This window comes from Carassius auratus, chromosome 12 (assembly GCF_003368295.1).
Source record: "Carassius auratus strain Wakin chromosome 12, ASM336829v1, whole genome shotgun sequence".
NCBI lineage: Eukaryota > Metazoa > Chordata > Actinopteri > Cypriniformes > Cyprinidae > Carassius > Carassius auratus.
The window spans coordinates 953,601-1,025,689 of NC_039254.1; the positions used below are offsets into that span (position 1 = coordinate 953,601).

General features: G+C 33.3%; 5 protein-coding genes across 7 annotated transcripts in view; 3 read left to right on the forward strand and 2 right to left on the reverse strand.

Annotated features, from left to right (window-relative positions):
* LOC113111382 (zinc finger MIZ domain-containing protein 1-like) overlaps window positions 1-6,444 on the reverse strand; it is a 29,624-nt gene extending 23,180 nt beyond the window's left edge. The window contains exon 1 of one of the 2 annotated variants that reach the window (XM_026276022.1): window positions 6,328-6,444. The gene's annotated coding sequence lies outside the window, so the exon portion shown is untranslated. The remainder of the gene's footprint in view (window positions 1-6,327) is intronic. The other variant, XM_026276023.1, reaches the window with a different exon arrangement.
* Window positions 6,445-13,983: 7,539 nt separating this feature from the next.
* Window positions 13,984-36,384, forward strand: polr3a (polymerase (RNA) III (DNA directed) polypeptide A). 2 transcript variants are annotated; one of them, XM_026276011.1, is made up of 32 exons: window positions 13,984-14,180; window positions 14,322-14,457; window positions 14,543-14,680; window positions 15,793-15,964; window positions 16,042-16,196; window positions 16,274-16,513; window positions 17,532-17,694; window positions 17,772-17,908; window positions 18,767-18,870; window positions 18,985-19,126; window positions 20,805-20,945; window positions 21,038-21,107; window positions 21,191-21,318; window positions 22,536-22,674; window positions 23,349-23,513; window positions 23,747-23,919; window positions 24,112-24,223; window positions 25,282-25,400; window positions 25,786-25,923; window positions 26,002-26,172; window positions 27,432-27,545; window positions 28,894-28,929; window positions 29,814-29,900; window positions 29,982-30,064; window positions 30,226-30,396; window positions 31,556-31,649; window positions 32,117-32,209; window positions 32,285-32,449; window positions 33,502-33,666; window positions 34,421-34,552; window positions 34,623-34,755; window positions 35,863-36,384. In XM_026276011.1, the coding sequence occupies exons 1-32, from the start codon at window positions 14,137-14,139 to the stop codon at window positions 36,009-36,011; spliced, it is 4,209 nt and encodes a 1,402-aa protein (XP_026131796.1). In that variant the 5' UTR covers window positions 13,984-14,136; the 3' UTR covers window positions 36,012-36,384. The 2 variants fall into 2 exon arrangements, with proteins under 2 accessions (XP_026131796.1, XP_026131797.1); XM_026276012.1 differs by lacking the exon at window positions 28,894-28,929.
* A 1,109-nt stretch (window positions 36,385-37,493) lies between these two features.
* On the reverse strand, window positions 37,494-43,801 carry LOC113111414 (pyroglutamylated RFamide peptide receptor-like). The gene is made up of 6 exons (XM_026276082.1): window positions 43,135-43,801; window positions 42,353-42,511; window positions 41,406-41,467; window positions 40,413-40,652; window positions 39,390-39,483; window positions 37,494-38,184 (listed from the first exon to the last, which is right to left on the reverse strand). The coding sequence occupies exons 1-6, from the start codon at window positions 43,493-43,495 to the stop codon at window positions 37,820-37,822; spliced, it is 1,281 nt and encodes a 426-aa protein (XP_026131867.1). The 5' UTR covers window positions 43,496-43,801; the 3' UTR covers window positions 37,494-37,819.
* A 2,245-nt stretch (window positions 43,802-46,046) lies between these two features.
* Window positions 46,047-57,233, forward strand: LOC113111398 (protein TBATA). Its single transcript, XM_026276062.1, has 9 exons — window positions 46,047-46,255; window positions 46,461-46,655; window positions 48,511-48,666; window positions 49,379-49,473; window positions 50,601-50,765; window positions 51,947-52,028; window positions 53,746-53,899; window positions 55,329-55,363; window positions 57,082-57,233. Exons 1-9 carry the CDS (start codon window positions 46,150-46,152, stop codon window positions 57,129-57,131), a joined length of 1,038 nt encoding a protein of 345 aa, XP_026131847.1. The 5' UTR covers window positions 46,047-46,149; the 3' UTR covers window positions 57,132-57,233.
* Window positions 57,234-61,326: 4,093 nt separating this feature from the next.
* On the forward strand, window positions 61,327-65,539 carry LOC113111400 (steroidogenic acute regulatory protein, mitochondrial). Its single transcript, XM_026276064.1, has 7 exons — window positions 61,327-61,422; window positions 61,505-61,609; window positions 62,278-62,414; window positions 62,504-62,662; window positions 64,352-64,536; window positions 65,003-65,096; window positions 65,293-65,539. Exons 1-7 carry the CDS (start codon window positions 61,359-61,361, stop codon window positions 65,404-65,406), a joined length of 858 nt encoding a protein of 285 aa, XP_026131849.1. The 5' UTR covers window positions 61,327-61,358; the 3' UTR covers window positions 65,407-65,539.
* Window positions 65,540-72,089: the final 6,550 nt, after the last annotated feature.

The following is a 72,089-nucleotide window of genomic DNA, read 5'->3' on the forward strand; positions in this document are numbered from 1 at the left end:
AAGTAAGCCAACTGTGAAAAAAATATGATTAAAAAGTCACTGTTGCATTATTCTAACATCAGTATTTAAAAACATTATTCTTAATCAATGAAGCCATGCTTCTCTCTCTCCTCACATCTTTATTTTGGAGTCAGTGCTGCTATAACCAATCAGAAAAAACATGTTTTATTATTATTATTTTTATTTTTTTTCACAATTTATTTTCTGTTTTCATTAATTTTTTTTTTTTAAGTTTTAGTATTTTTTTTTCATATCAATTTTTTTTACTATGTTTACACATTTTTTCAAACGACGTTTTAGTTAAATTAGTTAGTAATTATTTTAGTACTTTAGCTTGCAAAATAAAATAAGTTGGCTTGGCAAATAGCTAAAAAAGCTAAATATTGAATATGATTTCAGTTCATTTTTATTTTATTTCAAGTACTGTAATAAAAATCTAAATCTGATTTAGATTTTATTTTTGTTTTCGGTTTTCATTTTAGTAACTTTTTTGCACATTTATATCATTTTTATTTTAATAAAATGTTAATTTTAGTTATTCTACGATGTAACCTTTAAACAAAACTGAAAAAATGCTGCTAGGCAACTAGGCTTTAACCTGTATTTGACAGGCATGGTTTTAGTTTAGTAAACTATTAGTTATTTTAGTCACCCATACTGACACACATATTCCCTGATCCAAATCCAGACTGATTCCTGCTCCACTAGAGAGAAAACCAACCCTGACCAAAGCACTAAAGTCTATTAAGATCAGAACTATCAGCTTTATGAATCAGTATCATAACAATGCTTCAGCTGCGTAGCTGATTTTAATCACAAATCAAGGATCATAAGAGAGATCAGTGTGAACAATCACAGGATGCCTCCTGATCTCTTAAGCGTCTGACTTTCATCCTCCTCTCGTTTCCTTCTCCTCCCATCGCTTCACTCTCTCTCTTTATGAGCTTCGGCACCTCAATCCCTGACGAACACAGCTCCACCCTCACACAAACACACACTTCTGGCTGTTTGTTCTCTGCAAACACACACAGAGGATCATCTCTCGGGATGAAGGGAAGTCATGGCTGTGATCCGTGCACTGGAACGCTTCCATGTCACTGTGATGGAGAAGCAGTCAGGCGAGACGGCATCATGTCAGGGGTCTCAGACGCTCAGGGTTTGTGATGTGAGATCACAGACGTGTACTGAGCCTCACACACATCTAACATCCAGCAATCGCCCTCGAAACATCTCCAATCACAAGATATTACACCGAAAACCTGCTCTACATGCACATCTCACATGTGTAACACAAAAGAAGTCAATACCCGTTGTTGTAGTACTATTTATTTATTGCCCCTCAATAACTTACATATAAGGGGAATGTTTTTTATGATTTTTAATGTTTCTGAAACATTATGCATTTTTTTCTTTTTTATAAATTTATTTCAGTATGTTTAGAATTTTTGTTTTACCATTACCATCAAAGTAAAGTAAACTGAAATGCATGACTTTTATTATAGATTGTAAAAATTAGTGATTCAAAGATATATAATAACTAAAATAAAAATGCATATTTTAAATAATTTATAAAAATGAATTCATACATATTCATTTTAAATAATAATATAATAAATAAATGACAAGAAAATACTATTACAGAAAGCTTATACTATTATTTCCAGTTCACACAAAATTTATTTCTCTGTTTTCTTTCTTCTGAGGAACACATAAGTTGCCTTTTGAAGAATAATGCCCAATAATTGGACAATTGGAGAAATTATTAAAATTCTTTTTCATTCGAGTTTATTTTTGGGTGATCTATGCCTTTAAGAATAAACAGGGAAACTAAATTAAGTATAAAATACTAGCAAACTAGCAGCCGCTAAGCCTCTAGTGTTGATTTCAGTCAGTTCAAGAAAAGGGCAGGTGCAACTAAACTGACTTAAATAAAGGCTAATGACATGACTGGGGGATTTCTTCAGATCCTGATCTGGTGTGTGTAAGTGTCTCATAACACCGCACACACACTAACATCAGAGCACTGATAAGTGCTTGTTTAGCGAGCGTTTCGTACTGACTCACAGACTGCTCTGATCAAATCACTCTTGTTTTCAGAAGCTCGACAGCATTACGTCACTGAGAGTTTGACTGAAACATCTGGACCCACGTCAGTCTGTCAGACAAAAACAACATTCACATCTCCAATCTACTGAACCAACCATGAGCTCATTAATAACACAGCACTGCCTCATTTCTGGAGCACTCCACATGTGTTAAATATATTACTCTTGTAATATAACTCATGTACTACAATACAATTGTTATGTAAATATTTAACTACTGTATTTAAGTATTTAATCATTTTATAAATAATATTTTATGGAATATTCCATTATTTCATAGTAGTACAATAGTAATGTTTAATAATAATCATCATATTACTATTACTAATGTGTTAAGAAAAACATGTAAATATTTACTTTTTACTAAATAAACAAAAAAAAAAAAAATATATATATATATATATATATATATATATATATATATATATATATATATACATGAGTAAGTTTGAATAATAATGGCAACAAGTATTATTATTAATGTACTATGAAATTAAACAGAATATTAAAAATATATTTACATTTTTTTTTTTATTCAATAACACTCTATATTTTAATATGCATTTTATGAAATTCCATTTTAGTGTATTTAATTAATAGAATACTTTAATAATAATAATAATAATGTATTAATATTAATGTACTTTGAAATAAAATAAAATACTAATGTCAATATTTCATATTATATTTATTTCTATATATAATTTATTAAAATAATACTATATTTACTTTATAAAGAAAATTATGAACCATTCCATTTACTTCACAGTACATTAGTAATATTTAATAATTATAAGTATTATTAAATATTAGAATATTAATTTGTTTGTTTACAGTACAATAGTAATATTTGTCTAATCTGTACAACTAACATTATTATAATACTAACAATTTCTTTTTTTAAGTATAATATGTTTATGATTACATTTCCCAATGTCGACAAACTAAACAAAGCATCCAAAGAAATAATAAATACGTTGTACTTCCCATGAAGCTCATTTTTAGCCACGTTTGGTGCTTGATCAGTGTGTGTATTCATGTGTCTCTAAAGTAAATTATTTGTATATAATTAACCAGGATATTGTTTCGGAGGTGGTGTGTTTGTGCGGCTCTGTGCAAACGGATGTGTTTAGGATGAAGGCAGAGGTCAGTGACCTTTCCACAGATCTTAGTGTTGGGTCTCCGCTAGCCATCTGACCTGTGTGTGTGTGTGTGTGTGTGTGTGTGTTTGATGTAGACTGATTCAAGAGCATCTAATCGCAGAGGATTACACACCCAAAACACAGCCAAAATAAGACGACTGTAGCCACACACACAGAGCAACAAGAGGATGTTTACCTGCTAAAACACAACAGATTACCTTCATATTCAATCCCAGGAACATTTCCACCAGCCTTGACTTGATAAAGACCCACAGCCTTTTAATTCAAAAGGTAAAGTACCTTAAGGGTCTTAAAGATACATAACCGTAATGTACAAAAATGTCCTTTTTGAGAATGTACTGCTCCAGTGGCAGTTTTTGTACCTTTTTTTCTGAGAGTGCAGTGTGTGTAAAGACTGAACGTAGAGTTAACAAACACACGTGCTACAACACTGCTCAGTGTCAATGTGTCTTTTGTCCACATCTACAGCTGAATAGCACAGACGCCCCCCTCGCTACACCCTCTGGGGCCCGTCAAGGAGGACAGATAGAGCGTGGCCGTAAAATCCCTCCTCAGATTCACGTCTGGTCTTCCTGTTTCTGGACAGCATGTGCACAAACACACCAGAGATGTGATCAGAGCTCGTAATGGCTTCTCCGAGCTAAAGCACACTTACCAAGAATGCCGGCTGAGTTTGTTTTTAATTATGCATAAACTGCAACAGAACATTGTGCAACTCGGTACAATCTCTGGTGACTAAAGTCCACTCACAGTCAAAGATGGTCAATGACTCAACTAGAGGAAAGCTGTTTCTACACAGATGTCCAGGCGTGAAACAGCAGCATCTTCACACACACACACACACACACACACACACACACACACACATGTTGGTTTTTATGGTTTAAGGGGACTATGCATGGGCGTAATAGCTTTTTTAAACTGTACAAACTGTATTTTCTATAATCCTACACTTAACCTACCCCTCAAAGGAAACTTTGTGCAATTTCAGATAAATAAATAAATAAACTCATTCTGTATGATTCATAAGCATTTTGAATCACAGGGACACCAAAGTGTCCTCATAAATAAATCACCTTCATGTTGTAATATCTATGTCATACTAATGTCAAGATACAAATGTGTTTCCCCAGAAACCACATAAACATGCACACACCTGCCTTTACGTTATAACCACAAAAACACATTTATGACTTTAAAAGTTTGCTTCAAGTTAAAACACTTTACACTGTAAGTACGTGTTAGTATAACTAACTATTATGGAAGTGATGAATGCAACAAGAAGTGTTAGCACAAGATAAACACATGAAGTACTTATGTGTGTAAATAAAAGCAGGATGGGATAAACGTAAAGTGCAACCGCAAACATTTAACTAATGCAGAAAAACACACAGGATTTTACGAATGGAATAAATGCTAAATATTTGGAAGCCCGTTCCCGCCACAACTGAGAAAAATGTGATTCGGTAAGTCATACATAACTTTCTCGAAATCCACAAAACACTAATCTTAATCGACGTATGCATAACACAAGAGTGACGGCATGTGATGCACGAAAGGGAAAGCTAATAAAATGAATAAATCATCGAAATAAACATCTATAAATTAAGTTTATATGTGCAATGGCTTTCATTTCTTTATAAAATGCCTGGATTTATTAACTGAAATATTAGTCTGGAATGTTTGAAGCCGTAACTATCTGGAAAAGTAACAGTGTTACAAACTAACAAAAGACTACATGCAGATAATTGATTTGAAATCGTTATTTAATGACAGATTATAATATTATACACTTTAGATCACAGAACAAGCAATGTTTGTGTTTTTCCTGCATGGGTATGACAAACAAATGTCGCGAGCATGCCATCACTCTTGTGTTGTGCATGCGTCGATTAAGATTTAATTTATTTTATTTTTTGTGGATGAAGTCATTATTTTGAGAAAGTTTCTTATTATTACGAAAAGTTTCCTTACTATTATTATTATGAGAAACTAAGTCAATATTATGATACATTTTCTCATTATTACGAGAAAGTTTCTCAATATAACAAGATACTAAGTCATTATTACTAAAAAAGTTTCTCATTATTACAAGATACCAAGTCATTATTACGAAAAAAGTTTCATTATTACAAGATACCAAGTCATTATTACGAAAAAAGTTTCATTATTACAAGATACCAAGTCATTATTACGAAAAAAGTTTCATTATTACAAGATACCAAGTCATTATTACGAAAAAAGTTTCATTATTACAAGATACCAAGTCATTATTACGAAAAAAGTTTAATTATTACAAGATATCAAGTCATTATTATGAAAAGGTTTCTCATTATCACGAAAAACTAAGTCAATATTACGAGAAATTGTCTCATTATCACGATACATTTTCTCATTATTACGATAAATTTTCTTAATATAACAAGATACTAAGTCATTATTACGATACATTTTCTCATTATTACGATACATTTTCTCAATATAACAAGATACTAAGTCATTATTACGATACATTTTCTCATTATTACGATACATTTTCTCAATATAACAAGATACTAAGTCATTATTACGATACATTTTCTCATTATTACGATACATTTTCTCAATATAACAAGTTACTAAGTCATTATTACGATACATTTTCTCATTATTACGATACATTTTCTCAATATAACAAGATACTAAGTCATTATTATGATACATTTTCTCAATATATCGAGAAAGTTTCTCGTTATTATGAGAAACTAAGTCAATATTACGAGATAGTTTCTCAATATAACGAGATAATAAGTTTCTCATTATTATTAAGACTTACAGTATCATATTTTTCTCAACTGTGGCGGGAACGGGCTTCCATACGCTTCAGAGCAACGATTTGTGTAAAATCGACAGAACCGAGCAGAATGAATCGCCTGAATCATCCGAACATCACTTAATGATCCGAATCACGGCGCATCGCGATCCCGATCATCCCGCAGGATAGAGATGATGAACTCTTTCATCAACCAGAACCAGAACCCCGAACAGAACCATCCCGAAGCAGCTGAAAAGGCTCTTACCGGTTAAATCCCGCCGGAGGTGATCGCCTATTATCCGCGGTGCTGCTGAAGTGTGCGGTGTTCTCTCATGATCTCTCAGCTCCAGTGTCACATTACATCCAGCTCTTTCTATTTCCACAGACACGCTGCGGGCGGAGGGAAAACACGGCATGGATTCAAACGATCCTGGATTCTGGCGGAAAACCACTCGAAAAAATACTTAAAACTATATATATGCATAATGTAAATAAATGAAAGTAATAAGAAATATATATATATTATTACATATTCTAATATGGATATATTACAATAAATTATGTACATCAGTAATATATTATTAATATTAATTTATCTTATTATTTAAATAAATAATATTAAAGGTGCAATAGGTGATTGTTTTCAGAAACATTTTTTGTTATACTGGTTAAAAGTCTCTTCACATCCCCATAACAGTCATTAAGGGGTCTAAATGTATTTATGTTTATTTATATATTTCTGGAATTGTAGTACTGTTACATTTTTCTCACTGGTTAATGACTCATGATGTAGCCCAACAGTTACAATTCCAGGCCTCGTGCACATATTTTACATGTTTTGCTTAGTTAACGCACCCGATTCAGATTACAAACTTATTAGAAGTGAGTTGTATGAATGAGCTGTGTCCTGATCAATATGATCCCTACACCGTGTTCATTGCTCCCTACTCCCTGAGCAGGCGTTTACTTCATTTCGGAACATGGGCTGGAATTGGGAACCACTGATCAAGTCAAGTCTGCTTTATTGTCAATTCTTCCACATGTACATCACATTGAAATTGCGTTACTTGCATTATCAAATGAATATGGCGTAGGTTATTTGTGTGTCTTCTGTAATGTTTCACAGGCTGAAGTGGGTAAGTAATCGCTTCTCGCATGTGCTCCGGTCTCCGGGTTTTGCAGTTCTCCGGTGTGAAGCTCAGAGTAACAAAGAACAGGTTTGAGATTGGAGCAGCAGGAGCCTGACTGAGTGATGATGTCACACACACACACACATACACACACAGAGAGAGAGAGAGAGAGAGTCCCTATCATATCTTAACAGGTTTATTTACTAGCAGTGTACCTAGAATGAAGACTTCGGTTCAGATAGTCAGAAGTAATAATAAATGGCACCTGGTACTCACACACTGCAGTTTCTGGCTGTTAAAAACATTATATTAAAAAAGTATGCTGTATAAACATGTATATAGACACACATGTATATACGCATATATACATGTTATATTTTGCATATCTATAAAAAATGTATTACATCACACAAATATATAAAATATAAAAATAAAACACACACACATACTGTCAAGTTCCTAAGGGACAAAAAGGAACCAAGTAGCAAAAATGTGCTCAGTGTAATCCATTTAGATATATACAAATATATGCAGTTAATATTTTTATAAACAGATTTTATAAATTTAGCATTATTCTGTTTTGTTACAGTGTGCATCTGTGTGTGTGTGTGTGTGTGTTTGAGTGTGTGTGTGTGTGTGTGTGTGTCATATCAGGACACAACTCTGTATAATGTCATGGGTATGACACAGGTATTACAAGGAGAGGGTGACTTATGAGCACATAACCCATGTCCCCATTTTTCAAAACACATAAATCATACAGAATGAGTTTTTTTGAGAAAGTAAAAATGCACAAAGTTTCCTGTGAGGGTTAGGGTTAGGTGTAGGGCCATAGAATATACAGTTTCTACATTATAAAAACCATTACGCCTATGGGATGCCCCCACAAACTGTGTGTGTGTGTGTGTGTGTGTGTGTGTGAAAGACAGGACTGAACAATAAGGTTCATGAGTTGTGTTAAAGGTCACCATCTGCATTGATTTCTGCCTGTCTCCACTTATCTGCTCATGCAGCTTCTCTGTTATCTTCACATATGCAAATATCCACCAGCCTCTGAACCTGCAGACACACGTCGAAGGACTTCCTCCAACCGTCTGAAGACGTGACGTGCGTTCAAGCCATGCACATCACTGCTGTTTGGGTTTATGCATGAGGTTTTACACATGCAAACTGGGCTGAACAGGTTCAAGTGAGTAATTAGCCATTCTATGTCTCTGCACTGAACAGCTGTAGTCATGTTCATGTTGTTCCTAACCTGTGACGTTCTTTCGGTTGAACAGAATGAGATGAAATATGGTTTCAAGTCTGTTTCCATTCACTTTCAATGTAAGAAGTGCTTATGACATTCTGCTTAACATCTCATTTAATGTTTCACAGAAGAAAATAAGCCTCAGAAAGTGTAAACAATGACAAAATGTAGATTTTTGTGTGAACCATCCCTTTAAATGTCTCGGTTTGATCTGAAGTGTGCATATACATAACATATATGATTTGCATGCGGGTATATTTTTAGAAGCACATTTGTGTATTTGCGCTCAGGTGTGACCGAGCAGATTTAAACACGTGGGTTCGTCAGATTTCCATGATCTGAATCAATTACTAAAATGTGAGTGAAAGTAACTCTCTCACACCCTGAAGCAGATAGCATGCAAACACACGTCCATATTTCCTCTTCTGCTGATATTTATAGCCTGCAGCAGGTCCTCCTGATCTCGCAGATTGCTGTGTATAAGTGTGTTATGAATTTATCACATGCAGGTGTGCTGAGCTCTAATGAGCGATAAAGTGCCACACAGGAAACAGAATCTGATGATTCCTCTGGTGCAGCCGTGGACTGAGCTCTGATTGGCTGACGGAACGACATCACATGTGCATGAGTATATGAAGATAAACCACGTCTGCACTCTGACCCTACAGAAACCACAGGCACTAAACTGTCTTAAGACATTAAGATTGATAAATAAAAAATGATGCATGGAGATGTTTACTCAGTTTCCAGATTTTCTTTCTAAATGCTTAAATAAAATATTTTAAAAGTGACTTAAATTATACTGAGTGCAATACTAGTACTGCATTTATACAGGGTTCTTACAGGCTACATGAAGGTCAATTTAAGACTTTTTTTGAGAGCATGTTTTAAAGAAAATGTAAATGAAAGGAAACACAACAATGTTCTCTACACAATGAGTTTGATTCTAAATACAATCAGTGATGTTTTAGTATCGAGATACTATTACATTTTGTATTAATATTTTGAATACATTTTTATTTTGCTATCTGTTTTTGTTTGAGTTAAAATGCAAGTAATTTTTTTTTTTTTAGCTTTTTACATTTCTATATAGTTTTTTAATTTCTATATCCGTTTTTGTTTAGTTTATTTAGTCCATCAAGTTAAAAGTAACTGAAAATTAGAAATGGTTAAAAATATATTTTGCATCTCACATAAATGCATATTGATTTAATTTGGAACAAAAGGATTGATTGAAAACAAAAAAGGATTTATCTTGATTTGTATTAAAAAACAAGAATTTTTTTTTATTTAAAATGCATAATAATTATATTTTATATTTTGCAAAATGCAAAATTTACATCCTAGCTTTATAAATTAAAACAACTTCCTGATCCAATCTAAGACCTTTTTTTAAAATAATAAATTGAAAGAGTTGCATTTATTCCGATACACTGTTATTTCATTAAAAAAATTCGCAAACTTTGCAGTATAATTTGTGTACCTTTAGATTCTATGCGTATTAATCTGGATTTTTGTCTTTTTTAATTTGATAAACGTTAATTGTATATTCTAATAATGACTAATATAATGAACAACATGCAGCATGCTAATTTAATTAAGCTGTTTCAGTGTTGCATCGCAGCCGAATCTCATATCAGCGCAGCAAAGCTTCAGGACACACAACTAAAGCTTAAACGCTAACATATGTCACTGATTCTTCACACACTGACCTTAATCTTCTGGAGAGGATTAGTGTCCTTCAGTAACGACATTATCAAAGAACCTGAAACACTAGGTGTCTGCATGGGTCATGTCTTGTGATATATCTAGTTGAATGCATGAGATGCATAACTTAAATGCAAGTTGCTTGATTATTATTATTGTTTTTTTTACACTTCAAAGCATAAAACTTAATTTAAAAATGCAAAATAATTCATTCCTATTTGCTAGCTTAAATTCAAGCTAATTCATATTTTATTAAAATAGTAGATATTGCATAACATTTCAATAAAATATTTCAATATTTTTTTTTTAATAAAAATGTACTTGCTCTAATAATTTAAATTAAAAGAGTGCTTTTCCCCATGCATACTGTTTCAAATAGAAAGGTAAAATGCAATAATGTGAAAAATGTAATATGCATGATGTTTTGCTGCTAAAGTATTTGCAGGAAAAGACAACAAAATATTGATTATTATTGAAATGTTAATGCATGTGTTGCAGTAAAGATCTGAGCAGGACGTGAAGATGTGATTATTAACTTAACATGCACACAATCAGAGTTACAGTAACACACACAGAGTGTTGTGATGAGACAGTAATGATCAGTGCTCTCGTGATTAAAGCCTTTTTATAACCCTCCTCTCCTCTGACACACACTGCCTTTCATATTCCTGACCTCTCCTTCAACTCGCAGTGTCCATTACTGACTCATGCACACACACACACACACACACACACACACATGCATTATCTTATCCACACATCCCCCACATGCAGTGTCATTACATGCACATGCTCAAAACACACACGCTTTATTTATTCATCATTTCCTCTACAAAACTAAATCTGAACAAAGATCAAGTCACAGAAGACTTGCGAGGCTTCAAACCAAAGCAATATCCACTGCAGTAAAATCTACAATAACCAGTCTCATATGCAGTTTAATATGCATTTACAGTAAATCATTACACAATTATAGTAGATAAAAGCACATTAATGAGACTCAGCATCCTGTGTGTCAGCTGGTAACTCAACTAAAGCTTCCTTTATCTCAACAGATGCCATAAACAAACTACAGATGAATAAATCATCGCACCTTCACTGACACAGAGACTGAAATTGAATTATTCCACACTGGAAACATCTGCTGGATCCCATTAGCTGTCTGCATCATTCAGCTGAGAACACTGCCTTTCCTGGACATTTTAAAAGGTTTTTAAAAGCCTGTGCATGTGAGTTGTTTAACAGATTATGAAAACGAATATGAAATCACATTCCATTTAAATCTACTGTCAGGTGCAAAAATGCTGTATGAGGAATTATACATTATTACAACATTTCCTTTTTTTACTGTAGCATTAATGCTGACTATATTAACACTTTCAACTATTATAATCAGAGCTTGATTTGGTTGGGGTTAGTATTCTCGGCAAAACTTGCTGTAAACAATCACAATCAAACAGCGCCACCTATCGGCAGGATGACAGATACGGCTGGAATCTAAAAAAATAAATAAAACAAACATAATCACAAAGAGCCGGTCAACAATTCCTGTAGTAAGTTACACAATGCTAAATATTACCTAGATTAGCCTACTACTCAAGCTAGAGCAGAAGAGGAACGCAAAGAAAGAGGTTTTGAAATGAAGTTATTGTATGATGTAAGTTACCTTTGTTGTTCAAGTTGACTTGTTTTGAAGTATAAAGACGTATGTCCAGTGTATTTGGAAGTCTTCTTAATCTCCAGACAGATCTGCTGAGTGATTAACCGTTATTTTGGCGGCAAACTGAACATTCAAATTCCTCACTGGCAACCGCCGCTAATCACAGAAAAACTACATTACAAAACATTACTGTATTCATATATGTTTTCATTTCTCCCAGATGGAGGCATTTCCCATGATCCATGGGCTTCTACACTTTTGGTTCAGTCATAAAATGAGCCAGGCAGCAGGTGAGTGAGTGATGTGTACAGGTGCATCTAAAAAATGAGAATATTGTGGAAAGGTATTTTTGTTTTGTTTTGTAACTTATTTATTTTCATATACACTAGATTCATTACATGTAAAGTCAAACATTTCAAAAGTTTTTTGTTGTTGATGTTTTAATTTTGATGATTAGAGCAGCTCATTAAAATGTCAAACATTCGGTATCTCAAAATATTATATATTAAAATATTAAATGAACATCCCTTCTGTATAAATTCCGAGTATCTCTTGTTCTTTGAAACCACAATAATTGGAAAGACATCTGACTTGGCAATGGTCCAGAAGAAGATCACCGTCTTCACCCTATAGGGTAAAGGTCGATGCACACTGCTAAATTTTTGCATGCGTTTTTCCTATTTTTCTCGCATTCATCATCCATTCCAATATGAAAATGCATGCTACGTATGCGACAACACAGCAAACTGAACCTGGTCCAAATTTTTTTAATGACGGATGAAAGTTTCCAAGGCAGTGTGTAAACTTGATTGACACAACATGAGGTTGTATTTATTTTTTTAATAAAAATTTTGGATAAAAATTTCACACTCAAATTCCACTCAAATTTCACACAAACTTCACATTGAGCAGCTAGTGTGCAATGAACTTAAGTCACAAAAGGTCGTAACTGAAAGGGCTGGCTGTTCACAGAGTGCTGTATCAAAGCATATTAAATGTAAAGTTGACTGGAATGAAGAAATTGGGTAGGAAAAGGTGCACAAGCAACAGAGATGCCCGCAAACTTGCGAATACTGTAAAGCAAAGTCGATTCAAACACTTGGGAGAGCTCAGATTTCTTCAGGAAAAGAGCTACCGATCCACTTCTGGCCTCAGGAGACAAAGAACTGGACTAATGCTCAGTGCTCCAAAGTCCTCTCTTCAGATGAAAGTCAGTTTTACATTTCATTTGTCAATCACACATTATTAGAGTGAAATATAAACAGAATCTGGAGCATAAGTTTTTTCAACAGATGACTTCTCTGTATTAGTGAGGATGTTTGATGTCCTGGAGGTTTGAAATGAAAGCACTTGTTAATTTAGCATTATAGATTTGTCCGTTAGTGTCAAATAGAGCTTGTACTGTATATGCAAATCAGACACTTGAATAAATGAATAATATTGCTAATAAACTTCTGCTTGGCATTGCTGTGTTCATAAGTCTCAATGAAAATAATTATTGAAAGTTTTTCAGTCATTATCAGTATGGACCCTGCTGATAGACACATCACAGAAAATTCTAATGGTTTCCACTAAAAATACCATTACAAACCATCAACTTTTAAATACTGAAACCATTAAAAATGGTTTTCTGTAGTGTGTTTTTGGTCATGTTTCTTAAGGATTTATTGCTTTTAAGAAGTCACCGATAGAAGGTTACCAATTACCAGTAGAGACCCACAGGCACCTTTACAGTTTCCATTAAAACCAATACAAGTCCCATTATGACCAGTACAACACATTCTGTGACGGTGTCTATTCTTGAAATTATATTTATATCATGATGCCTTATCACTTCTCCCTCGATCTTATTTGTTGTACATAATATTGATGTGTGAATGTGAAAATATTTTTATAGTATGTTTTATTTTTTATTTACGCGTATTTGTCACTGTATAAATATAAATACGAAAGCGCATACATCTTCAGATTGTTTCTGAAAAAAATAAACGTCGTTTAGCTGCAGACACTTACTGTAATACCAATAAAATGTATATAATTCATATTAATCCACATGTAACCGTTTTTTTCTTAAATCCATAACCATATTGACATGATTTTTTTATTTTTAAACGCGCTCCCCGTCGGCAGGTGGCGCTGAGCGCGTATGATGCGTCGTGACGCACTAAATCTTCTTGAGAGACGCATGGACGTTCACTGACGTCAAAGCGGTGCTGCATGTGGCAGAAGGCTCAGACCTTCATTAAACTCTCTAGTTTACCCATATATCATTATAGTTATATTTATTTCATCGTAACCCCACGCTGACTACGCGAACGCGCCGCAGTCATGGTGAAGGAGCAGTTTAGAGAGACGGATGTGGCCAAAAAGATGTAAGTTGGAGTCTTGCATGGAGTATAAACAGAACTCGGCCCACGAATATGTTAGCTGACTAACTGACTGTGCATGTGTGTATATGACTGTGTTCATGCATGCTCCAGCTCTGTTGATGTCTGTTTCTCTCGTTTGATCAGAAGTCACATCTGTTTTGGCATGAAGTCAGCAGAGCAGATGAGACAGCAGGCTCACATGCAGGTGGTCAGTAAGAACCTGTACAGCCAAGACACGAGCCACACACCGCTGCAGCATGGAGTCCTGGACCACCGCATGGTGACTGAGCAGATATCAATGTTTGCAATAGTAAAACAGAAGAATGACTGATTAAAAGAGGCCTAATCATGTGTGTGGTGTTCAGGGAACCAGTGAGAAGGACAGACCGTGTGAGACCTGCGGGAAGAACCTGGCCGACTGTCTCGGTCACTACGGCTATCTGGACCTGGAGCTGCCCTGCTTCCACGTGGGATACTTCAAAGCCATTATTGGGATCCTGCAGGTGAGCACAGAATGAGTCCGAACCGCCGAGAAGCTGTCAGATTCAATATAGCATGGCTCAGTGGTAGAGCATTGCGTTAGCAGCGCAAGGTCGTGGGTTCGATTCCCAGGGAACACACATTAGGTAAAAAAATGTTAGCCTGAATGCACTTTAAGTTGCTTTGGATTAAAGCTCTGCTAAATGCATTAATTTTAATTTAAATAAATACGGCCAGATCTTTGTTTTATATTAACATGCTATATTATCTCTATGTTAGGAATTATATTATGCAATTTGTTATTTTATTTGATTGACATAAAGTAGTATAAACGTAGTGTGTGGATAGTATATGATTATTTTTAATAAGCAGAAATGTAATCTTAATATAAAATACAGTAGGAATCTGTGTAAAATTTGCAATTATATTTATAAATGTAATTTTTTTTAATAAATTTGATTATTTTTTAATTAATGTTTTATTTTAAATTATATTTTATATTAAATGCCACAAAAACTATAATACAATATGAAATTATTTATAGTACTATATAAAATGTGTGAATAATATAATATTCTTTAATAAACGAAATGTAATATTAATATACAATTCAGTATCAATTATAATATAAAATTATTTATATTCATATTTTATTAAATATATTAATTATTTTCATTTTAAATTATATTGTTTTAAATCAAATGCCCCAAAACTAGAAAAAATATTTTATATTTTATTTTAAATTATACTATATTTTATATACCAAAAAGCTAAAATATATATATTATATTTTATTGTTATAAAATATATTATACTTTTTATATAAAATGCCACACAAATTGAAATAATAATAATACAATGTAAATCATAAGAATATAATTTTTTTTTTTCAAATCATTACATATTTTATCATTTAAACTGTATTAAGTTAGTTTATATTATAGATTTATAATAATAGGAATGTGCTATATATAAAGTATAAAAATACAACTAAATTTTTTCTCAGATTGTTTTTACATATTTCAGTCACAGTATAGGTCTTTATTCCTTTAATACCATGTTATAGCATTTTATTAATACCGTATAATTGCATATTACAACGCCATATGCAATATTTGTATTTTTGTTTATTCAGATGATCTGTAAGACGTGTTCTCACATCCTCCTCACCAAAGAGGAAAAGCTTCAGTTTCTGGATCACTTGCGTAGACCCGGACTGGTATATCTTCAGAAGCGCGGCCTCAAGAAGAAGATCTCCGACAAATGCAGGAAGAAGACCACGTGTGTGCATTGCAATGCATTTAATGGTAAAACAGTGGATGCATCAATGCCACACTGATGATTTATTATAGTGTGATGTTATAATGCGTCGGATGTCTTTCAGGCCCTGTGAAGAAATGTGGCTTGCTGAAGATCATTCATGAGAAGTATAAGACCACAAAGAAGGTGGTCGACCCCATGGTGTCAGATTTCCTCCAGTCATTTGATATCGCCATCGAGCACAATAAAGAAGTCGAGGCTCTTCTGACCAGAGCACAGGTTAATATCCACCAATCAGAGCACTTAGTGGGTTTTAGATCAACCCTTTCTCAACCCTATCTGATATCTTACTCCAGGAAAACCTCAATCCTCTGGTGGCGTTGAATCTTTTCCGGAGGATTCCCAACGAGGACATTCCCCTTCTGCTGATGAATCCAGAATCCGGGAAACCCGCTGACCTCATCCTGACCCGTCTGTTAGTGCCGCCCCTCTGCATCCGGCCCTCCGTCGTCAGCGACCTCAAATCAGGCACAAACGAGGACGATCTGACCATGAAGTTAACGGAAATCATCTTCCTCAATGATGTCATCAAGAAGGTACAGTCATGTGATCTAAATTAGGAAAACCAGCTCCAAAGCCCAACGATCCCGCTAATCATGAGCTGTTTCTACATATAAATGAGAGATTTAATACTGTGTCGCAATTATTAATTAATTGATTATTGATTTTATCATTTAGTTGCAAAGCTTTGCTGCCATTAAAGTGGTTGGATTTGTGATCTCATGTTCTCTGTAATCGCACAAAAATCTCTTTTCCATTGATTGATAATTAAATGAAGGCATTTGTAGGTCGCTTTAAATTAAAGCAGTAATTACATGATTCAGATCAAATGATTAATCAAGAAGTTAATTTTAAAAAATGAATGCTTTTTGAAAAATAAAACAAACCTTGTGAACAATAAATAAAGCCTTGAGCAATTACGTCCTTGGGAAATCTGCATTGTCATTAAATATAAATATTTGAGCGAAAATCAGGAGGTTATTAACCCTGTAACACAAAACAGATTGAATAATGGTCAGAAAAACGTATTTTTTTAGTTTATTGTACTTTTAAACAAACTAGTTATTTATATACTGACTCAAAATGAGCTAAAATATGCAATTTGATGAACATGTTCATATTCATATGCACAAAAAGCGGTGTTGTAATGTAAATCAATTAGTTATTTACAACAGTAGAGCAGGCACTGACATAAAATGGTCTAAATATAAGTTGCATTTATTTAGAACCAATAGAAAACATTACCGTCTCCAGCCGCCAGAGGGCGCTCTATGTCTTCAGTGTAGACTACAGGAGAACTGAGCAGCATAGAGCGCCCTCTGGCGGCTGGAGACGGTAATGTTTTCTCTTAGTTCATTTCTCTCGGTTCATGTCCAATTCATTTTGATAAATAAATCGCAGGACCAGCCGAACTATGAAAAAAAAGTGTAACTTATAGTCTGGAAAATAAGGTAACACAGTGACTGAGAGCTGAATAAATCAAGGCACCTCAGAAGATGTGAGATGTGTCTCACTGCACGCATGTGTAAAGAAACCCTTTGTGTTGGCCCACAGCACCGCATGACAGGAGCCAAGACACAGATGATCATGGAGGACTGGGACTTCCTGCAGCTGCAGTGCGCTCTCTACATCAACAGCGAGCTGTCGGGCATCCCGCTCAATATGGCCCCCAAGAAATGGACCCGAGGCTTCGTGCAGAGACTCAAGGGGAAGCAGGGTACGTCTGCGGGGAGCTGGAGGGGGTTATATTGGGCTGCTTTCACATCAGATGTCTCCTTGTTCTGCTGTGTTCAGGGCGGTTTCGTGGGAACCTGTCTGGAAAGAGAGTGGATTTCTCCGGCAGAACCGTCATCTCTCCCGACCCCAACCTGAGGATCGATGAGGTCGCTGTCCCGGTGCACGTGGCCAAAATCCTCACCTACCCCGAGAAGGTCAGAGCGGTGGAAATAATACTGACACATACTTATTTCACTTGTCAAACGCTGGAGAAATGATGCTTACGTCATGTGGGGCGCTATAAAATCTTCTGTGTTTTCCCAAAATTTTCCTATATAGATAGTTTTTCTGGATTCTAGTCAAATAATAAACAAAAATAGTTCTTTAAAATGATTAATTGCTATTAATTGCATCTAAAATAAAAGTTTTTGTGTTTACATAATATAGGTGTGTGTGTATTGTGTATATTTATTATGTATATATAAATGCACAAATGCATTTAGTTTATGTATTTATTATGTATTAATATATTCATATTGTAATATTTTATATAAATATATTAAATGTATATAAAACTATATATATATATATATATATATATATATATATATATATATATATATATATATATATATATATATATATATATATAATTATTTATTTTTACACAATAATGGAGCCCTATGAAATGTTTTATTTCTCAGGAATTATATTGTCATCTGTCTTAATTCTTCTAGATTAATTAATGCATTAAAGTATTTTATTAATTTATTATTTTTACATTAGCAAATAAATCTCTAAAAAGCTTTATTAATTACATTTATTTTACTGTAATTATTTCTTTCTTTATTTACATGCATGCAATGTAATTTTATTTATCAAAATATTATATTTTTCAGAAGTTCTGTAATATAAATGTATTATCAAAACGAAGGCTAGGAAACACTAACCTTTTAATTAATCCTTTAAAATGTAATAAAATTTTATTTTAATCCTTTATCATTGTTTCCTGTTAAATGAACCTGTAGTGTAGCTGTGGTGTAATGAAGCAGGTGTGATTTGTTTTCTCTCAGGTGAATAAAGCCAACATCGAGCTGTTGAGGAAGCTGGTGAGGAACGGTCCTGATCTTCACCCCGGAGCAAACTTCATTCAGCAGAGACACATGCAGATGAAGAGGTCAGATACACACTTCTCCGTCCTCTCGAAAACCAGCCAACCATTCTGTCAGCAGAAGTTTAACACAGGAGCAGATGTTTAGCAGAATGCTCATGCTGCTCTTCTGTGTTTCAGGTTTCTGAAGTACGGTAATCGTGAGAAGATGGCTCAGGAGCTGAAGTACGGTGACGTGGTTGAGAGACACATGATCGATGGAGACATCGTTCTGTTCAACAGACAGCCGTCTCTGCACAAACTCAGCATCATGGCTCATATCGTGAGCGATTTCTCATTTGCTTAAAAAAAAAAGAGAAGGGGGTTTGAAACCATATTGCATTAAATTCAATAACATTTTCCAGATCAGGGATGCACGGATAGGATTTTTGAGGGCTGATACTGATTTTAACAAACACTTATTGGCAAACAATATTTGTCACTTCCTCTCTTATTTGAAATTTTGTCATAAAAATTGTATTTTGATCATGTTTTACGTAAAAAAATATCACCTGCATTAAATTATACCAGCTGCATCATCAAATAATTTCAAATGAACATGGATCAGATCCATTTGACGTTCAGCAGAGCCACATAAATACAACAGAACAAAGACATTTAGTAAATAAACTGTTTTTTAGGAAGGTTTAACAGGAACAGAAATTAAGTAAACAAATGTGAATGCATATTAGTTCTTCATTGTAACAGAGTTTAGTATGATTAATCTTCTGATTTGTTTTGGTATACATTTTAATATTTTTCACAAGTATGTATGAGATTGTCTTTACTAAGGCGGGACTCTTATTTTGACGGGTTTTATAATAAGTCTTTTTTCAAAGTCAGATTGCATTAGAAAGCATGGTTATAGGAAGCAAACTAAAACTGAAACCATAAAATTTTGTTTTTTGTTACTTCAAATTTAATAATTGTTAACTGAAGTAAGATATTTCCAAAAGGTGCATTTATTTTAACATTTACACGGAAGCATTTAATTAAACTTGTATTTAAAATGACTCAATGTAAAACTGAACTAGAATTAGTTATTAGAAATTACCAAAACATTAAATTAAATTAAGATAAAAATTAAAAGTGAAAAAAAAGAAAATGCATAAAATTCTAATTTATTTTTTTATAATGACAACTATAATAGTTTCTCAATTCTAAATTAATTGATTGTCATTAAAAACCTGATGCAATTTAAATGTTGCAATGTATTTTTTTTATTGTAATGGTTTTTTTTTTTGGTTGATTATATCTAAAATCTTCTGTATGATTTACAGTAGTAGTTGAGAAATTGTTTTATTTTAACATTTACACAAAAGCATTTAATTAAACTTGTAATTATAATTACTACATTTAAAACTGAACTAAAAATTTGTTATTAGAAATTATCAAATCTTTAAATAAAATTAAAATGAAAAGTGAAAAAATTTAATGAAAGCAACCACACCAGTGTTGAGATGTTTAATTTTTAACAAATTTCATTAGAAATCAGGGTTATTATAGCAAGCAAACTAAAACTGAAACCATAAAAAATAGTTTTTTGTTACTTCAAATTTAATAATTGTTAACAGAAGTAAAATATTACCAAAAGGTGCATTTATTTTAACATTTACACGGAATCATTTAATTAAACCTGTATTTAAAATGATATACCAAAACTTTAAATAAAATAAAAATGAAAAAACATAAATGCATTAAATTCAATTTTTTTTTTAATGTGATGAAAACAATAATAGTTTCTCAATTCCTAAAGTAAACAATTATGTCATTACAAGTCTGATGCAATTTAAATGTCGGCATAGAATTTTAAAATCTTTAAAATCTTCTGTATGATTTACAGTAGATATTGGGAAATTGTTTTCCATCATAAAATTCCGGAAATGTTCAAACCGGATTGGAAAGGAATGAATCAAGAGCTTGTGAATCTCAGATTGTTTGTGCTTGCTTTATAATTGCAGGCGCGTGTGAAACCTCATCGCACGTTTCGTTTTAACGAGTGTGTTTGCACGCCGTACAACGCTGACTTTGACGGAGACGAGATGAACCTCCACCTGCCGCAGACGGAGGAGGCCAAAGCTGAAGCGCTCGTGCTCATGGGGGTGAGAGAGAGAGAGAGAGACAAAGCACGTCATCACAGCATCCGAACGCCGTCAGATCATGACCTAACGCTCTTCCTGTGTCCCTCTCACAGACCAAGGCTAATCTGGTCACTCCTCGAAACGGTGAGCCGCTGATCGCAGCCATCCAGGACTTCCTGACAGGTGAGAGCTGCTCCTGCATCTGAAGTGTGGCCTGTAGATGGCGCTGTTCGGCTGCTGATGCTCAGCTGTGTTTCGTGTGACAGGTGCGTACCTGCTCACGCTCAGAGACACGTTCTTCGACCGAACCAAAGCCTGTCAGATCGTCGCCTCCATCCTGGTGGGAAAAGATGAGAAGATCAAGATCTCCCTCCCGCCGCCTGCCATTCTGAAGGTGAGGAGCACCTCTTTCTCTCCTTTCTTTCTGTCATAAAGATGAATTTTGTTTTAGACAGACTATTTTCAAATTAAATCTCTTTTGTCTTTTAAAGGTTATTTGTGGAGTTTTAGTGCACTTGTAGTTTAACTTTAATTATTAGATTGTTTTCCTTCCTATCGTATTCAATTTTTTTGGATAAACAGGAAGTGACATCACTTTGGAGCTTTTCTACAGACGAGCAATCAAAGTTGTTCTCTTTCCAAGCTTCTCTAAAACCTTAATCAAACACACTTTAGTGACTGCATCAACCTCAACTACTCAAACTTGATACTATTTCTATTTGTTTGTTTATTATTGTGCTTTTAATTGTTTGTGAGCACTATAAGGTTATCAATAACTGCTAGTCTCCTCCTCAGTGACATTTATTGAAATTGATATTACTTAAAAATAACCACAATTATCATTAATAATGCTAATTATAATAATATTTATTATTATTATTGTTAGAATTCATTATTTGGAATAACACCAATAATAAACACATTTATTTAGATATGTATTATAGTCAATGCAGAAAACTAAACAGAAAAAAAATTTAAGAAAAAAAAAGAATCCTGAAAAATGTAAAGGGGAAAAAAAAACATTTTAAGTGAACCTTAATTAAAATCGTTTAGATTTCACAAAAATGTGACCGCAATGGATGAGAAAAATAATGACAATTATCATTAATAATGCTAATTATAATAATATTTATTATTATTATTAGAAGTTAATATTTGAAATAACACCGATAATAATCATTTTTATTTTGATAAGCATTATATTTTCTGTATTGTCTTTAAAATTAAGTACATTTTTATTGATTATTAAAATACTAATTATTATTAAACGACTTTTATAAACAGCATTCAGATGTCAAATTTTTTTCTCAACAGGGTTGCAAAAATGTATTTTAATTAAATATTACATATATTTAACATAATTATATTAAAATATAAATTATTATTAATTTACTATCATGTTCATAGTTGGAAAATAACATTTTAATCCTTTTTCAACAGAGTTGCAAAAAAATTCAAAACCATGTATATAATAATTAGACAATATAAATCTTACTTCATTAGATTTGTAAGGTGGAGGAGTAGCATTTTCTGAAGATGCTGCAGTATATTTAGTAAATGAGTTGATGTGTGTGTGTGTGTGTGTGTGACGTCTGTGTTGTTCTGCTGAAGCCCATCAGGCTGTGGACGGGGAAGCAGATCTTCAGTCTGATACTCAAGCCCAGTAAAAGCTGTCCGGTGAAGGCCAACCTGCGCACCAAAGGCAAACAGTACTGCGGGAAAGGAGAGGATCTGTGTCACAATGATTCCTGTGAGTGAGCCGGGAAAACCTGGACCGGATCATTGAATCCAGAACTGACTGTCTGACGCAGAACGTTCGGCAAATACCAAAATAAACATTTGGTTAGGAGTACTTAAAGGGTTAATCTTGAAGTCAACTTTTTTTTTTTTTTTTTTTTAAGTAGTAGTAGTAATAATAAATATTTAAAAACTTCATGAATATCACACAATTTATTTTTATGTTTTGATTTTAAATCTGTTGTCCAAAAAAAAACCTTCTTTTATTTTAATAAATATATTTTTAGAGATGCTTTATATTTTTAAAATTGTGTTAAATCATTAAACCAGAAAAAAAGAAACTGGGCCTTAAAAATTTAGTTTTTTTTTTTTTTTTAACTTTTAAAAAGTTGTTGAAAAATTGTATAAGTGATTTTTAAATAATTGGACTTGCTTTTTAATCACAATATTAATTTACCATTAAACAGGAATGCAGAATTTTTTTTATGCAAAAATAAAACAATGCAGAAAAATTAAATGGAAAAAAACAATGCTGAAAAATAAGAATTTAATGCAGAAATATCATAAAGGAAAAAAAATAATCCTGAAAATGTAAACGGAACAAAAATTCTAAGTGAACATTTATTAAAACCATTTAGATTTCACCAGAATGTGAATTTGATGAGTAAGCGGTGTGTTTCCATGCAGTTGTGGTGATCCAGAACAGTGAGCTGATGTGTGGCAGCATGGATAAAGGAACTCTGGGATCCGGATCCAAGAACAACATCTTCTACATCCTGCTGCGAGACTGGGGTCAACAGGAGGCCGCCGATGCCATGTCACGCCTCGCCCGACTGGCCCCCGTTTACCTCTGTGAGTGTGTGTGTGTGTGTGTGTGTGTGTGTGAGAGAGAGAGAGACAGAGAGAGAGTGTGTGTGTGAGAGAGAGACCGTGAGAGAGTGTGTGTGTGAGTGTGTGTGTGAGAGAGAGACCGTGAGAGAGTGTGTGAGTGTGTGTGTGTGCATGTCTCCGGTCTGATTTGTCTGGTTGTGTTGCTTGGTTAAAGTCCTGATTGACGTGATGTTTCGATGACTCCTGTGTTGAAGCGAATCGAGGTTTCTCCATCGGGATCGGAGACGTGACCCCTGGACAGGGACTCTTGACGGCCAAACAGGAGCTGCTGGACGCTGGATATAAGAAATGTGACGAGTACATCGAAGCGCTGAAGACGGGCCGGTTACAGCAGCAGCCGGGCTGCACCGCCGAGGAAACACTGGAGGTCAGACACCGCTATTACAGCAGGAATCAAGCCATCAAAACATAATAAATATAATGCAATTAATCAAAAATAATAATTCGTTTGCATATACAATAATATTTATTTTATTTATTTATAATTTGTATAATTATTTTAAATGTAATGCATTATTTTATTTTTGTATATATATATAAATTTCTGTGCTCCATCCAGGCGCTGATCCTGAAGGAGCTGTCCGTCATCAGAGATCACGCGGGCAGTGCGTGTTTGAGAGAGCTGGACAAGAGCAACAGTCCTCTGATCATGGCTCTGTGTGGATCCAAAGGTGCCTCCGAGTAGATCACAAAAAAGCTGAATAAATGATCTCTCCAGTGATGTGTGGTTTGTTCAGAGGACGATATCTGTCTGAGATACAACTATTAGAAAATCTGGAATCTGAGGGAGCAAAAAAATCTAAATATTGAGAAAATCATCTTTAAAGTTGTTTCATATGAAGCTCTTAGTCATTAAGTTTTAGGTAGGACATTTACAAAATATTTTCATGGAACATGATCTTTACTTAATATCCTAATGATTTTTGGCATAAAAGAGAAATGGATAATTTTGACCCATACAATGTAACTAATCTGTCGCTAAAAATGATTTGATGGTCAGACGTGCGCCATTTAATGTTGCATGCCTTTCTGAAGGCTTTAGTGTTTGTCAATTTATTTATTTATTTTTTTGTTATATAGTAATTTTTTCCATAAAATGAAAATATAAATATATTTATATAAAATAAAAATGAATATAAAAAAAAAAATTATATATATAATTTTTTGTATTTTTTTGTATTTTTTTTTTAAGAAAATTACATAAGTGTATATATTAAATTAATTGAACAATTTCGTTAAGTATGAAATCATACTAATTAGTAATTCAAAAGTTTATATCTCAGAACTGTATTAAAAAATATTTAAAACCCTGCTAAAGTCATTTTTTTGTGTTTCACATAAAATCATATTACGGTAAAAAAAAAAAAAAAAACTTTGTGAAAAGATTATCGTGATATCGAGTAAGACCATGTCAGAGATTGAAATCAAAGTGAAATGAACGGCTGAAATCAAACTCTGATGCTTGTTAGGTTTTGAGACTTAAGCATGGATTTTACAGAGATTATTAAAATAGTGTGTGCATGTATAGATATTCAGATATGTTATGTAGATGTATGCATAAAATACTCTACAACTTAATTTTTATAACTCTATTTCCAAAAATGCTTTGAGTAAGCTCTGCCTAACTTTTCTTCTGTGTCAGAATAAAGAAAGCATCATCCCTGACTGAAGTGTGTCCCGTTGAGAGCTCGTGCGTGTGTGTGTGTGTAATAATAATCTGTGTGTCCAGGTTCGTTCATCAACATCTCTCAGATGATCGCGTGCGTCGGGCAGCAGGCCATCAGCGGCTCTCGTGTTCCCGACGGCTTCGAGAACCGCTCGCTCCCTCACTTCCAAAAACACTCCAAAGTAAGAACCAAGCCCTCGAGTCCGCAGCTTCTCTCTTCTTCATCCCTTTCTCTCTGCATGCATCCTTCCTTCTTCAGTCACAGTCCACCGTCTGCTGTGAGGCTTTCAAATCAATGCTTTATTTTTTTTTTACTAAAAGCAGTAGCTCTGCATTTTTTAATTTTTGCAATCATGCATTTGTCAGAAATAATGCATGCATCCTTGCACAAATGACTGCTAGCAATCTTTCCAGACTTTTCTGCACATTTTGTCTGTTTCCATTGCAGTCATGTCATTAACTCTTTCGAACTTTAAAAGTTATCTGAGGCTAAAGAAGACTCGGAGCACAAGGCTGCATGGAATAAAAGCGTGATGATGTTTGTGCGGTTGTTCTTGAATGTTTCAGCTCCCTGCTGCGAAGGGCTTTGTGGCAGACAGCTTTTATTCTGGTCTGACCCCCACAGAGTTCTTCTTCCACACTATGGCCGGTCGAGAAGGTCTGGTGGACACGGCTGTGAAGACGGCAGAGACGGGATACATGCAGGTGTGTGTGTGCCTCCTCTGTGACGATGCACCTGGTGCGAGCAGCAGATTTCTGCATGCATGTGTTTGTGTGCTTCAGAGGCGTCTGGTGAAGTCTCTGGAGGACTTGTGCTCTCAGTACGATCTGACGGTGCGCAGCTCCACCGGGGACATCATACAGTTCATCTACGGCGGAGACGGACTCGACCCCGCGGCCATGGAGGGGAAAGATGAGCCGCTGGAGTTCAGAAGAGTCCTGGACAACATCAGAGTACGTCAGAGATCAGGAAAGAAACTTGGTGTTTAAACCCGTTTAGGTGAAACGTGTGTGTCGTCCAAAACACTTACATCAGCGTGTTTATTAAATTAATTTTTCACACAATATGAACGAGTGTCCGGTGGCTGTAGGGAGGCCTTGTACATAAAACAGATCAAATAAAATCCAAAAAGTGACAGTTTTATTTATTTACTTTTTATGGTTCCGCTGTTTTTCATGAAACACTTGGATGATTAAAAATATATATATTTTAATAGTTTAATCAAATATAATAGTTTTAGTATAATTCAATATAAATTCAATTGAATTCATAAAACTTTAACAATTCATAGGAGGCTGCTTTATAATGAGGAACAAATTTAAGTGACTTTTTATATTTATATATATATATAAAAGTTGAAATAAATAATAATTTTATTAAATTAATTTACCACCATTTTGATGATAAATTTGTATTAGAATTATTTTATTAGTATTATTATTGTATTATAAATTTGTCATGTATGATATGTGTGTATATATATATATATATATATATATATATATATATATATATATATCATATAATATAATATAATTTAAAAAAAAACATTTATTTAATAATAAAAGCATGTCTAACCAATTGAGTTATTAGCAATTTAATACATGATTGCAATTTGAACAATAATGAAATCCATTTTATTTTTCACAAATTGTTTTTAATATTTTTGGAACGTGTATCTTATGATCTCAAACATTTACATTTAGTCATTGAGCTGACAAATTTATAATACAATAATAATACAAATAAAATAATTCTAATACAAATTTATCATCAAAATGGTGATAAATTAATTTAATAAAATTATTATTATTTATTTCAACTTTTATTTTTCAATTAATAAAATAAAACGAAAGGTTTATTGTATATATATTAAAGCATAGGAAATAGTTTTTTTTATCTCTTATTGTTTAATTAACGAAGTTACCTGTGTGTGTTTATATATTATTGATGTTTAAATCTTCATAATTATGTTGTTGTTGTGGTTTTGTTAAACCGTTGTAGGGCAGTTATCGAGCCTAAATCCAGCGATCGTAGTGTTCTTCAGAGAACCTGAGCTCTGTTTAGTTAGTTGTTGATGTGATGTGGTTCTGCTCGTGTGTGAGCGATCAAGGGATGCTGGCGTCTGCTGAGAGACGTGAGAGACGAGCTGGACATCACTTCACACAGTCACCGCTGCTCTTCTTTAACACTGGTGTGGTGTGTTTCTCAGTCGGTGCACAGCTGTCCTGGTGAACCAGCGCTGAGCAGAAACGAGCTGATCCTAACCTCCGACTCCATCATGAAGAGAAAAGACTTCCTGTGCTGTAAAGACACCTTTCTGGAGGTGAGACCCTCGTACGAGTAGAAGTTTAGCTGAATGTTCACGCTGCTCTTTTCCATGCAGTGAAATCAAGCTCCAGTGTGTTAAAGTGGTCCATATGATTAAAGTCTGGAGTTGACTTTATAGTGGTAGTTCTCAACAAGTGGGTTAAAAAGATTCAAATAAGACAAAACTAGCTTTAAAAATAAAAATAATTTATTTTTAATTACCCCCTCATCAACTACTATTTTTAGTTAGTAGTTGCTAGTAGTGCTGTCAAATAATTAATCGTGATTAATCACATCCAAAATAAATGTGTTTTTGTTCACGTTATATTTGTGTGTGTATTTATGTGTATATGAATACACATTCAGTATATATTTTGAAAATATTTACATGTATATAAATTTATATTTTTAAATATTGTTATATATAAATATATTAAATATACTAACAACATATTTTTCTGAAATATAAACATGCATGTGTTTTTATATATACATAATAAATAAACAGCACACACACATATATATAATGTAAACAAAAACTTATTTGGGATGCGATTAATCGCAATTAATCGTTTGACAGCACTAATTTCTAGATATGGAAAAGTCATGGACCGTTTTTTCTTATGTTGCTAAAATATTTTTTTTATTCATTAGGCACTAAAATATTTTATTGGGTAGAAAGTGCTGAGAAATTGTATTTTTTTATATTAGACAATAAGCCTCAAAATTTTAAATAAATTTGGATTGGATACATTATAATAAAATTATTTCTATACCTGGAAACGTCATGGAAATTTTTATGATTTTTTAAAAAAAATTATTATTATTATTATTATGTCAAACTTTAAATTACTCCAACTCTAAAATTCTCGGATAATTATTTGTAAATATTTATTTTAAATAATGCTGAGAAATTGTAATTTTTTTTTAAATTCTTAACATTTTTTGAATATTTATATTTGATTTTTGTCAATCTGGATTTTTGCAAATTCAGGATAATTAAATCTGATGCACAATAAAATTGGATTTTATATTTGATTTAATGAATCTGTATTTTAAGTGCATTCCCGCTTTAACTAACGTGTCTTTAATAAGAAAAAGATAATTGTCTTGAAGTCTAAAAGATGTAAAAGCAGCATGAACCTTCTGCCCGACAACAAGAGGCTGAGAAAAATATGACCGAATACACATTTGAAAGTGAATTACTTCTTAATATCTCCTGAAAATGAATGCATTTCCCCAGAATGAGTTTTATTTCCTCAAATGAGTCCAACTTCTGCCGTCCGTGTCCCTGTTGTAGTTAAGATGTTTTAGTGTGGTTCTTTTAATTTGATGTGGTCAGTGTCTGTGTGTTTGGTTTGAAGGCGTTGACAGACACTGGCAGTGATAAATACTTACAGGTACAGTACAGCACGCATGATGTGTGTGTGTGTGTGTGTGTGTGTGTGTGTGTGTGTGTGTTCCAGCATGAATTACTGTAATAACACTGTTTCAACAGGTTTTGACGTTTATGTGAATTTGTGATCATTGACTTTGCATCTCACTGCACTGTTATATTATACAAATGGGTGAATGTTTTTGCCTTAAATTTCACCCTAAATCAAAAGTAAGCACCCTTTTTTGCATTGCATTATTATTTTTATGATATTAGAGTGCTTTTCCCCTAAGCATTCAGCATTTTTTTTATTTCTAATATTTTTATGTTTGTCTTTATTCAAGTTAAGTTTAGAAAATTTTAGTACTTAAACGTATTTAAACATTGTATCTATCAGTATCTAAGGCAACACATATAATTAACATCTCTCATACAGTGTGTGAAGGTTTAGTTTTATTTTAGTTTTAATGAATTTGACAAACAATATTTTTGATTTTAGTTGACAGTAACAAATATTAAACATATATATATTTATATTTATATTTAAACTGCATTATTTAATTTTAAAGAATTTTTTTTTATTTTTTTTTTATATAATGATCATTTATTTAATTTGTTTTTTTTTGTATATTACACTGAGATTTTGAATGCATGTCATCTTAATGGCCCTAAAAATAAGTAGTCCTTTCTTCATATAAAACAGTTATTGGTCGTTTCTTTTATTTTTTATTTGGATTGTTGTGATATTTGACATGTTCTTGGAAACACTCCAGTAATTGCTGGTTTTCTACTCTTGTGCAGTGCTGAAGTATTTTAATGAAGGAGTTTGCTGCAGCTGACGCACTCTGCGTTGCTCACCGTGTTCTTGTAGATGTTTCTAAATGCTTTTTAATATCTGTTCAATTCTAGGAAATCAGAAAGTTCATAAAAACAGTTTCAGAGAAAATCAAGAAGACACGCGACAAGTACGGCATCAACGACAACGGAACGACAGAAGTGAGAGCTCCGCTTCATACGAGTGTGTGTGTGTGTGTGTGTGTGTGTGTGTGTGACGCTCTGTTCTCTCGATCATTACAGCCTAAAGTCCTGTACCAGCTGGACAGAATCACTCCGACCCAGCTGGAGAAGTTTCTGGAAACCTGCAGGGACAAATATATGAGGTACCACTGAGCTCTGATAGCGCTGGTCGTAGCATCACTGACCAGTCCAGGCCGGCTGTATAACGCTGATGCAATAACTTCGGCCTAAACTAAGATCCTGAGATGATGTAGCCGCTGTTGAGAGCGTGAGAGGGTTTTAATGTGACCTGTGTGCCGCTCAGGGCGCAGATGGAGCCCGGTTCTGCCGTCGGGGCGCTGTGTGCTCAGAGCATCGGGGAGCCGGGGACTCAGATGACCCTCAAGACGTTTCACTTCGCTGGAGTCGCTTCCATGAACATCACTCTGGGAGTCCCCCGAATCAAAGAGATCATCAATGCGTCCAAAAACATCAGGTGACTTCAGAAACCTTCACAAAACTTGGACTTTTTTTTTTTACTTTTTTTTATTTTTTATTTGGCTTTAGGAAGTTTAGTTTAGGAAATTTTAGTACTTAAACATATTGTATTTATTAGTACCTAAGGCAACATATTTAAGTAACATTTTTAATACAGTTTTTTTCTTTTGTTTTTTTTCTTTAGTAAATAGTTTTGGTTTTAGTTAACAGTAAATACGGCATTTTATATATATATACTAAAATATTTCATTTAAAAAATGTTATTAATATTTTTTATTTATTATTACAATTATTATTATTAATTATTATTATCATTAATTTATTCATATTTTTTATTTATGAAAGTCTAAAAATAGTTCAGTTTAAAAAAAAAATTTGTTTGACTAATTGTTTGTGCTTTTGGCCATTTGAATCATTTTTAAATGTTTGAAATTAAAATTTATTTCAGTTTTTGTTAACTTAACAGCATTTAAGTTATTATTTATACAGAAAAAAACATACAGTTTATATGTAGATTATTTTGATCTATAAACTAGAAATTTGATATAGATTATATTTATATAGATATTTTAAATTATATATAAACTGAATTGAATTTGTTTTCAGGACTGGAAATTAAAAGTAATTAAGTTTTTTTTATAATATAAATTACAATTATTATTATTATTTTAAATGTGTATTTTTTTTAATCTAAATGTGTATTTATTAATGATTTATTATTAATTAGATTTTTTGTCCATATCTTTAAAAGAATGTATATTATTTTTATTTTATATGCAGCTTTACTACTTTTTTTTTGCTTATTCTTTATTTCTTCACTTTGAGTACCATATAAATACTATGGTACATGAATATGATAATGTGCTGCGGTATTACCATCTGATATACCACTTTATTAATAAACACTGAAGTATTTTTCATAATAAACACATAACCATAAGCCAAACTAAAATCCCTTAAACTGACCTGAAAACAACCTTCAGAAAACAGCAGTACAGAATTTCTAGCCTCTGGTAAAGACCCTGTGAGAATGATAGACATGCAGCGGCTGACACGAGAGCCATCGATGCGTGAGAGTCTGATCTCCACCCTGCAGGAGGAAACTCATCCCGGATGATTAATGTCTGCAGTAACTAATGAGTCTCTCTGTGTCTCAGTACGCCCATCATAAGTGCCAACCTGGATAGAGATGATGACCCAGACTTCGCTCGGCTGGTGAAAGGACGCATTGAGAAAACTCTTCTGGGAGAGGTGCGCTGACTCTGACTTGTGCGGGTTATTAATCCTGAATTATTGCTCATGCTTCCTGTTAGGAGTCAGTTTAACATGCACACGAGTGAATCAGACGTGCATTGAATCAGCAACAGCATGCAAACTGAAGAGAAGTGCATTTAATATGCACAAAGATGCATTAAAAACTGATAGCAACACCTTCGAAATGCATGTCAAACATGTATACATAGCAATCATTTAAAACATGCAGAATATCCTTTGATCCGAGTGAGACGGAGTCGCAGGGTTCTGCATCGAAATGCATCCCTTTTACCTAAATTATTAGCAACTCTGAGCATGCACTTTGTGGAGAAACGCATACCAGTTCTGAAAACAGTGCAGTAGATGGAAAGCCAGTGCTTTATTCTGTGATGTCGGTGGTTTGTGTGTTGCGTTGTCTTGTTGTTTTCAGATTAATCAGTGAATCGATTGCTCGTTTCTGTCAGATTTCCGAGTACATCGAGGAGGTGTTCCTGCCTGATGATTGTTTCATCCTGGTGAAGCTGTCGCTCGAGAGGATTCGTCTTCTGAGGCTGGAGGTAATCATGATGATCAGGGGTTCTTCCGGCGTCAGCGTTCGGTTCTAGAGTCGTGTTGTTGTTGGTTCTGTGCAGGTGAACGCAGAGACGGTGCGATACTCCATCTGTACGTCCAAGCTGCGGGTGAAGCCGGGAGATATCGCGGTTCACGGAGAAGCCGTGGTCTGTGTGAATCCCAGAGAAAACAGCAAGAGCTCCATGTATTACGTCCTGCAGTCGCTCAAACAGCTGCTTCCCAAGGTCTCTAGTCTCTAACACTTCATTTTATTAAGGTTTAGTGCTCGCTATTAACAAACCATTAAACTACAACTTTTTCCTCGGTGAACTCCTAATGTGCTTCTTATCTATAGTTGGTAAGGGATGTAGAATGTGTTTAGAAGCACTAATAAACAGCCGATGGTCTGCTGATATTCACTTAAAAAGGCTTCATTTCTAATAAATACCAAATGCATTGGATTCTTTTTTTTTTTTTTTTAAGCAAGCTTATCTGAGTTAGTCTTCATTTAGAAACATACTGTTAAATAAGTTATGTGCAGAAATATTATTCATTAAATTTGAAAATGTATGTCTAAACTGAAACTATGAAACAAATTGAAGTAGAGGTGACGTAAAATATAGATGTTAGATGAAACAAAGTAAACTTAGAAATTATAAAAAATTAGAAATGTTGCTTTGGCAAATAACTTGAAAGAAGTTTAAGTACAGTGTGTGTGTGTTTGTGTGCGTGCATGTGTGTGTGTGTGTGTCTGTGCATGCATGAGTATGTGTGTTTGCGTGCAAGTGTCTGTCTGTCTGTGTATGCATGTGTGTGTGCTTGCCATGTGTGCATGCATGCATGTTTGTGTGTGCACGTGCGTGTGTGTGCACATGCGTGTGTGTGTGTGCATGCATGTGTGTGCATGCATGCGTGTGTGTGTGTGTGTGCATGTGTGTATGCGTGTTTGCGTGCAAGTGTTTGTCTGTGCACATGTGTGTGTCTGTCTGTCTGTGCTTGCCTGTGTGTGTGTGTGTGTGTGTGTATCATATCAGGACACAACTCTGTATAATGGCATGGGTATGACACAGGTATTACAAGGAGAGGGTGACTTATGAGGACATAACCCATGTCCCCATTTTTCAAAACACTTATAAATCATACAGAATGAGTTTTTTTGAGAAAGTAAAAATGCACAAAGTTGTAGGGTTAGTGTAGGGCAATAGCACATACAGTTTAAAAACCACTACGCCTATGGAATGTCCACACAATTCACAAAAGCGTGCGTGTGTGTGTGTGTGTGTGTGTGTGTGTGCAGGTGGTGGTCCAGGGCATCCCTGAAGTGGCCCGTGCTGTCATTCACATCGATGAACAGAGCGGCAAACAGAAGTTCAAACTGCTGGTGGAGGGAGATAACCTCAGGGCTGTCATGGCAACACACGGCGTCAACGGCAACAGAACAACATCCAACAACACATACGAGGTTTGGACCCCACACACACTCACACACACACACACACACACACACACACACTCTCCTCTGTGTCTCCTTCACAGTGTGACATATAAGCAGCAGTCTTTAACACGTGCAGCTCTACAGACATCGGTGTTTTTGCATTTAAATAGACGTGAAATGTCACACTTTCTCACAAAATATGATGCATTTTACAACCATTTATTAGTCAAGTAAGTCTTTATTTATCCCTTAATTGGCAGACAAGCTCCACAAACACTTGATTCCTGTCTGAATCTGAGCCGCATTGCCACGATCTGTGTTTGTCACATGCATGACATCAGATTTCAGGATCATTTTGTGAAGTTTCTGTCCCTTTGCTGCTGTAATTATTTTACGCCTAACGCTGATATCAAGGTTAGAAGATGCAAACACGAGCCGTATGTTTTCTGCTTCATCTGTGCTGGTGAAATATTGATGAAATATTATAGATTTAGTGAAAAAGCTTGCTTATTTATGAACTCATGTTTATTGCATGAGTATTTGAACAGGTTTTTACACTCTGCAAATTGAAGTCACATCTGACTGCTTTTGGTGTGATGACAAGTGCATCGAAACCGACACATGCAATTATTATTTTCTTAAAAACTGTACATGATGGAAGATTTGTTTTGATGTTTCTGAACTCTGCACTATCAAAAAAGATAGTATGAGGAGTAATATTTCTTGCACATCAGTTTTTTGGAGTTGCACAGCGGTTGAAGATGTTTTTGTTGATCTTCAGGTGGAGAGGACGTTAGGCATCGAAGCGGCGAGGTCCACCATCATTAACGAGATCCAGTACACCATGGTAAACCACGGGATGAGCATCGACCGCAGACACGTGATGCTGCTGGCGGATCTCATGTCCTATAAGGTGAGAGCTGAAGGAGTTAATGAAGGGATGAATGCATTATAATGACGGATTGATGACTCTTGGGTCGTAGGGTGAGATTCTGGGCATCACCCGCTTCGGTCTGGCCAAGATGAAGGAGAGCGTTCTCATGCTGGCCTCCTTTGAGAAGACGGCGGATCATCTGTTTGATGCGGCTTATTTCGGACAGAAAGACTCGGTCTGCGGTGAGTGATGAGCAGAAACACACATGATGATACAACGGAGAAGATCCATTCATGACATGCATGAACCACTCCTGAAAATATATTCATTTGATTATATGTAAATATATATATATGCATGCTCAGGCTATATAAATATGCTCAGTCTTGCATGCATACTGTATATCTATTTGAGGTTTCATTTTAATATATTTTTTAAAGGATTTATACATAATCCTAGTAAACTGTTGCACTGCCTTTAATTTATTCTAGTATAATTTTAATAATTAAATCTCTTTACAAATTTGCAGTAATGAGCATCTAATAAGAAATGTGTTGGCTGCAAAATGTGAAACTCTTAATGGTCCTTGATGGAAAAATGATTTCTTACTAATTTTCCTAATGTGAGAAAACAAATGTTGTTTTATTGTGAGATTCACCCAGCACTATTGTTGTTTTTAACCGTGCAAACTGACATTTTCAATATTTATAATTTATTTAAAAAATTATTTTTACATTTATTTTTTATTACATTTTATTATTATTTTTTTAATGTATTTTTAATAGTGCTGGGCAATGATTAATCGCATCCAAAATAAGAGTTTGTGTTTATATTTCTGAAACATTTTCTTTTTATATATTAAATGTATTTATAACAGAAACTTTATGAATATGTAAATACATGTAAATATATACTTTGTGTGTGTGTGTGTGTATATATATATATATATATATATATATATATATATATATATATATATACACATAATAAATATGCACAGAACATATATTTAGCAAACAAAAACTTTTATTTTATATGCTATTCATCACGATTAATCATTTGACGGCACTAATATAAATACAGAAGCATGCATGTATATTTTGAAAGAAAAATGTGTTATGTTTACATTTTAAATAATGTATACATTGTACATATTTTCAAAATATATACTGTATTTGTGCATTTATATAAATATACACAGTACACACACACATTATATGAACAACTTTTATTTTGGATGCGATTAATCGCGATTAATTGTTGCCGTGCACTAATTTTCATGTTTAATTTTTTGCCTGAATAAGGATGTCAGCTGCAATCGTGACTCAGACTCGTTCCTCTTTCTGCAGGTGTCTCCGAGTGCATTATAATGGGAATCCCCATGAACATCGGCACTGGACTCTTTAAACTTTTACACAGCGCCACGAAGGAGCCGAACCCCCCGCGCAGACCTTTGCTCTTCGACAGTCCTGACTTCCACATCCCTCTGGCTTTATAAACCTGGAGCGGAATGAGCTCTTCTGCACCTCTTAGGGTGTTTATATTGCATATCAATCATTTTGTGCCTTTAGGGTTTTTTGGCTTGGGGAATAATGTTCTGATGAAGACTGAAATCACTGATTTATATTATCTTGATGATAATAGGCCCTTATGTTAGGATTCCTGTGAATGTTCAGCGGTTATTTTCTCATTCGAGATGATATTTTTCACTTGTTAAAGACTAAGTGGTTAAGTTTAAGTGAAGCACTTGTATTTATAGATTAGTAATCAATCTAATTAATGCATGTGTGGTTTTGGTTTCGTTTTCTGACGTGCATGTTTAATGTAAATATGTATCAGGTGTGAATAAAATGTACATTACGATAACTCCAGCAGCACTTTGCTTCACGTTATTTATTTTTTGGTTCATTATTAAAACTGTCTGACGCTTTGAATGCATTTAAGACCCTGCACATTGCATGCTTTTACACAGCAAGCCTCTGAGACTGATCAAAAACAGACAAATGTATATGATTTTCTGAAGTCGGTGTGTGTTCCTGTGCATCAGAGCATGTAAGTGCCCTTTAAACACATCTTTAATGCAGCATGCATTTGCTAAAAACACAACCTCCTCCTTTAACGAGCACATTTTCACCCTGTTGAGAAACTCGTTAGTTCATTGTCATTAGCAGGAATCATTTAACAGTCCCAGCTGTTCATGGTTTCACTCTAAAATAATGTTTAAACATTTCTATATAAAGTCCACATCAGGAAATCAGTTTGAAGAGCACAGCAGCCAATGGAGTTTTTACAGTGTCCTTCTCTATTAATTATTCAAGATTTAAAAAACTTAATGCCAACACTTGAAGCCTCCATATATAATGCATTATAAAAGTATTTAAATGCATTAATTGTGCCTTCTAATGTACCTCATTATGCATCGCATGGTAACGTGGGTAATTGTGATTAGAGTTATGATGCTCATATTCATTGTTACAACTTTAGAAAGTATAATGCACAACAAACAACCTCAAATGTAATGTAACAAGGAGTCTGCAAATATTATAATGCATTTTCACATTAGTTTTTTATGCATTATATTGTGCATAATGAATATTTGTACATGCATAAATGAATCAAGTAAAGTGTAACTCAAATAATTCATTGAAAAATGTTCTGTTGTTAATTCGATATTTAGAAGGAAGGAAAAACTATTTCAAAACTTTTGCATTTGCTTGCAAAACATTTGTTCCTCTAATAAACTGTACTAAAGTAACTAAACCTAAAATTTAAATAAAAAATCCATCAAAACTATGGACATTAAAGATAAAAATAGCAAAGATTTAATTTTACTAAACCTAAAAAAAAATCAAAAATGACGTTTTTTTTTTATTATTGAGATATATATTGTTCCGTTTTATAGCTTTAATGTTTAATCATTTGAATTAAGTAAATACATTGAATATGTTTTTAAAAATCTAAAATAACACTTTTACGTCCCTCAGAGAAAGCACAGAAATATAATTTTTCCTTCCATTATGTTTTTTTTTCATATCCATGTTCCTTTAGGCTCTGCTTGCTTTAGTTGTTTCATGGAGCGTCAGATTTTGTGTTCCTCATAAAAACCACAGCATCTGTGTTTGAAATGACACGACAATGAGAGAATGATGAGGTCAGTCTGTTGTGTGTCCACTGTGCTGCTCATGATCCTCCAGCACATCTCCCATCATGCATCTGTTATCCTGAACTCATCCGACAGCAGTGCTGAAGATCCCGAGGCTGCTTTAGCTGAGATCACAATCAAGTCCTCCTCTTCCTGTGCTGAGTTTATTTGAGGCAGGAGCTGCTGGAGGGAAGCTGAGAGGATGTGGTTTTGACTTTCTGCTCGGTGAACGCCGTGGATATCTCCAGGTCTCCCTGTGAAGACATCAGCGCTGGGTTCTGCTGTGGGCCGGCCTGGTTCCTGCTGAAGGCCTCTGTTTTGAGCTGTTTGGAGAAGTGCACGCTGTGTTCGGGACGCTGCACGGGACGCCGCAGGTACACCGAAACAGTGGCCACGCAGTTCTTCTTGAAGTTCTCGTTCATGAAGGCGTAGACGATGGGGTTGTTGAAGGAGTTGGAGAAGCCGATGGCCTGCACCACAGCGATGATCATGTTCACTGTGACCTCGTCGTAGTTCTTCTCCAGCTCGTCTGAATCAATAACAGACAGATCTTGATACATTGTAAAACAGAGTTCCGGTGCTTGATTCTGATTGGCTGAGCTGAGTTCAAAGCTGTTGTAAATAACTCTACAAAGTAACATTCACCTTTGTTTACGTTTGTGTGTTGCTCGGCAACCACTTTGTTACAACCACAACTGATTCTGAGGAGCTACATTGTTTGGTGGAAGAATACTGTTTTTATTAATATCATTACACTTTATTTGCTCTGTTTTATTCTGTGAAACCTTGCTACGTATATGGAATAACTGCTTTATAACAGCAGTAAGCCTCATAAAGCCGTGGTTTACAGTGAATTTATAACAGACCTAACAACGTCCCTAAACTGTTATAAACTCACTGACTTCTTTGGGCTTATTTCTTTATTGGACAGCTCATATTAACAGTTAATCACCAAACGAAGGTTATTTAATCGGTTTCATTCTCAATTTGAGAATAATAATAGTCAATCATAACCGATATTTAGATATTATTTAGATATGTTTGTTACAATTAAATATTATAATAATTTATATTTGTGGTATAGTCATGGTATAATTTGTAGTATAATGCTACTAAATAATTAGAATAAGCAGTGTTATTAATCATTATTGTTATTGTTATTATTACTTTGTGTCCAAATTGTGCAGTACTACATAATTATTACCATTGCAAAAATTTTGTTTTATTACATTTAGTCATTTAGCAGATGCTTTTATCCAAAGAGATGCATACACAAAGCAAGTTGTTTTTTATTAGTATATTATAGTGTTAGAAGCCTTTTGTGCTTAATAACCGTAATGATAAATAATCACAACATTTTGGCCAAATTGTGCATTGCTTAATACATACATTTATCGCAAAATCTAAATAATTATTATTAATAATAATCATTGTTATTGTTGTTAGTAAACAAATTAATATTAGGTTTTATTAGCTGCAATATATATTTTTTTGATATATTAATAAAATTGCACAAGCCCTACAAACCAGATTTTTTTTTTTTATAAAAAATGTATATTAGAAAAATTACTAAATACATATTTAAAAAAATGTACAGCCCTACATTAAGACTTGCTTATTGCTGCAGCTGCCACGGAGAATAATGTGCCTTGCTACATTTCAGTGATCATTTCTGTCCAAGCCCCGTGTCCTCACACATCATGTGACACCAGTTACAGGAGTAAACACACTTACTGTACTCAAACAGCATGTGCACGATATGAAACGGAGCCCAGCAGACGGTGAACAGCAGGACGATAGTGATCATCATTTTTACAGCACGTTTCTTCTTCCTGTTTGAACAACAACAGAGTACAGCTGTGAAGGTAATTTTATTACAGTTTATTAATAGAACAACTCATTTATACGATGCATTTTGCTTATGTTGTCTGAATTAGATATTTATTTGCAGCCTTTATATATAATGCATTAGTATTTTGAATGTCTTTATTATGCATTGTGATGCACCTTTTAATGCATCACATGATCTCATGAAAAACAATATAATACTCATCTATTCACTGTTACAGCTTTAAACAGTATAATGCATGAAAACCAATAACAGATGCAACAAAAAATATCATAATGCATAGTGTATTTTTTTTTTACAGTATTGCCATATATGTATTTAAATAAAAAAATTAAATATTGTGAATTCCTAGAAACAAGCAAAAAAAAAAAAAAAAAAAAAAAAAAAAATATATATATATATATATATTTATTTATTTATTTTATTTTTTCTTTTTTTTCTTTTTTTTTGGAGGGGGGGGGGGTGCCTCAAATGTCATTTTATATCAGAAAACTTGCAATTAAGAGTTTTTCCCCCAAAAATTTACAATTTAATAATCCAAGAATCAACAAATATTGTAATGCATTTTAACTTTAGTTTGTTTAGCTTGTTTAATTATTATTTAATTTAGTTTAGTGAGCTATTTAGTCTATTTATGAAACAATACTGCATTTAATGTCTTAAAAAGTAGTTATATTCCATATTATTCCGCAAATAAGCCTGATTTTGATCACCAGAATTTGAATGTATGGAAACATGTTGAGTAAAATGCGAAAAACGTTTCCTCAGAAAGCTATAAATGAAAGGTGAAAAAAGTTATTTGCATTTTATTTACCTGTTTGATTTGGAAATGGAATGGTAAAATGGAAAAGCTGAAAATGCTTGTGAAATTGCTTGTTGTAAAACAAGGTCTCTGTTTGTTCGGACACTTGCCTGGAGATCTTGTTGATCTCTCTGTGGTTCATGGTGCTGAGGACGGAAGAGTCTCCCACACGTTTCCGGATCCAGAGCTCGATCCCGATGCGGCTGTAGAGGAAGAGCATGGCGGCCAGCGGCAGCAGGAACAGCGCCACCATGATGAAGGTGGTGTAAACCTGACGCTGCAGCAGCGAATGCCAGCGCTCCTGACAGCACACGTGATGATGATCGTACAGGAAGTCATACTTCACCTGAGCAACACAGAGTAGAGAGTCAACCAACTGGGATTCACATGGAGCATGCATGAGTTTAAAGCTGCTGTAAAGAGTTGCATGTATAAAATGTTTAGTTCAGGAACTGCTGAAATGTGTGTCTTCTAAATAAAGTCATGCTCTCTTTCAGTCATGCTTTGTAGATGTCTAGGTATTTTTGTTTTGAAAGAGAGAGTTTGGTGGAAGTTGCAAAACGACTGATATTGATTATAGCACCTTTAATGTGATTGCAAACCACGTTTGAAGCAATAGTACAATGCAATAATGGACTGGAGTGCTTATTGTGATGTTTTTAATAGCTGTTTGGACTCTCATTCTGACGGCACCCATTCACTGCAGAGCATCTGCTGATGAGACACTGATGCAATGCTACATTTCTCCAAACCTGATGATGACACAAACTCATCCTGATCTTTGATAGACCTGAGTTTGAGCACATTTTTAGCAATCGTCCATTTGCAACACTATTCTGGGACTATTGATATGATACGAAAGATTTTTGTAGCTTTCCAAAAAAATCAGCGTAGATTTCTTTAGAAGTGTTCATATCAGCGTCCAGCAGGGTGAGTAATGACTCATTTGGTGAACTCTGATAAAACAATGATTGATCAATTATCAGTGTCTTTGATCTGCTGACGGTCAAGCTATGGCGAAGCAATCAACCTTGCGCTTTTATTAAATACTATCTGTGATTGTAATGCTATTCTCAGTTTATTTTGTGATGTGGCTCACCTCGAGCTGTTGCACGAACAGCATCGGTGATCCGACCATGACAGCAGCGATCCACACCAGCCCTGTAGAGATGTACAGAAATAAATCAGATGATTGCTGGGTTCTGTCCCATGAGCCTGTGCTGGGAATGATGCATGAACCTATCAGAGGACATCCAGACAAAACCTCTCAGGTGAGCACTTCATATTTACACATGCAAATGCCCTTCATTTATATATCTATAAATATATGTATTAAATTCATTGCATCCAAAATAAAAGTTTTTGTTTACATTATACAGTCTATGTATGTGCACTGTGAATATTTATTATGCGTATATAAATACACATGCGTGCATATATTTTCAGAAAAATATGTTTCAAAATATATACTGTATGCGTGTATTTATATATACATTATAAATGTACACAGAACGCACACATGTTATGCAAACAAAAACCTTTATACAAATAATCATTTGAAAGCACTATATATATATTTCATTTGCAATGCTTCATGGGTATTATAATTATTTCTCTCATTAAAATATTTCAAAGTTTTGTACTTTTGTCTAATTTTCGTTGTGGTTGGCTTCATAGCTGCTTTTTTTTTTTAATGCTTTAACAAAAACTTTTAAAAAAATTCCCTGAGATAAAATGCATGGGGGAAAATTCTGGAATTAAGGTCACTGAGAAACTGTCGTAATATATAAAGTTATAAAACTTTTTTTTTTTAATTTAAAGAAAATCCTCTATCTCAGTCCACAGGTCTCTAAAAAGAACACCTTTAGAGGTCACACCATTCGGAGGATTAAATGACATGTTCTCCATCCTTTAGTAATCTCAATACGCTGCAGTGCATGATGGGAGTTACTTTAGCTCACTTTACCAGGAGCGTGCATTAAGAGTCAAGCCTGATTTCATGTGGACTTGTTTTTCTGCAGGTTTGTTTCCGCTTGCTTTCCTCACCTAGCATCCTGTAAGCTCGTTTGGGAGTGTACTGCCTCTTCATCTTGAGCGGATGGACGATGCCCTGGTATCTCTCCACAGCGATGCAGGTCATGGTGAGGATCCCGGTGACGATGGCTGTGGTCTGCACAAAAGGAACGGTCTTACACACCAGAACCCCTGCATGCACAAACACAAGATACACACAGTGTGAACACACCAAGCACACTTCACAGCAGTGCTCAACTCATACTACACACAGCTCCTATTTATCATTCAATTAGGGATAGTCATTTATTAAAATGAGCTCTTTGTTTAGGAAATATGTTTATCATGAATGCTGTTAATCGGTCAAGGGGACTCAAGTATTCCATTTCATTTTATGAAAATGTATAATATTTGTAGTTTTTACATTTTTGGTTTGATTTTAGTTCATGTTTTAGTAATTTTGTTGTGTGTATATATATATATATAGGACTTTACACTGAGTGTGAAACATAGTTACAGTTTAGCATGTTAAAATAAGAAATAATTCATGTTTTAGGTAAAGTGTCAAAAAATTGCGTTTGATTTATGTGCAATTCACAAATAACATCTGTTTTATTGTTTGGAGTAAAATGCGCATCCTCATCTAATCCTGCAGATTTTACATGATGCATTCTAAATCATATGAGCTCGTGCATTTAATGCATAACTGTATTGTGCATATGTTGGAATGAGGTGAAGAATACTGTAGCATGCCATTACAGGACAGCAGACCTATCATATTTAGTTTGTTAACGACTAGTTAAAGAGACTCTGACCTCCCAGCCACTCTGACGAGATGTTCTGCAGCAGTGTGAACGGGATGCAGAAGAAGGTGATGAGCAGGTCGCTGACCGCCAGAGAGCAGATGAAGATGTTGGTGGCGGTGCGCATCGCGCGCTTCCGGAGCACCATACACACCACCAGACTGTTCCCGACCAGAGCCAGAGCGAAGATAAGCACGTACATCACGACGAACGTGGCTTTGGCTTCTGCAGGGAGTTCTGGGATGTAGACCAGAGGCTGGATGTTGTAGGTGTGGATGAATTCCTGTCGCGAGAGGTTGTAGTACTGCAGGAGTTCGTGGAGAACCTCCGGAGTGATCTTCGCGGTGGCCGTCATCTCTGTAGAAGAAGACATGTCGGGTTCCAGCTTCTGCTGATCTCGGAGAAACGGGAAAAGTGTAAATGCAGTGATCCGCGGAGGTCTCGTGAACTGTTCTGCTGCTCACACGCGTCACGCGCGCGCGCTACTGTCTCTGAATAGACTACTTTTTTTTTCTTTCTTTGGCCAACCTTGTAATGTTGCTTAAAGATTTGATTTCCATTTAATTAAGTTATCCCTTACGAAAATTAACCATGATTTTACTACAAATAAAACCAAAAACCGATGGTTTTGCTTCATTAACTGTAGTAGTTTAACATAAAGCTGCTTCAAAAGGGTTTTTCACGGTGATGCCACAAAGAACCATCTCTTTCTTATCTTTTTATAACATGAAAATCCTTCTTTCGCCACAAAAAATAAAAATAAAAAATATTTGGTGAAACAGAAATGTACTTCAGACGTTAAATGTTCTTAAAGGAACCAGTTAAACACAAAAGGTTCTTCTATGGCATCACTGTTGAGCAACTTTTTTTTATTTAATTTTTTGTAAAGCTGTGGTTATACAACCTGATTTTGCCTTTTCATTTTCGTAAGGCATTTTTATTTATTTCGCGTGTTTTACGTGATGTTACTACCACAGTGTTTGGAAGCAGATAGTTGTTACATGTAACTAAATTATGTAATTTAATCACATACCAAAACCGGATACACTTTATTTGAAGGGGTTCTTGTTACAGTGTAATTATACATTTAAGTACTATTAAGTAATATTAATTAAGGTTTAAGGTAACTTGCATGTATGTGTAACAAGGACACCTTAAAATAAAGTGTTACCCAAATAAATGTACGGTATTTTTCGGACTATAAGTCGTACCTAAGTATAATTCGCATCAGTCCAAAAATACCTCATGATGAGGAAAAAAAACATATATAATTTGCACTGGACTATAAGTCGCATTTATTTAGAACCAAGAGAAAACATTACCGTCTACAGCCACGAGAGGGCGCTATGTGTTTTCAGTGTAGACTACAGGAGAACTGAGCAGCATAGAGCGCCCTCTGGCGGCTGGAGACGGTAATGATTTATCTTGATTAATTTCTCTTGGTTCATGTTAAATTAATTTTAATAATTTAGTCGCACCTGACTATAAGTCGCAGGAACAGCCAAGCTAGGAAAAAAGTGCGACTTATAGTCCAGAAAATACGGTAATTGTATTCAGTTATAGTTGCTGGGAAAAAATACGTAATTAAATTACAACTACTTATGAAAATGTTGACTATTACAAACTGGGCTGTATCCAATTTATTTATTTATTTATTTTTTATTTTTTTTATTGTTATATTTTCTCACACCCATATACAGATTTAATTATTTATTTCCTAGATTGTAGTGACTGCTCTAAAATATCAGACACCAGTGTTTCAGGACACATAGAATAGCTGTTCTATTTCTTTTTTTTTCTTTTTTCTTTTTTTAAGATGAACCATAGCTTCGTATCAGTTTCACAGCTACTAAACTAAATCTAACCTCAGAATGATCTCAAAGTTAGTCTGGTTTTATGGTGTGTCTGTGTTTTTAAATTCAATGATTATAATCTTAATTCAAGTGATGAAGGATTTCTAAAATGACAGTAATCAGTGTTTTTAATAGTTGCATTTATGCTTAAAACAAGAGCCAATATATGTCAATGGGGAATGAAAATGTGTTTGTTTTTTTCTTTGAATTAAGTTGATTTCTCTGAGCTCGTTGGCAGATATTTGTTCTTTCTATTGTTTTCCTAAGTAAATGTATCTTTATTTAGTCTATTAATCTATAAACTATTAGATAAACACTTTTTTTTGCACAGTATATATTCGCGCTATTTAAGCATTAAGCTGTTGTTTTTGTAATGTTAATTAAATGTATATCTGTTGGAAATTACATTTTCAAACTTTTAAGCATTGCTAATACAGTTCATCGTTTCCCCCATAAACATTTAGACATTAAATAACGGGAACATTAGAGATCATCCGGTGTTTTCTGGTCTAATTCCAGTCTGTGTGAAAATGAATAATGCAATCAGTGGATTGAGGCTATTTGTCTTCCTGTCGTGTTGTGGGGTGGGTGGACATGGTTGTGTTGAATTTAATTTGTTATCTAATATGTTTAATGGGAAATGTGGCTTTGTTGCTTTACAAAAAGTAATTTCCAATTACTTCTGTGCATCCTGTTTGCATGGGCCGATTTATCAGAGAGGAGTGATAACTGAGGTTTTAGAGTGTGTTCTTCATGCTGTAGTAGTATACTTCAGAAGAACACACTTCATGTGGTGTAGAAAATTACAGCTGAGTGCTCATGACAGATGTGCAAAAGTGGAGCAGAAATGTGACGCAATTGCATTGCATTGGTTAGTTGATTGATTCTGTGTGCATAAATGTGCATTCATCATGCTTTCTGTGTTTATTTTGGCCTTTGCATATACCCTAATATTGCATGTTAAATAAAATACAACAACAAGCAAAAAAAAAACAAAAAAACATATGAGGTCTTAGCATGTGAAAACTGTGTTATAGTTTAGATTCATAATCATTAAAAAAAATAAAAGTGTCAGCCTGAAGGATGTTTTAGAAGGGTCTCCGAGCGCGCACTTAAAGGTTAATGCGTTCACTTGAACTCACGACCGCTTCAAGTGGCTTAAAAATAATGCAGAATGAGTAGGTCGAGGTGTTTCAGTGTCTCTCCTGGAGCTTCAGTCTGGCTTTGTTCAGAGTCTCCAGGCAACAACAGCAAACACCAGAGGAACACAGTGAACCGAGGTGAGCTGCGCATTTCAAAGCCTTCCTAAAAAGATATTACACCACCTGTTAAAATACTGACTAGTGCATGAACGAAACAACCTCTGTGTGTCTAAATTACTAAAATGATGAAATATTGTAGTGCATGCTTTTAAAATGCGTTTATCTCTGTGACTCCTGGTGAACAGAACCAAGCACTTGGAATGATTTTTATTTTGTCTTGCAGAGATTATGGAGACTTCGGATGAGCAGGTGTATGAAGCTGAGCAGACACAGTCTGTGTGTCAGGAGAAAGCTCTGTGTGAGACGCCGAGCACGAGCAGGACTTCCACTAGAGGCAGCCTTCGCTTCGGGAGCCTCAGCCATCATTCCTTCTTCTCCAGACACAATCCTCATCCTCACAGAGTCAGACACATGCAGGGTGAGCCCATCCAGATACACATGCATGTTCAGAAACACCTTCATTTAAGGGAAGCATTTCTATTGCAAAGTATTTTTTCTTTTAATTAACACAATGACAAGATTTTAATAGGTTAAAGAGTTAGTTAGTGAATACATTTTACAGTGGGGACTGATCATGCATGAGGATGGGCAACTTCAAAATTCAATATATATGTATTATTAAATTAAAATATATCTGAATATGTATTTACATCAAACTATGGCCACAGAAAGAAACAGTGGTTTTTAATACATTCAAATTAAGATTTCACATTTGTGTCTTTTTTTTTCTTTTTTTTTGTCAGCACTTGTAGATATGTCAGTAAATGTATAAAATGAGATATTATTAAATTCTGTGTTCATTTTTATTTTATTTTTAAATTTTAGGTGTTTTTCATTTATGGTGTTATTTGGTGTCATGATTGTATATCAACATCCAATATATATCAACATATCAAACATTTACTAAATAAACGAAAAATAAATAAATAAATAATAATAATGATTATTATTATTTCTCAGGATGTTTGCCTGAAAAAAATATCCTAACATTCTTGAATCAAAATGCATTTAATTAATAAGATAAATCATGTTAATGTAGTAAGTTTTGTTAATGAATGAAAGAACAAACATTAAATATCCGTCAGAGTGGTCATAAATATAGAAAACAAGTTTTTTACTAGTTGGCAGACATTTTTTTTCTTAATTTGAGCATAAACTTAATTTTAATAAAACTATAAATATTTTATCTTGGTTTTTTTCCCAGTACAAAGATACATTTATTCAGATTGTATCTGATTTTTTTTTATTATATATATATATATATATATATATATATATATATATATATATATATATATATATATATATATATATATATATATATATATATATATATATATAATAAACAAAATCAGATTTATTATTTTATTTTTATTTTTGATAACAAGATTTATTTTATTTTAATTCTGAAATGAATGTATCTTGAATTAAAAATGTTTATATATATAAAACAAGATAAACTAGAGGCATAACTTTTTTTGTTTGTTTGTCTTTTGCAGTATATAGATGCAGTAATTTCTCTCATCTTAAGTAGGTCCAGAAACACCAGAAGAAAAAAAAAGCAGAAAAAAACGTTTGCATTAAATGCATGTGTGCATTATGCAAAATATTATTATTATCAATCCTGGCATTATTTTTTTAATTAGATGGAGCTGTCAGTCAGTTGTAACTTCTTAATGTTAAATTCTAGATGTTGTAATGCATTAGTGATAGAAAGTGTTGACACATAATGAGTTATAATGTTATGTTCATCTGTTCAGTGCATGACTTTAATGACGAGTTACTGCATTAACACACAGTTTGACCTCGCAGACAAGTGTGATTGATTTATATACTTCCACCTGTGAGAAAGTGTGAATAAGCAGGTCAATATAGGTTACTAATTTAGATTGTATTCAGTGAGAATGGAGTGAAATCAAGCACGAACAGGCTTCGGTCTCTGGATATTCATGCGTTGTTCTGATGTGAAGCGTGTGAAGAGGTGTTGCTTCGAGCAACAGATGATTTATTTATCGACAGCTGTGTTAAAACGACACGAGCATCAGATTCTCATCACGGCTCCCTCTGATTATTTAGCGTTTCTGTTGATAACTTTGATTTACTGTAATCCTGTGAAGTGGTTTGGCCACAGCTGGAGTCCAGTGCGGTTTAATGCAGTTTTTTGATCAGGGAGTGCATCAACACATGGATGCATGTCTCCTGCTGAATCCTGGGAGACTTGAAAGTCTGATCACATTTCCAGCTCTGATTTCTAATGGCCTCCTCTTTCCTAGGGTTGAATGGGAAGCCGGTTTGTACGGTGAATGATGATTGGTACGGCTTCACTCCTCTCTGTCCTCATCCTCTCATTAAAAGTCAAGTGTCTGGGAGCCGTTCGTCTGCGTTTGTCACACCTGAGATGGGCTCGGATCGCTCTGGACCACGAGCAGGTGCAGATAACAAACACTGAACACAGAAATCATGTTTATTCACCCCGGCCAAACCCACATCACTTTATTTCTTCAGGCAATGAGATGCAAGACGAGCTCAGAAAGCACTTTTGTGTGATTTTAATGCAAGGTTATTGATTGAAAACCTTTACAAGTTTGAATTCTTAATGCTTCAGTTTTTGGAAGGGCTTGGGGTTAGGTTTTAGGAGTGAAAACAACATTAAAGACAACTTTTTTACTTTTTACAACCGAGAGAGAAAAATATGCATGCAAAATTTTTTTTTCTACTTCTGTTTTTTTGTGTGTGTGTTTATGCATAGAATTTTTCTTCCTGTAAAAAGTAAAAAAAAAATATGTTTGACTTTAAAAAAAAAGTTTGAGAAAATATGCACATATAGAAAAGCTAAATAAATAGAAAGAAATAAGTTTGTGGATGTTTGTGGAGGTATTGTTATATATGCGCATAATGAATGTTTAAATGTTCTGAATGTTTTACAGAGAATCACCAATGCATAGCTTATTCTTTGTTTGACTTTGAATATAAAACTAGGATATAAGAAAGTATTTTTGGCGTAAAAAAATTCATGCATCTCATTCAGTATCATGAGAAACATCAATTCTGCCATGCATATATATATATATATTGCATGTGTAGGTGTTTCTTTTTTCCCTTTTCGATATTCTCTCTTCTGTTTCTTCTTCATGCTCTCAGCACTGATTTCTGAAAGCTGGCGTGAGGAACTGAAGGATTTGGCCACTAAAGTCAGTCTTTCAGCGGCGGCTGAGACCCAGCTGGACAAGAGAGAGGTGCTTGACCTTTAACTGGCTGTTGACATCACAAATGATGCATGAATAATGTTAAAAATCACATGAGCAGGAAGCAGAGAAAGCAGCGTTTCTGAAAGGATGGAGTGACATCAAACATTTGTTTTCAAGCTTTGGCATCTCCCACATTGCAAAACACTGCTGTCAGGAGAATAGAGGCTTTGAGCACAATCTGCTGAAAACGGATGATCAAATTTGTTTGATGTTTTTAGTATTTTATTATGCACTGATTTTATATATACATTTTTAATTAAATTAAAACAAAGCAAGCTGAAATTTAGCCTGCAACACTCTCTTGAATAGTGGAAATCAAAATAAAATCGGCCAAGATATTTAATAAAAAATTAAAGGCTGATTTGACTGATTTAGTTTTAGAGATGGTAACGCACATAAAACTTAAAAAATGCAATAAACATTATTTTAACAACATTAGATGTAACATACAAACCTAATGTACAAAACCAAAATTGATAAGGAAAAACAATGAAAAAAACAGTTATTTTAACAAAAAAAAAACATTATATTTGAAATGTAACAGGGAATTACGGTTATTTACTGTAAATGACATGTTATACCAAATACTGTAAAATTACATGTTAAGTCCAAAAAATTTTTTCCACCGTATATAGTAGAGATATTTATTGTTAACCATTTAATAGGTTTTTACTGTAACATTTTTACAGTTTTTTTTATACTGTTTAATTCACTTTAATCATTTTCTACAGTGCAGCTGATGGGGATTAGAAGTGAAAAGAGGAGACCTTTACATTTAAAGCATTTGGAAAGAAAAAAACTAGACATAATTTGTGCAAATAATAAAATAATACAGCAGTGTAAAGAGCTCTTCCATAGTTATTCTCTCTATTATCTCAGATGAGGTTTATTTAGCACATCTTTATGATTAGAAATGAATTTATTTTATAATTTTTTTGAATTTTGGCGCAAAAACTTCCCCAAAGATGAAGTACCTCCCATAATTTAAAATGCATTTGTGTGTGACATTTTGAACTGGATTAATGGACATATTATATTAGATTATTCAGAAAGAATCATGCATTCGCTCTTGGAGAATACAGCCAGTCTTTGTGTTTGTCTATGAATAAACTCAGAAACTGACGGATGAGGAAGTTCCTCGCAGGAAGACGCAGTATTCGGCGCAGTCCGGCCGGATCATCCCTGCCTCGTCCTGGGGAGGGAAGAAGCGCAGCAGCAGGACTTCACACAAACGAGTCCAGCGATGGCAGACACAAACCCTGGAGGGAGTCGAGCTCAAGGTAATGACATTCTCACGCTACAGTTTGATAGTCAATGTGAGCTCCAACTTTTAGTTAGTATGCAGTAGAAAGGAAATCCCGCTTTTTTATTACAATTGCTACTCACATTTTTGGTAAAAGCATCATCTGATTTTTACGATGTGGTGTTGAGGTCACGTCATACATGCAAAATACTAAATAGCATTCATTCACCTCTTGCAAAGTGTTTCAGAACAAATTAAGTGCATTATACTGAATGAACTCAAATAAAACACCAAGCATAAATACACAGCAGGTGCAAAGTTTCGAATAAGGTATTTTAGACATTTTTTCTTTTTTGAAAGAAGACTTTTCTGCTCACAAAGGCTGAACTTATTTTATTAAAAATACAAGAAAATGCACTTATATTGTGAAATATTATTACTATTTAATAGGAATCTTTTCTGTGTGAATATATTGTAAAATTTAATTTATTCCTGTGACGCAAAGCTGAATTTTCAGCATCATTACTGCCATCAGTGATAGTTTAAAATATAGTTATTTTCTGTTAGTTTTTAGTGCATTTTTATATTTAAAAAGTTCAGTCTTTGTGAGCAGAAGGGACATATTTCTTAATTAATCCCAATGTTTGACCAATAAAGTATGTTTGATATTTTTAGTGTTCTCAAACGTTCTTTGTTAGGAATAAACTGTGGTCGATTTCTTAGATTTATTTGATCAGACAGCCAAAACTTTATACATTTCTATACAAAACTGTTGTAAAAAAGTGTATTTATTGCACTTGCTGAATTAAGCATGCAATATGTTGCGGATAACCATGTAGCAAACTACATTGAAATTGTATAAATACAATAATATCTGCAGTCATATAAATTCATAACACAGTGTGTCAGGATAGATCCTGAAGCTCTTATTGTTTGCTCATTTTCAATTTAGGATATGATGAATATGAAAACAGGACACAAACTGCATGCCAAAGACATTAAATAAGCAATTCAAATATTTAATTACGATTCCATAATTTCCATATTTGGTTAGCTGGTTTTATTCAGTCCTGTGAGCTGCTGATATCAGTGTTCACTGTTTCTCTCCAGGGTTATTAAAGTTATTCTCATTTTTATTTAGCTTTATTTAACTTGATGCGCTAAACTCACTTTGTAATCATATATCAATGCTACTAAATGAACTGTTTTTTTTTTCAGGTGCTGGAGCTTTTGTGTCAGATCCTGCAGACTGATTCTCTCTCGACGGTTCAGCACTGGCTTCTGTTGGCGAGTGACAGAGGTGAAACATTTCCCATTGATTTAATTGATTGATTTTATACAAATATCTGACACGTGGTGAATGTTCTGCTTCGAAGAGCATTTAAAGACCTTCATGCTACTATCCTAAACTAACAAAATGAAGTTTTTGCTGATGAAATGTAAAATGCACAATCTCTTTTTTCCATTTTTTCCATTTTTCAAAATGTAAACTCAGAATTGCGAAATATAAATTCAGAATTGCGAAGTGTGAATTCAGAATTGCGAAGTGTGAATTCAGAATTGCGAAATATAAATTCAGAATTGTGAAATATAAATTCAGAATTGTGTAGTGTGAATTCAGAATTATGAAATATAAACTCAAATTTGCGAAATATGAACTCAGAATTGCGAAGTGTGAATTCAGAATTGCGAAAAAAAAATTCAGAATTGCGAAGTGTGAATTCAGAATTGCGGAAAAAAAAATTCAGAATTGCGAAGTGTGAATTCAGAATTGCGAAATAAAAATTCAGAATTGCGAAGTGTGAATTCAAAATTGCGAAATATAAATTCAGAATTGCGAAGTGTGAATTCAGAATTTTGAGATATAAATTCAGAATTGCGAAATATAAATTAAGAATTGTGAAATATAAACTCAGAATTGCGAAGTGTGAATTCAGAATTGTGAAATATAAATTCAGAATTGTGAAGTGTGAATTCAGATTTGTGAAATATAAATTCAGAATTGCGAAGTGTGAATTCTGAATTGTGAAATATAAATTCAGAATTGCGAAATAAAAATTCAGAATTGCGAAAAAAAAATTCAGAATTGCGAAGTGTGAATTCAAAATTGCGAAATGTAAATTCAGAATTGTGAAATATAAATTCAGAATTGTGAAATATAAATTCAGAATTGCAAAATATAAATTCAGAATTGTGAAATATAAACTCAGATTTGCGAAATATAAACTCAGAAGTGCGAAGTGTGAATTCAGAATTGCGAAATATAAACTCAGAATTGCGAAATATAAATTAAGAATTGCAAAATATAAATTCAGAATTGTGAAATATAAACTCAGAATTGCGAAGTGTGAATTCAGAATTGCGAAATATAAATTCAGAATTGCGAAGTGTGAATTCAGAATTGCGAAATATAAATTCAGAATCGCGAAATATAAATTAAGAATTGCAAAATATAAATTCAGAATTGTGAAATATAAACTCAGAATTGCGAAGTGTGTATTCAGAATTGCGAAATATAAACTCAGAATTGCGAAGTGTGAATTCAGAATTGCGAAATATAAATTCAGAATTGCGAAATATAAATTAAGAATTGCAAAATATAAATTCAGAATTGTGAAATATAAACTCAGAATTGCGAAATGTGAATTCAAAATAGCTAAATATATACTCAGATTTGCAAGATCTTAAGTCAGATTTGTGAGATGCCACAGAATTGTGAGATTAAAAAGTCACACATAGATATGGTTTTATCCTGTGATATAGACAGGTGTGCATAGTTCTGTGCATCTAATTTGTCATGAGTAAAAACTGTTTTCAATTTATTCAAGTTACTCATGAGAACATCTCTTAAAACAATCATACATAATAATGCAGTACAAACACAGCAGGGAAGCATGAAGGGTCCTATTAGTTTCTCTTATGGTAACATCTGTGAGTTTAACACTTGGACACGGGCCGATGGTGTCCTGCAGATGGATGTGCTAATGAAGACTCATTAGATGTGTTTGTGCTCTCAGAGAAAGAGCTGGTTCAGGGGTTACTCCAGCAGGCCATGGCCGACTCCAGCTCTCTGACCCAGCAGACGTCTGGATCTGAACTTCTGCCTTTGACGTCTGAAGATCTGCCTGATCACGTGTTCCTCAGCTCATCTGTCAGCCGAAGCAAGAGCATGTGGGTGTTTCCAACAGGGTTTTATTGTAGCTGTCTTATATTATTGGTAGAATTCTGTTCCTATCTGTTTATGCAGTGCACTAATTACTCTCTCTAAAAAGTATTGCATTACCTATTACTAATTACTTAGTAACTCCCACATCAGCCTCAGCCAGTTCAACAATATAAGAATTGAATTGAAATGCTCTTTTACTTAAATACATAATATAAAATTGCATTTTTTTTTCTTAAACTGAAAACTAAAAAATAAGTATATGTATGTATATATATATATATATATATATATATATATATATATATATATATATATATATATATATATATATATTTAAAGGAGAAAGTTACAGTTAAAACCCTTATTTTAGCATTAGATGTAAATTTTTTATGTTAAATATCCTTTATAGTTTTATGTATAATCTATTTAGTATTTAATTTTATTAGATCAAGAGTAACTGTAATTAAAATGTGGAATGATTAAGAGTAATCCCTTACATTATGTTTTCAAGGTATGTAATTCAATTAAAGTAATTGATTATGCATTACACTCAACATTGCTATTAACTAAGAAGAAACTCTGATTAACAATTAAGCTAATTAGTAGTAATAAATTACTAAATGTTAAATCTAATAAATACTATTTTTGTAAATACAGCAAATGGAAAATTAATTATACCATGCACATTTTTTTTTATTTCTTACTCAGTATTTTTTCTCTAGTATTTTTTTTCCAATAAAATGTAATTTATCTATCTAAAAATTGAAATCAGAATTAAGTAAGATTATGCTTAAAATAAGCAAAAATATGTCATTGTGGTCAAAAATATAATTTTTTTTTTTTTGTGACCTGTTGGCAGATTTTATTTTTCTTGTTTCAAGCAAAAACTCACTTACTGTAAATTGATGTTTTTTTTTCTCCCTAAAAAATAAGTTATAATATCTGAAGTCATTTTGCTTTTCAAGTAAATATTTTGTTCTAAGAATTGTTTTGTTTTTAATTTTTTTTTTAAAAACAAGACAAATATTAAGCAATCATTTTTTTTTGCAGTTTAAATATAAATATATATACAGTAATAATTATTTGAAATAATATTCTAAATAAATTGGCAAATTTCACAAATTATAGCAGATAAATATATATTATTTTTTCATCAATAATTATTTGGAATAGTATTAAAGTGAAAAGCATGGTGTAAAGTAGTCTTTTCATTGTAAGTGTTTAAATAATATTTGTTATAGCGATTTTTTTTTTGGACAGTAATTCCTTCTGAAGGACAATAACTAAGTTAATATTAATTACTACAATATTAATACTGTTTTCCTCATTTGTTCCCGAGTAGTACAGTATTCTTAAGCGTTACCCCTATCATAATATGGTTATATGACTATGATTATGAATGTTTCAAGACTTTATTATCTTTCTTTTGCACAGTTCACATCCCGAAGAGACATTACAGGACAATCCAGGTGAGGCTTTTGTACTTGTGTCAGATGTATTGTGAATTGGAGTGTTATTAATACGCCATTGTCATTCCGAGAGGATTGAGTTCATGACTCCACGTAGGCTGCTTTTGGCAGAGAAGATTAATGTTGCTCTCAGCTTTCATTAAAACACGATTTGGCTCTGTTTCAAACTCTAGTGAGTCTCCGTCTGCATCAGGGCTCCTCGTTCCTTTTTCTGTTTCCATTTCGTTTCACCTGGGTAGGATTTTCAAGTGAACTCACAGACTTTGATTAGTGGATTTAAGTGGATCTAGAGCTAAACACTGTAGGAAAGTGACTCTTGAGGATTGAGATACACTGTTCACATAAACAGGTTGCTTAAGCTTCAATATTCATTTAACATTTCCATTGCATAAATGTTCTTTACATTCCATGCTTCTTTTAAATGGTTCTAGTGTGAGTTGATTTTGAAGGATTTTGTCCACATTTTTCGATGTCGAGTCGACACTAGTATGTATATTGGACACAGATTCTGTTTTTTAGTGTCAGACTCTGAGTCCATCCAATCAGAGAAGATCAAACGTGTTTGATGTTTTCAGACAATCTTAGAAAACATTTGTTGTTGTTGTCTCCTAGCAACTGTGCACATGTTTCTGTGTTTGTTTGTTGTTGGTAGTGTTTGCTCCTCTCTTGGTGCTTTACAAAACTCTTTTATGTTCCAGCCTCAAAGGAATAGCTCAAAATGACATCTAAAATTTGAAAATCAATCAGGTTTGTAGAAATGTAGCATTCAGTGTCTCATCAATGGATGCTCTGCAGTGAATGGGTGCCGTCAGAATGAGAGTCTGATAAAAACATCACAATAATCCACAGCACTCCAGTCCATCAGTGAACATCTGGAGAAGACAAAAGATGAAACACATCCAGCATTAAGACGCTTTAAACGAGTCTATAATCCATAATAACTCTTCCTCCAGTGAAAAAGTGTTCTGGTCTGAATCAGGAGAGAAATCTGCACAGATCAAGCAGCGTTTAAACAGCTCTAAACTAATATGTGTCTGGATTCTGATGTGAGAGACAACAGCAGATTAACTTTTTTTACTGAAGGAAGCGTTATTATGAATTATGGACTTGTATTTTAGTTAAAAACTAAACTCTTTGAAGTTTACATATACACTCAGAAAAAAGGTACAAAAGCTGTCACTGAGGCGGAATCTTTTTTTTTTTTTTGTAGTCAAGTTTTTGTACATTATTTACCCCTGGAGTGTACTTATTAAAGGTACATATTAGTATCTAAAGTGTAAATATTAGTACTTATATGGTTCTTATGATTAAGGGTACATGCCCAGTTCCGCTATTGTACCTTTTTTTGTCTGTGTGCATGTGCTAGTGATCTCCTAAATCTTTCTTCTGGAGAAAACATGTTAATAAGTGATCTTGAACTTGTGTTGTTAAATCTTATGATTATTTGTATTTTTTCGTTAATTCTTTTGAAGTGAAATCCAAATTCGAAGTGAAATGCATTTCCTTGTGTAGAAAGAACTTCTTTGAATTGTAAAAAATAAATAGATGCATCTTTATACTTTGATATCACGATAAATAAGATATTACAACGAAATGACCGATGCTCTGGGTTTCTATAAACTCAAATGACTGACTGATTCTCAGGATGTTCTCAGGATCTTATAATAGTCTCAGATTGTTCTCAGGATGTTGTGTTTCTTTGTCTCTTTCTGTTCCAGAGCGGATCGGAGAGGCAGAAGTTCTCACGCTGTACCCAGAAAACACATAATGCCGCTGCTGTCATGAACATTAGCTCGTTTAGCAGTTTCATTATCATAATCATCATGAGTATGTTCAGTTTTAATTTCTGGTTAATAAAGAATAAAACAGGTATTTTTCTTGAGCGTATATTTATTTTCTGTGGGAGTCACGACGTCTCTTGTGAAATGTCACAAGTCAGGCACCAAAACAAACAATTTAGACAGTTTACAGCTCAAATAACAATATTTGCATGGAAGGTTTAATATACTGCGAGCGCTTTAACACACATATGAGATGCACATTTCTATTATAGATCTTAGACTTCCATTGCATTACAATACTTTCAGTTGATAATCACGTCGTTTTGAATCAAGAACACTGAACTGAAATAAAAAGTTAAGCAAAAATGCCAATTCTGTCATCATTTACTCAGGAATGTGATGATGCTTTACACTGTTTTGTAATTGTTACAAGAGTAAAATCAAAGTTTTAACTAGTGTTTTCAGGTAAAAATGACTCAACCTGCTATAACAACATGCTTTCTTTGTGCATATCACAGTCCAAATAGTTTGCTCTTTTGCATGTTAAAATCTGTGATGCTTGTTTGCAGACAGTGGCAAATCTGAGGAGCGATCGAAACAATATCGGTGCTCTTCTGAAACACGCGGGAGCTTCCAAGGGTTTTCTCATTTGAAACATTTAATCTCATCGGGGTTCAGTATGCAAACAGCTTCTCTATTGTTTTATTTCCCAGGGGTGAGTTAGTGGCCAGCTGCGAGATCATGTGTTGCGTCCGATGCCAGAATAAGAAAACTGATTTTCTTTTAGTGCAAACTGTCCCCCGCTGAAGCACTACTCACATTGTGGAAGGAGAACAGCTGTAATGGAGGGTTGTCATCGTCACCCTTTCATTTCTGTTCGTTCCTCATTATTCAGAGTGTATAATCATCATATATCCCTCTGTAATGAGGCGACATTTCTCTGTGATTTAAGGGGAGTGTATAATGAGAGTCTGCACGGTGGAGCATCGATGGCATGCTTTATTCTTTCTTTAATTGAATTGACAGAATTGACAGCAAATGAGTGCATGGATGTCTAAAAGCAGCTCTTTCTGTCAGTGCACTGAAGTCTTTCACACTTCCTCCTGTGTTTCAGAAAGTGAAAGTGTCTGCCATCAACATAAAGCTCAAATGGCAGTTTCTCACATGCTTAAGTAATTTCAGAAAACATGAATATTATTCATATTTTATCTTATGACTTCTCACAGACTGTGTTTGTACCTTAAAAGAAACTTGTTTCAGACCCAAAACAGTGCATTTAATAATGCGGGACAAATGAGGTGTAGTGTTTTGAAATTCGCCCTCTGAAGTGTTTGTGTGTGTTTGTGTGTGTGTGTGTGTGTGTGTGCATGCGTGTTTGTTTGTGTGTGTGTGTGTGTGTGAGAGATTAAATAAATTATATCCTATTATATAAAATGCCGTGACCCTTCACAGAAGAAGAAAGCCGTAGTGTTTACAACTGTGATGACAAGCGCTTATCAGGATCAATTAAACAATGGAGTTTCAAAAGTATGTGAAATATTGAAACCCTAAACGAAACAAACTGTGATTGGTTGTTTGACATGTCAGTCAAACGGCCTCATGGGCGGGGCTTGGCCAATGAAAGATGACATGGATTCCAGACCTTCAGCCGTCAGACTGAAGGACTGACTCATTCTGAGATAACAACTGGCTGGATGTACATTATCCCTTACACACACACACACTCACACACACACTCACAGAGACACACACACTCACAGACACACACACACACACACACACAGACACAGACACAGACACACACACACACACAGAGAGACACACACACACATGCGAGCATGTTTTATAATAATAAATTCCTAATAAGGAACAACACATAGTAATCAAAGCAGTTAAAATGTTAATTTAATTACTTAATATTTCTTAAAACCTCATTGCAAAATATTTCATTTTATATATTCCAGTGTAAAAAAGTTGTTGCAATTACTTAAAATGACCTTTTTGTTACGGTAACTTAAGAAATAATAACGTTCAGGCTTGATTTAAAATGAACAATATATTATTTATGGAAGCCGTTTCCATTAAAAAAAAAAAAATTATATATATATATATATATATATATTCTGACTTTTATAGACTATATATTCTGAATTTGTTTTCTTCAGCTGCATGATATAAACTTGCACTTCTATGAAATAAATTCACAATTGTGAGATGAAAAGTTACATTACCTGTTTTATTTTTTTTTATTAAATGTTGGAAACGGGCTTCCATTTGTAATTACTATTACTTATTTTAATGCTGAATTCATGCATTACATAAAGAACCTGTTTCTGTCGTGTGGATGCAGGTTGTGTTTGACCAATGAGTGCAGGTCATATGTGACGTGACCTCTGTAACCAGTGCACACTAAAGGTCAGAGGTCAGTCAGTCGCTCAGGCCGCATGATAAAGTGCATCTCTCCGTTATATACACAGTGTCCTTGTGCGAGGATGAATGAGGCTGACACTGAACTTCACCTGCTGACCACATGCTCAAGCACTGGCCGAGCTCCAAACACATCTGTTACAGCACTCATTACATAACAACTAATAACACTGCTAACAAACAACAGACAGTTCTTCTACAGGGTCTCAAACTCACATGTTAATGTTGCATCCTTGATCAAACTGACAGGTTCAATCCCTGAGATCTTGTATTCGGTTCCCTGCTGAAACAGAGGCTTTTCAATTAAAGATTTACAACATAGGACGAAAGAGCAAAACATTCCCTGAGGCATCCAGAAGGGCTTTGTGAATGAGACTGGATTTAGTGTTAACACCAATCACTTCAGCATTACTGTAGATCCACGGAAACTCAACTTTAAACCATCTCAGTATCTTTAAAAAATCTAATAATATTATGCATAACCAAAATATATATATATATATATTTTTTAAGGATCTTTCCTTTTGCTTATGTATAATATTATTTGATTTTTTTTAGATATAATCTGAGATGTGTGAAACGGTTTATTGTTAAGTTTCAGTAGATTTACAATAATGCTAGCACCTAGCAACAAATGTAGCTATTTTTATTAACTTTATTAACATTTATTTGGCAACTTTTAGCAACTATTGATAAGTGACTCAAACAATAAAAAGGCAAACATTTTCCAACTAGATTACCCAAAAAGATGCCTAGCAGGACACACATTACTTCAGTTGCTATTTACAGTTGTTCAATTAAAAAATAAAGTAAAAAAAGGTTGTAGCCCTGCAACCTGAAAACACAAAATAATACAATGCGTTATTTAAAATGCAGCTAAAAAACAAAATCAATCTGGAAAATTCCTTCTTATTAACACAGATGATTGTGATTTTACAAACAAATTTAAATAGATTATTTTGCTTAGATTTGATGCAGTGAGAATTTTGCATCGTGATTACATGATGACATCATTGGGCAATGACATCACAACACCATTTAACAGCTTTCAGCAACATGTACTTTAAAGGACTTTTGTGTGTTTGCTAAATCAATACCTTAATATCTTTTTGGCTGTTGATTAACATCATCCAACAGCAACACGTCATCAGATTTGGAGAATCAATGGATGCTCTGCAGTGAATGGGTGCCGTCAGAATGAAAGTCCAAACAGCTGAGAAAAACATCACAATAATCCACAGCACTCCACTGGAAGCAACACTGGAAGTTAAGGGGTTAAGAGGTTAAGGTCAGTGCTGATCTCTCTAGTCAGAGTCAATGAGACTTTAAAGCTTTAAACACCTTAGAGAAGAAGAAAAAAAAAAGATTTGAATGCATGCATGTGGAAAAGTTTTTTTCTTGTGCTGATATTAAATAAAGGAATAATTATCTAAAAAAAAAAAAAAACGTAGCACTTTACAACAAAGTCTCATTTGTTATCACTAGTTGATGCATTACATAACACAAACTTGCAATGAGTAATATATTTCCATGGCATTTTAACCTTTGTTAAAAAATGTAAACAAATTATTTAATTATTAATAACAAACAAACACACAAATAAAGAAAGAAAATGTATTTACAGCTTTGGAATTATATGAACATTAAATGTATTCTTGTTCCTCCTGAATGTGTCCTTGAAGGCAAAGCCGAATTGAATCCTATCTTAAAAAAAGAAGCCGTTATCTTGGTCCCTGTCCTTCAGCGGCTCTATAAAAGCGTGCCACGGCCTCCTCGTCCTCGCCAACATGCTGCGGGCCGTCCTGAAGCTCTGCTGTGGGATCACATACCCACATCTGCGCAGCATGACAGGTGCCCGACTGCAGCTTCAGCTCGATGCGTGAGCTTGTGCTTGCCTTGTGTTTTTATTAATGCAGTCGTTTCCATCCTGCAGGTCTGCAGCGAGCAGCTCTGGCGGCGTTCGGTCTGGAGCTCGCACACTTACAGATGCAAGGACAAATGCCCCTTCCAACATGGATCCCTTTGAGACGGACTGAAAGTGAGTCTGTGCATTCATGTTTAACTTCAGTTTCCATACAATACTCCAGCAGAGCTGCAGTCCACTTCAAAAGTGTGGAGTCAGTAAGTTGTGTGTGTCTCCTGCTCGCCACAGCTGCATTTATTTAATTAAAAATACAGTAAAAATTGTGAAATATTATTCTAATCTAAATCAGCTGTTTTCTGTGTGAATCTGTGTTAAAGTGTAATTTATTTCTGTGATGCTCCGCTGTATTTTCAGCATCATTCCTCCAGTCTTCAGTGTCACATGATCTTCAGAAATCATGAACATATGATGATTTACTGCTCATATAATAAACATTTCTGATTATTATCAGTGTTGAACACAGTTGTGCTGCACAATATTTTTGTGGAAACATGCATTTTATTTTTCAGTATTCACAGATGAACATAAATTTATGTGAAATCTTTCGGAACAATTTAAATGTCTTTATCATCCCTTCTAATTAATGGAATGTGTTCTTTATGAATAAAAGATTGAGTTGTTTAAAATACAAGAAAGTAAAAAAACAAACACTGAAAATGATTCAAAAAAGCATCTTGAGATTTAATGATGTAAGACAATTTTCGATCACTCACATTGACAGCAACACTACTCATACTTCATTTTATGTTAATTATTTTGACTGTACGTATCAATGTCTCCAGAGACCGAGGCGGTGGAGCAGAGGACGTCTGCACTGGTCGATGAGGACGTGTTTTATCTGAAACAAGGAGAAACAGCGCTGGAGGAAGCTCTGAAGATCGTGGAGTCTGAGGACGGATGGCAACTGGAGACGGCTGAGGTGATCCTCGCTCAATCTAAAATCTTCTCTCGGTGTGTAGATCAACAGAATGTGTTCTCACAGATATGAGGAACGTCTTTTTCCTTCAGAGGAATGGAGATGTGATCTACAGTAAAGTTCTCAGCGGAAACAGAAAGGTTTTCAGACTAGAGGCCGAACTGAACGCGTCTCCAGAGGAACTTCACGAGATCTTGTTCTTCAGACTCGAGGAGATGCACGAATGGAACCCCGGCATCAGACGCATCAAAGTAAGACTTATCTCCTATTACTCGTTTATCATTGCGTTTTCTATTATATGCACTGATCAAACGTGTCAGTTAAAACATTTATAATGTCAATACAATAAAAGCTTTCCATTCATCTGTGAATTCTGAAATATAAACTGTATCACTTCTAGATTGATGATCTCTGGCATCTCTCAAGGACACAGCGCTGTTTAATATTAATATTCTCTCCTGATAAATCAATAGAGCTAGAAGTGCTCAGATCAGAGATAGATGAGGTTTCTCTCATCCTCTGTAAAGGTCACACAGCATCTGCTTTTAAGACTGCTTGTGTTAATAATCTGAATAAAATATTAAACAGAAATGATGTAATACTAGGCCCATGCTACTGTAATACATGCTCTATACTTGTTCTAATTGTCATTCATGCAGCAGTGCTTATTAATATGAAAATTATTAATAAGGATGCATTATGAATAATAAGTAAATACATTGATTCTCCACACTTAAGACTGATAGTAAATTATAAATTGTTATGCAATCAATAAGATACAGAAAACAGGCTGAACAGAGAGAGAAACAAGGCGTCTGATGGAAAAACACACTATACAAGTAAAGAACTTGCATTTAATTAACTTTAAGTGTAATTAGCAGGACATTAGGTGTGTTTCTAAATGAATTAGGACAACTGTTTGCGTAAGTTATGACCCACTTTTAATGAAATTATGATCAAATTACATTGAGTTAGAGAAAAGGTTTTGTAACAGCATTTAAACATGATCTTTCCCTTCACCAAAAACACATAAATTATCTCTTATTTTTAACAGTTTTCACATTGTTCAGGTCTAAGCAAAGCATGCTGGGAACAAGAAATCTACTGCTCAATTTATAAAGCTAACAAAACAATTTAACTTAACACATAATGCACAATAAACACATCATGTCACCAGAACTCATCAAAATAGTGTAGCCAACTAAAAAGGTTTAATTAAATCAATGGACTTGAATTTATTACTTGCAAATGCATTCATTTATGTTTTTTATGATCACTATAGGACACAATTCTCAATCTCTTTGGCACAAAATGCATTATTTCAAATTACATGAATTCTTTTATCACACTCACACAAACACCAAAACTTGATGTAGCCTACCTATACAAGCCTGTTTACATACTGTTTTAAAAACTGTTAAAGTTCAAAACCTAGCACAGTACAAAAATAAGGAAAAATATTTGCATGTAGCTAAACATCTTCACAAGTGTTAGTCTTTTACTTTCATTACCATCTATACAAAAAGAGGAAAATTTAGGAATAATTTTGTACTTTAATGGAAACATGGACTGTGTAACATATTAATTATAAACAGTGGAGTGTCATTGTTGTGTTATGATAGTATTATTTTTCTTCTGAAAACCTTTGCTATGTTAGAATGATTTGATTTGATGCATTTATGATACATTTATTATTTTTATTTACTTAAATGTAAAACGTTTTACAGATTGATCAGAAAATAAACAAGAATGCATTTGCATCGTAATTTTCTGTAATTCTAAATATGAAGTGAAGTTGTCATTCGAAGTTCTAGATGATTCATTAGCAATGTTGAAAGGGGCGTGTCCATGTGAAATTCTGTTTTGTTTTGTTTAGACTCTTTGTTTAGACTGTTATGTTTCCGTGAAATAACGAAAGACCAAACTCTGGATTTCTGCAGGTGCTAAAACACGTGGGCAGGAACACCTTGGTTACACACGAGGTTTCGTCGGAAACAGCGGGAAACCTGATTGGCCAGCGGGACTTTCTGAGCGTCAGACATTCGTCCACACGCGAGTCACGTGTTTATCTGGGCGGAGTCTCGACGCGGCTGGAGTCTCTGCCTCCTCTGCCGGGGATTGTCAGGTAAACACAGCGCGTGCAGGATTGAAGCCTTCAAAACACTCGTTTAGCCAATCTTTATGACATTTTAAAATAGCTAACTTATTCACCCTCATGTTGGTCCAATCACAATAATGCATGAGCTTGTTCCCTTTTAAACGTGCACTCCCGTCATTTGAAAAAAAAAACCTATATATATATATATGTATATGTATATATTTATATATATATATATATATATATATATATATATATGTATATATGTATATATGTATATAGATATGTATATATGTATATATGTATATATATATATATATATATATATGCATAATTAATAAGGGTTTGGATGGATGAGGGTGAATAACTGATGACAGTTTTTCCTGTATATTATTTCATATAGGCTACATTTTGATGAAGTTAGTATAACAGGACACAATTTGAAAGTGTTTTCTGATGGTTAAGACCATTCTGGTTTGGTGTTTGTGTTCAGAGCTGAAAACGGCCCCACCTGCATCATCCTGTATCCGCTTCAGGACCGTCCTGACCGCAGTCGCTTCGTCTGGCTGCTCAACATGGATGCAAAGGTACTAAACATGCACTTGTGTTATGCACTTGTGTTATGATTTATGATTCTAATAGTGCTGTCAAACGATTAATCACATCCAAAATCTGATGTGATTAATCAAAACCAAAAGCTACATAATCATGCATATAAAAATGCACACACATACATATATTTAAATAATGTGTTGTGTTTTGAACGTGTCCTTGTGTTTTCAGGGATGGCTCCCGCAGTCACTAGTGAACAAGGCTCTTCCTCGAGCTCAAGTGGACTTCACTAAACACCTGCGGCACCGGCTGGCTGCTCAAAACTCAGACAACAACAGATACTGAGAGTCAGACATCAACACAGACGATATAGGAACACAGACATGCAACACACACCTCAGACGAACTGTTAGAAACTCCGGTTATCAGACTATGAAATTGATCCGACAATATAAAATGACAATAAAAAATATTTTTCACTGGAGTATTATTTCAATATCATTATATATATATATATATATATTGACATTTTTATATTTCAGGTTTTTTAATTTTATATTCCTGTTTTCATTTTCATTTTAGTTAAAATTATTAATGTAATGTTATTAGCTTATATGCATATGAAATAATTAAGTTTAATTATTTTTTTTACATAACTATAATAACTTTTATAGTAATGCTTTGTTTTTGTCACAATTGCAATTCTGAGATGTAAACGAATTAAATCTATAATTATGTATATATATATATATATATATATATATATATATATATATATATATATATATAACAAATTGTATTGAGAACTATTTTAAATAAAAGATTCAAAATATTAATATTACTTTTATAAATTATTATTTAAAAAAAATTACTATTCAAAATACTATAAAACCATTCTTTTAATCACTGCTGCATTATCATAATATATATATATATATATATATATATATATATATATATATATATATATATATATATTTATTTATAATTGTTTAATTTTTATAAATATCTTTTTATAAATCTGTAAATTATATTTTTTGGATGAACTATACAGTGTACATATATTATGCACTTAAAAAAAATATTTGTATTAAATATTTTATAAAAATATAAAAAAATTATCCTAGAATAATGAAGTACAGTAATAATTTTGACTTCCAGGAATATCTGAAATGGCACGAACATGATCAAAACTGCAGATTCACAGTGGCTGAACAGAAAAGGTTTCACATTTCCATTTTTATTTGTGTTATGTTATAAATGATGAGTTCATGAGTTGTTCTCTGAGCTGCTGCTGGCTGATATTACAGATGTACTTTAAAACATTACAAATCAATGCAAACAAATCTATATTGAACAGCTATGAATCTACTCCGGTTTCTGCAGAGATGAATGGACATTGATTCGTTTCCCTCACAAAATTGAAAAATATTTTTTTGAATTTAAATGAACATTTTACTATATTAATATATCGTAAGATATAATGTATTTCTGTGATGCTCCGCTGTATTTTCAGCATCATTCCTCCAGTCTTCAGTGTCACATGATCTTCAGAAATCAGAATAATATGATGATTTACTGCTTAAGAAACATTTCTGATTATTATCAATGTTGAAAACAGTTGTGCTGCACAATATTTCTGTGGAAACCATTTTTTTCCCCCAGGATTCACAGATGAATAAAAAAAAAAAAAAAAAAAAAACAGCATTTATTTGCAATGTAATCCTTTATAACATTATAAATGTCTTTATTGTCACATTTGATCAATTTAATGCATGCTTGATTAATAAAAGTTGTATTTTTTTTTTTATAAAATGAAAATAGTTTAACTAAAATAAAAACTTAACTTTGGTGCAATTTAAAATTTAAAAAAAGAAATGAAGGTCATTTTAAATTGAGATTATTAGAGTATGCTTTCAAAAGAAAATAGCATTTCTGCCTTTCTACTTCAAATTTTCACATTTAATTTAATTTTACTTGCAGTTTCAATTATTTGTGACATTTAGCAATTTTTGAATGATTTGTAAAAAATTAAAATTATATATGCAATTTACAGTGTAGTTCAGATTTGTACAAGTTCTCCAGTATTGGAGCTAGAAGCTCACAAGTGACCCACACAATGAGCTCGACTGAGTCCGAGTCAAACACAGGACACCAATAATACATGCATTAGAACAAGATATTACATCAGGTGAAGAAAGATGCACAAACACAACTTAGAGGCATAAAGGACGTTTGTTTAGTTTGAAAACCTAAAAGAGTAGATGTCGTGTTGGTTTTGTGGTTAATGAATCATGTTAATGTGATTCTCTACATCTATTTAAATCACCAAAACACCAGAGACTTCAACAATCGTGAAGAAGAGTGACGTTAGTGAAGAGAAAATATCTAATGCATGACATTCACACACTTTAAAGAAGCATGGAGGATGATCTATAGTTTGGTGCTGCTGTATTTTAGTACTTGACATTTTGTTTTCATTTGCACCGCAGAAACCAGTGTTGACTTTTATTGCTATTAATATTCCAAACAATATTGTTACTTGAAGCAAAACAAATGGTAAGGAAACTTTAATTTCAACTGGTTGCCAAGTCAACATTTCTCATTTCCATTTAGTTTCACTTAAAGTACTCAAATAACTAAATAATGAAATAAATAAGCTAAATGTATTAAATTAAAAATTAATAAAAAATTATATAGACATATTTAAAAATGAAAAACTAATTAAAAAATACAAAAACAAAACAAAAAAATCATTAAAACTTCAAAAGAATCATTAAAACTTAAAGTTAAATTAAATAAAAACAGAATAAAGTAAATATATTTAAAAAAAAACATCTAATTCAAAATATTTATAAGATACTTTTATATATCTAGAAGAACGATGAAGGTGAAGTTATTTTTTTCTCTCAAAGCAAGCCATGCTTTAATATTTGACATTTTATTTTAATCTACACTAGAAACCTGTGATATAGTTTATTTGCCTTGGTTTTTCTAAATAAATAAATGTTTTTAAAAAATGTGCTAATTTTAAAGGGATATTTCCCCCAAAAAATAAAATTCTGTCACTATATACTCACCCTCAGCTGACGGTAGCCATTGACTTCCACAGAATGGAAAAAAATACTAAGGAAGTCAATGGCTACCATCAATTGTTAGGCTACTGAGATTGCTTCAAATATCTCAAACAGGTAGAGGATGAGCAAATAATGAATTTTTGGGTGAACCAAACCTTTTAATAGCATGCATGCATGAATTACTTCATCTTTTTGAAACTCAATAATTTTGTCAACTACTTAGAAAGGAAGCTTTTTAATCAAAAACTAGGAATATTAGTATTGTTGATTGCACAGCTACTAATAAAGATGTCTTCTTTTCCTCTACATGCCAAAAACTCTTTTAGGGTCAAAGAGTATTTTTGGTTGCTTCGATGCCCAGTCGTTCCTGACCGGTGTGTGCTGGGCAATGTGATGCCAACCGTTTGAGAACAGAAGAAGGAAGAAGCACTTACTCTGCACAGCTTTAATCGAGAGAAATCTTGCCTGGTGAGGAAGATAGCGTGGTCGTGATGCTCGGCGTGTTTGGGGTCGAGCCTCTGCTGGGTGTTTGCCCAGCGTCACACCTGCTCCAGAGTCCGGGACGGATTCCCACGCTCAATCAGGCTGAGGGACTGGAAACACACAAAACAACAAACCAGAACATTTTGAAGCACAAATGGCAGACAAAAAATAAAATAAAATAAAACAAAATAAAATAAAATAAAATAAAAAATAACATATTGTAGATCAAATGGCAGACAGGTAAAATCAAATAAAATCAAATCAAATAAAATTTCAATATATTTAAAACATTTTAAGGGTTTAAAAATAGGCAAAATATTTTACTGTTTATTTATTTATTTATTTTTTCAAAGAGTCAGCCAATGGTAAATTATTTATATGTTATACTTATAATATAACATATTAATACATTATTACATAATACAATATAATGTATGCATACACTTAAATTATATTATTTTAGAATATTTTTCAAGAACGGTATAAAAAATATATGATTTACAATAAAGTAGAAGCCAGTGGTAAATTATAAAATTTTACCATTGGCTGTCACACTGCAAAAATAATAATAATAATAATAATTGTTTTGTTTTTTTTAAAAACTGTAATTCAATAATTGTAAGATAATCTTTAGGATACCATTAAAAATATAATTAAATATTTCTTACATATATTGGCAAAAGCCAACTAGTGAAAATGCTTCAAGTTTGAATTTTTCTATTTAATACAAAGATTTTTCTTTATAATATCAGCACAAAAATAAAATAATTTTGTAATAGAAAATTACACAAATAAAAAAAAATTCTGAAATTTTCAGTTCTGAAAATCTATATTTAATCAATCATTTCCGCTCAACGCTCACCTGACGGTATCCCACCAGGATCATTCGGACCAGCACGATGTTGATGTTCGTTCCCAGAGATTCATCGTGATAGATTTCATCAACCTGTGAACACGGAAAAGAAGGATCTGATGAATAACAAACTCTATAGAAAATCTAAATCCACTGTGAATCTGAACATTAATGTCATGAGGTTTGTCAAAATGTACTAATATGTTTCCAATTTATTCTTTCAAATGCGATAATTCACTCCACCTGATTTCTGAAGGATCATGAGACACTGTAATGATGCTGAAAATTCAGTTTTGATCACAGAATTAAATTACATTTCGATAGATATTCACATAGAAAACACTTATCTTTAATTGAAATATTTTTTCACAATATTTCTGATTTTACTGTATTTTGGATTGTATAAACACAGCCTCGGTGAGCAAAAGAGATTTCAACAACATTAAAAAAAAATTAATTATTCAAAATTTTTTAACAGTAGTGTATATTTTTAGTAAGTATTATTTATGTTTGCGTTTGTGCACTTTAATTTTTCTGGCTTTAAAATGAGAACCAATATTATCAAGGTGCTAGTGTTATTATTTAGTATTATTTTTAATTCATTTATATTTTTATATTTTTTTCTGTTTTCATTTAAATTTTGTCAAAGTTAATTTTTCTTCATCCTCTTTTGGTTTACCTAAATGAAAATATGTTTCCTTTTAGCTCTAGTTAACTATAACAGGTAAAAGAGGTCCACAAAGGTCTCGCTTATTAACATTAGTTAACAGTGAACCTCTAGTTCTATAGCACTTGTTAATCTTATTCTAATGTTAATTTTTTTATTAAAAATTTTTACCTATCTAATATTTTTGTGCACTAGTGTCCATTTAGTGTAACAGAGCTACTGTTATAGTTTTTATTAATTTTTGAATTTGTTTTTATTTTTATGCTTTCTATTTCTTTTATTAAAGTTATTCAATTGTGTTTAATTTTATACATTTTTATATGTTTTTTTTTGTATTAATTTTATTTTGGTTTTAGATTTAGTTATTTTAGTCCATCGAATTAAATCTTATTTTAGTTCCACTGAAATAATATTATAGTTTTTATTAATATGTTTATATCATTTTTTATTTTTAGATTTTTCATTTTAATTTCAATTTTATTTATAAAGTACATCAAGTTAATCTCCTGTTTATTTTAGTATACTATTTATTATTATTATCTTAGTTTTTAGTTTAGTTTTTAATTGTATATTTTCCATTTTGTAATAATTTCTTTTTTTATATATATTTTTTTATTTCAGTTTTAGCTCGTGTTATTTTAGTACACCAAGTTAAACTAAATTTAAAAAGTAAAAAAAAATTATGATTAATTTTATTTTATTTAAAGTAATCTTTTTAAAATGGTTTTAGCTCTAGCTAACTACAGTATAATAATGCCTTTCAGCCAGCAGCTGACTAGGTTTATTTAATATTTATTAATATTTTGCATGAAGACTTCAGTATGCAGAACCAAAACTAGAATGACAGACAGAAAAATGATCAAATCAAACCTCTAAATGCATAACTGTAGCTGCTAAACTACAGGAGATTTCAATGGTTATGTTATATGTTTTGAGTATTAGTCTTCTTAAAAGCTGCTTTATGGCTTCACCAAACTCTCTTTCATATTGCATCTAACAGACGCTTTCAGACGTTCTTCCTCGTCTTGTTCCGCTCATGTTTCTTCATCGCTCTCGTGTGAATCTGTTATAAAGCACTGGTGTCCTACATGGAAACATCTATCTCAGGATCAACAACACCTGTCTACCGCTTCTACTATTTCATATCACTTGCATCATCGATCAAATGAAGGTCCATGGGACAGCGAGTCATGGTGTCTCAGTAAATAATTAATGCACAGAAGCTTTCACGGGAAAAGAAACCCAGACAAAGTGACAGTGTCTGAGTGTTTTAGAAATAGTGGAAGTGCAACAATCACATTTTTAAGAAGGTATTTTCATGGCATTCTTTGGATTATAACACAGCACATGAATATGGTGATCTTTCGATATTAAAAGCTTTTATATAAAACAGAAATAGAAATATTTTGTAACATTATAAATGTCTTTTAATGTCACGTTTGATCAATTTAATGCATCCGTGCACTTGTATAAAGTATTAATCTCTTGAAAAAATAAAATACTAAGGATTTTTTTAGTAATAATAGTAAAATTAATAGCAAAATTACAAGTAATAAAATTTATAAAAAGTAATATAATTTTACATTTTTATTATAGTACTTTTTAACATTGCTTATTTTAATTTAGTAACAATAACAGTAAAATAAATATATATAAAAAAAATTAGATTAATAATTAGTAATATATAATTAATAATTTAGCATTGTGTTTTTATTTAGTAATAGTTCGTATACTGGTTTTTATTTATTATTTATAATAATACATTTAATTTTTATTCATTTGTTATTGATCTCATGATATTATGTTATTTATTTTTTATTTCTTACTTTATTATTACTATTACTTTTTTAACTGTATTATAATAAAAATTTTTGTCCAAATTCTGCAGCCCTGAAAACACAGAAAACCTGGAGCTTTTTAAAATCATAATCACAATTTTAAAATTAAA

Coding starts and splice junctions, on each gene's coding strand:
- LOC113111398 (XM_026276062.1), top strand. CDS start 46,150: ATGAGTAGGTCGAGGTGTTTCAGTGTCTCTCCTGGAGCTTCAGTCTGG. Junction 49,474..50,600: donor CCCAGCTGGACAAGAGAGAG/GTGCTTGACCTT, acceptor GAATAAACTCAG/AAACTGACGGATGAGGAAGT. Junction 50,766..51,946: donor TGGAGGGAGTCGAGCTCAAG/GTAATGACATTC, acceptor TTTTTTTTTCAG/GTGCTGGAGCTTTTGTGTCA.
- polr3a (XM_026276011.1), top strand. CDS start 14,137: ATGGTGAAGGAGCAGTTTAGAGAGACGGATGTGGCCAAAAAGAT. Junction 19,127..20,804: donor TCAGCATCATGGCTCATATC/GTGAGCGATTTC, acceptor TTATAATTGCAG/GCGCGTGTGAAACCTCATCG. Junction 30,065..30,225: donor TGCAGGGACAAATATATGAG/GTACCACTGAGC, acceptor TGTGCCGCTCAG/GGCGCAGATGGAGCCCGGTT.
- LOC113111414 (XM_026276082.1), bottom strand. CDS start 43,495: ATGTCTTCTTCTACAGAGATGACGGCCACCGCGAAGATCACTCCGGAG. Junction 39,484..40,412: donor TCAACAAGATCTCCAGGCAA/GTGTCCGAACAA, acceptor TCAAACAGGAAG/AAGAAACGTGCTGTAAAAAT. Junction 38,185..39,389: donor GCACATGCTGTTTGAGTACA/GTAAGTGTGTTT, acceptor TTATTGATTCAG/ACGAGCTGGAGAAGAACTAC.
- LOC113111400 (XM_026276064.1), top strand. CDS start 61,359: ATGCTGCGGGCCGTCCTGAAGCTCTGCTGTGGGATCACATACCCACAT. Junction 61,423..61,504: donor ACATCTGCGCAGCATGACAG/GTGCCCGACTGC, acceptor TCCATCCTGCAG/GTCTGCAGCGAGCAGCTCTG. Junction 64,537..65,002: donor CCTCTGCCGGGGATTGTCAG/GTAAACACAGCG, acceptor GTTTGTGTTCAG/AGCTGAAAACGGCCCCACCT.